General features: G+C 39.7%; 3 protein-coding genes across 5 annotated transcripts in view; 2 read left to right on the plus strand and 1 right to left on the minus strand.

The window, feature by feature from the left end:
* Positions 1–2669: 2669 nt before the first annotated feature.
* Positions 2670–31180, plus strand: gulp1a (GULP PTB domain containing engulfment adaptor 1a). 3 transcript variants are annotated; one of them, XM_077617012.1, is made up of 12 exons: positions 2670–2804; positions 20663–20740; positions 23881–23942; positions 25717–25788; positions 26586–26684; positions 27199–27336; positions 27426–27542; positions 28129–28215; positions 28336–28560; positions 28709–28844; positions 29642–29736; positions 30484–31180. In XM_077617012.1, the coding sequence occupies exons 1-12, from the start codon at positions 2699–2701 to the stop codon at positions 30553–30555; spliced, it is 1287 nt and encodes a 428-aa protein (XP_077473138.1). In that variant the 5' UTR covers positions 2670–2698; the 3' UTR covers positions 30556–31180. The 3 variants fall into 3 exon arrangements, with proteins under 3 accessions (XP_077473138.1, XP_077473140.1, XP_077473139.1); XM_077617013.1 differs by lacking the exon at positions 2670–2804 and adding an exon at positions 17497–17710; XM_077617014.1 differs by lacking the exon at positions 28336–28560.
* Positions 31181–32956: 1776 nt separating this feature from the next.
* On the minus strand, positions 32957–56946 carry col5a2a (collagen, type V, alpha 2a). Its single transcript, XM_077617492.1, has 54 exons — positions 56788–56946; positions 45476–45706; positions 45174–45193; positions 45066–45098; positions 44954–44986; positions 44785–44838; positions 44584–44676; positions 44369–44440; positions 44184–44228; positions 43758–43811; positions 43496–43549; positions 43373–43426; positions 43225–43278; positions 43092–43145; positions 42965–43009; positions 42727–42780; positions 42581–42625; positions 42282–42335; positions 42033–42131; positions 41896–41940; positions 41719–41817; positions 41594–41647; positions 41402–41509; positions 41094–41147; positions 40909–41007; positions 40752–40805; positions 40555–40653; positions 40427–40480; positions 40191–40244; positions 40059–40112; positions 39895–39948; positions 39735–39779; positions 39567–39665; positions 39323–39430; positions 39130–39183; positions 38606–38659; positions 38449–38502; positions 38291–38344; positions 38103–38210; positions 37963–38016; positions 37759–37812; positions 37439–37600; positions 37210–37317; positions 37016–37123; positions 36885–36938; positions 36709–36816; positions 36414–36467; positions 36201–36308; positions 36046–36099; positions 35849–35956; positions 35369–35675; positions 34975–35156; positions 34243–34485; positions 32957–33332 (listed from the first exon to the last, which is right to left on the minus strand). The coding sequence occupies exons 1-54, from the start codon at positions 56870–56872 to the stop codon at positions 33186–33188; spliced, it is 4488 nt and encodes a 1495-aa protein (XP_077473618.1). The 5' UTR covers positions 56873–56946; the 3' UTR covers positions 32957–33185.
* A 9972-nt stretch (positions 56947–66918) lies between these two features.
* Positions 66919–72089, plus strand: part of slc4a3 (solute carrier family 4 member 3) — a 24026-nt gene continuing 18855 nt past the window's right edge. The window contains exons 1-4 of the mRNA XM_077616981.1: positions 66919–67004; positions 68111–68367; positions 71551–71725; positions 71832–72079. Coding sequence (XP_077473107.1) covers positions 68317–68367; positions 71551–71725; positions 71832–72079 — 474 coding nt within the window. The 5' untranslated portion in view covers positions 66919–67004; positions 68111–68316. The remainder of the gene's footprint in view (positions 67005–68110; positions 68368–71550; positions 71726–71831; positions 72080–72089) is intronic.

Here is a 72089-nt window from a genome sequence, read left to right on the forward strand (position 1 = left end):
TAGAGAAAAATTCTCTATGTATGTTTTAAGGCAGATGATATCCCCCCGTGGTTACTATATCCATTTTCTTCATTTTTTTTCTTCAGTTTAACCATTTTGGACTCTTGAGAGAGGATTATATATTTGATATAGATATTTGTACTTACTTTGTGGTTGTCTTCAGAAATATCTATTTTTTTTAGACAGTCAGAACCTTTATTGCTTTCTATTTCTGTTGTCCTCATAAAGTAGATGGTTTTGAAATGTATTCTTAGGGAATGCCTGTCTTTATTCGGATTATCACTGAGTTTTCGTATTTGGAGAATCGGTTTTATTAGCAAGGGAAGCTATAGATGACGTGTCTGCATCCGTGACCGGACATTTCGTCGACGGACACTTCGTCCCCGGACATTTCGTCGCCGGACACTTCGTCGGCAAACAGTTCGCCTAATCTTAACCACTAACCTTAACCACTATTAAAGAAGACACAGGAAGTTCACATATTCTTTATTAAAGAAAATAAAACAGCAAAAACTTGATCAACAACACAAACACATTAACTTTTGGGCGTGTGCAAGTGCTAAATGTGCTCGTCTCTAAACACGCTACGCACGAAACGGTTCCTGAGTTAAACGGTTCCTACGTTGAGCGCTCCATTTTTAAAATAAAAGGCAATAAATACAATTATTTTATTAACATTTTTATCAACGAAGCCTCCGTCGACGAAGTGTCCGTCGACGAAATGTCTGGGTACCGTCTACATCCCTCTGATAACAAGAATAAAATGGTCAACGTGCTTTATAAGTCTAATAGACTAATAAAATGGCCAAGGCTCTTGCACAATTCTCTATTTTTATTGGAAGCTTGTTGTAGTAGGTCATCTGAACATATCTAATATTTAACGTTTACCATGTGGGTGCTATACCTCTGAGAAAGCTCTTTTTGCAGGGCAACGATTCAAGGCTTTTTGATAAAACCATTTAGTATAATAAGTTAGTCTACTACTTACATAGTAAAAACACTTTTCAAATAAATCCCAACCTTTGAGGTCAACATATGACTTTGACCGTCTCATTTGTGTTCATATTCTTACATAAGTATAGCAATTTATAACAATGCCTGTCTTACTTCTCCTGTCCAATGACAACACCTTTCCAAAGGTGTAGAACGACCTTCTCTCTTCACATATAAGCAATATATCACTCTTTCGTCAGTATTTTTTAAGATTATCCTATATTTAGGAGTTATATATATGCTATATCTTCATCTTTTAAAGCTGACTAGTGTTCACCTGCAGGCATCTGAGATTATGTGTCACTTGAATTTGGCAACAGATCAGAAACGACTGTTATTTTGCGTCTCGCAAACATGCCTGTAGAATCGCAACGTCTGAGACACATGCCATTCACTTCCTTTCTTCCGTTGAAAAACAGAAGTGAAAAGTCCAAAAAAAAAAGATGTTTTGCCACAGAATTCCGTGCAACAACAATAACTATGTCTTCCACAGCAAGAAGGACTTTGACAGAAAATCGAGAAGCCTGCTGGCACATTGTGTAAGAGACAAATTCTTCTTACCTTGATGCTTTAATTTTTTTATTTGTTACTACTTTGCATCCACAAGGAATATTTTTTTCATCCAGAGAGGCTATTAGTATCCTGCCACTTCACATAGCTTTTCTCCTGATGCTGTAAGTCAAAGAACACAGCTTGGATTTACATTTTTTAGCGACTGGGGGTTGCAGAAAATCCCATTTATATTCAGAAGTAGCGTAATCGTCGACAAAGGCGGAAGCCAAATATAAACGTTTCTTTAGTTTTGACCTGCTTTTAAGCTCATCATTGTGCGGCGAGAAGAAAAGCCCGTTGTGGTGGTTGAACCTGGCAATCTTCGTATAACGTACAGTCGCAAGCCGCATTCCCACGGCCGCCATCTCATAATGCCGCTGCACGCATTTTAAATCCAATTACAGCAGCGGCACATCACAAGCCTTCTGAATTCCAATAACCTGCGAATATAGTTCAAACGTAAGGCTAGTTTCATGCTGGTTAAAATTGGAATATGCATCAAAATGTCTTTCGGTTAGTCTCCTTTTCGAGGATGCCTGAAGATACTTTTCGCCAAGTTTCTAGCATGTAACGTGCCTTGGTTTATTTTTACATGGTATAAGGTTTGGCGCCATATCTGAAAAATACAACATTTTTTCTTGCTCTTATTTAAATCAAAAGAGTCTAACAATTAAACCTCTATGTGAAAAGATTCTGGAAAAAACTGTAATATTGGTGTGGAAGAACATTTGATTTGACAAAATTCAGTTAGATTCACAACTAGTGATTTTTTAGGTCAATTGTATGTTTCATTGGTAATCTGCATTGATGATACAGATTACTACTAGATGCAGATTAGAGCACAGTAATCTGCAGGTAGGGTTTTACCAAAGTGTATCCTCAGATTTCTACAGATTACTAACCCATGCCCACAGATTACTGGTTGTGGCCAAGAAATGACTAAATGGTATGTCCGGATTACCAATTAAAACATTTTTTTTCTATTTTATCTTTGTTTTCGAGTTCATTGGTAGCCCCATCAACCGTGACGTGTTACCCTATGGGGGGCTGAGTTCTCGGTGTCGTCATAATCCTCGAGCGGGGGAGGATGGAGATGGGGAGGAGGAGGAGAAAGAGGAGGAGAGTGAGTAGTGACACTGACACTGTTGGTTGGATGTGTCCGGCGAGCAGGGGCGGGTGGGAGACACCGGACCGGACCGGACCGGAGAGCCTCGCTGGGTGTTTTTTCCAACAGGGATTTACGGACTCGCGAGTGGACCGTGAGTAAAGACAACCTTAGTTTAGATCTCGTGTGTCTCTCGAATGTCGTGGCTGGTTAAATGCGGGGGGAAAAAAAGTTGCAAGTTGGCAATGTTGTCGTCGCTGCTGCCTCGGTTGCTCCCGGTTTTGTGCGTGGCTGTCTGAGAGGGTGCGACCGAATGGCTCGAACGGCGATCGCCTTCGCGTAACGGGGACAAAGTTTGTTGCGCAAGTGGGGGAGCGTCTGTTAGGGTTTTGCTTTTAAACTAGACTTTTTTTTTTTTAAATTGCGGTTTCGTGTGGCAGTGTTGATCGAGTCTTTTGATCCGATTGAGGTCTAGTCGAGGATTTGGGGTGGTAATCAAACGCATACAAGGAGAAAATGGTTAAGTATCATGAGAGGTTATTGTCGTTAGGGTCATTGTGTTTTGTTTTCTCGGCAGATTGCCAACGAGTCTGAAATGAACCCCCGGGATCTCCGTGGATAGTAATCATATCTTAGATTAGGCCATTTAGGCATTTTTTTGTATTTACCTTAACAGGATGTGATTCTTATATTTTTATATGACTTATTTTGGTTGTTTTGCCGGGAAAGCGCACTTTGTGGAGTAGCACCACCAATTTTGTCATACGCAGCTGGTTATGATGACAATTAGGCTTTTAACGAGTCAATGATGATGACAAAGACGATGTCTGATTATATATTGATTCATGTTTACCTGCATGATCCAGATTCTGGATTTAGATTTTTGGAGGACCTCCTTTTGGTGCTTGATTTCTGTCAACACTTGTTTTAGGAGGCTGGACAATTTTCTAAAATAGTGCTTGATAAGTTAAATTATTCATTATTATTATTGTTATTTATGGAAATGTTTGGTTTTCTACATGAGACCGACCAGTCTTGTGGCCTTCTGGTATCCAAAATAAATGAGTATGTAAACTGTTCATCTTGCAGAGTTGTGCATGTGTTGACGATTTATAATGCAGTGGCACGTACAGGATGGATGCTGCTATCAATCTTTGCACATTTCTTGGAGGTTTTCCTCATGCTTTTTGCATGCTATTTTGTCAAATACTTGGTGAAAAGACACTGCAAGAACGGTGACCCCATTTTTATTGAATTCCTCTAGCAAACGTTTTTCTGTGTGTTTTGTCTTGTTTTTGTGTTGTGCCACAAATGTGTCTACAATAAGTAAAAAAAACAAAAAAACAGCCTGCATAATGAAGGTAAAACACCAAGTAAAGACCATTAATCTGATTTAAAACTATACTACAGGTACTCATTTATTATTCATTATTTCCGACAGGAAGATAAACATTTTTGAGAAAATTCCATGCCATATTAAACACACCTTTTGTATTTATGGACAAAAAAGAAGTTATTTCTGTGGTCTCAATGGGATGAGAACACATCTATACTACTATGTTGAAGTTCTGAAATAATGCAGTATGATTAAAAGCTCAATGTATCATTTTTTTTGGTTTATGGTAAAACATGCATTTTCATATTTATCAGCTTCCCTCCCAACTTTACATAAAGGCTTAATTTGCCAACATCACACAGTGACTGATAACCCCGTTACAAGCAATCTGTGTTCATCCTTTGTTGCATAAATTTAAAGCTTCAGTCTTCCATCTTAAGCGTGTTGATGTCAGATACGCCGTGAAACATCACGCGCCCTGAAAAACATGAAAGAGCATTTCATTCGCCGCGATTTTGCCCGGCAGAAAATTAAAATGGCGAGATTAGAAGCTGGCTGATGACGGGATGTCGGTCTAATCGCGATTCACGTCCTAATAATTAAACGCCCACCCGTGTCTGCCCTTAGTCGAGATAACGAATACTTGTGAGCTGCCGGGTTAATGTTTTCACTTGTCATCGGGATTACGCTGGGTAGCGCAATCAATTGTCGAGGGCGGGGTTGATGGTTTTGGTGGGAAAAGCGGGCCATCAAAAAATAAAAATAAAAATTGGAGCTTCATCAGTCTTCGTCCAATGACGTTGTTTTGGAGCTTTGCATGTGTAATGGATAGTTTGAGGAGATTTGGGTGGGCTGATTGCTTTTGTGTTTGTTTAACAAAGCCCTTGATTGAATTTACCTGGTTTGTGTAGTCTGCTGAGTTCGTTTCAAGCAAAATACACCAAAATAGAAGCAGCGCAACAGTGTCCATTGTGTGGCTTTCCTGCCTAAAAGGTTTCTGAAAGCTCGACTTTGAAATGTGATGCTGAAAATCTTCCATAATTAATCATTTATCGGTTTTCAAGGTAAAGATTTTTCATACCAACGACGGTATCCTGAAGTACGTTCTGGATATTTAAATGAGGCCGACGTTGCACTCAGCCTACTTTGACTTAAGTGAACGAGACGTCACGGATTGGTTTTGAACTGACATCTTTACAAGATCTTTTCAAAGGAAATCACTTTTTCAACCTTGTCCAACATATTCCTCATTCATTCAAGGAGTCCCATTGTGACTGCTAACAGAGCACTTTTCATAGATTTTGGACTTAATTAGTCATTCAATAGAGCTGGTTTTGCCCGCCTGAGACTCAAGACTGCGTTATTATCCTTGCAAAAAAACTGTCAAAGTAATGTAACATAAGACATATTAACATGGCGGAGCATAACACAATAAACATCACGTACTTAGTCTATTTAGATTCCTTATTCTTTGCCAACAATTTAAATCTACAGATCTAGTTTCATGGTGCAGTTTTCAACATGTTAAGACTTTAACAGGACGGGTAATAGAATCATAACACACAATGGCGGGTAAGACCTTTTCTTCTCATTTTTAAATTTTCCGCTGACCTTTTCAAAATGGCTTCACGTGTTTCCGAACGCGGTGATCATCAACACGCTGCCTCCCAGGCTTCTTCCAGCCGCCATTTCCGCCCCGATTGTGGTCAATTCATCTGTCATGGTTACCCCTGCAGTCTCGGGGGGGAAAAGACACTGATGGATGCTAATCACTTTGCCTGCGAGAACATCCAACCTCACAGCTAGAACCAGTTTTATGGTTTTCTGACATCAAAATGGTTGTTTATCATCCGTGGAAATGTAGTATTATTCACTCATTGACTTCTATTGGAAAAATAAGTGTTTGGCAAAAAAAGGGCATCCTTTCATAAACTCAGTTGCTATTTAGTGGACTACAATAAAATCTGATGGTGGCTAATTTAACCCAATTTATTTTCTACTTCCTTTTTGAAACAGAATTAAGCAGTCATTTTTTATCTATAAAGCCTTGTATAGGAAAAAAAGTGGGGAGCCTTTAAAATTCGTTAAAACATTTGTGACTGTCAAATCCTGGACTGCATCGAATATTTATAATTGATCTACCAATTATTTTTAATGGATGAACATGGAGAAACATCTTATTTCTGTGAATGTCATGAAAACGGTCTCCTAGTATTTTGTAAGGAGTGCTTAAAAATAAACATGATTTGATTTCAATCAGGATTCAGTTCTTCACCATTAAAAAATCTTTTCAAATGATTACGATCCTCTAAAAATGTTATTGAGTCCAATTTCCAAAACACTTGATTATTACGACCATTCCGCCAACTCTGTCTGTACCACATTTTGATGGTAGCGCAATTTTATACCCCACAGCTGATTGTAAACTATTTTTAAATCTGCAATTTATGTTCGCAACAAAGTAAGAAGTATGCAATTAAGGACCGCCAAAACCATAATGCCTTCCTAAATTGCCTTTGAGTGCGTTTAGTGGTTGTGCTTGCTACCTGAAGCTACTTTTTCAACATAAAAGAAACACATTTGAGGCTCTTTATTAAACAACTCAATCAATTTTGAGTCTGTCTTGGCTCTAGCCACAGGTATTCAGTCGCTGCATTGTTAGCCTCAGCTCACCGTAGAAGTGAAAGTATTGTGACCCCTGTATCGAACCACTTCATCAAAATGAGCCTGAGGGAGTCTCAAAATGCGTTTCGCTTGCTTAGCTACTCACAAGGCTATTTTTTCTGTCACAAGTGTGACAGAGAAGCATAGTCCCTCACCGAGATTGTTTTGGCCCGCGTCCCGCCCGTGAATTGGACTGCAAAGCCGCTACGACACATGTGTCAAAGTGGTGGCCCGGGGGCCAAATCTGGCCCGCCGCATCATTTTCTGTGGCCCGGGAAAGTAAATCATGAGTTCCGACTTTCAGTTTTAGGATAAAATTAAAATGAAGAGTATAGATGTATATTAAATTTCCTGATTTTCTCCTTTTAAAACAATAATTTTATTTTTTAATTATTTTTTTCTGTGTTTTTAGTTCGAAAATCATTTTGTAAAGTCTAAAAATATATAAAAAAAGCTAAAATAAACATTGTTTTAGATCTATAAAAAACGGAATATTCAGGGCTTTTAATTCAGTTCTTTTAATCCATTTATAAAAAAAATCTAAATATTATATCTAAAATGGTCCGACCCACGTGAAATCAAGTTGACATTAAAGCGGCCCGCGAACCAATCCGAGTCTGATACCCCTGATTCAACCAGCCTAGCTGGGATGTGGGAGTACCTGGAGAAAACCCACGCAAGCCCAGGGGAGAATATCCAAACTCCACACAGTGAGGACCCACCTGAGATCGAACCCTCGACCCCAGAACTGTGAGCCACGTCAGCTTTTCACAACCCAGAATTATTGCATAACAAAATAACATGACAAACATTCATTCATTTTCTCAACCGCTTATCCTCACAAAGTTCGCCGGGGGTGCTGGGGCCTATCCCACCTAATTTCGGCCACCCAACCACGGTACATGGTCGATTGGTCGCCGGTCTTTTGGTCGCCGATCTTTTGGTCGCTGGTCTTTTGGTCGCCCGGAAGGTAAGTGATGATTACCATTTAAATCGTTGCTCAAATTCCCTAAATACAAACTGCGAAGGGCTTTTAATCCAGTTCTTTTAATCCATTTATTAAAAAAAATCTAAATATTATATCTAAAATGGTCCGGCCCACGTGAAATCAAATTGACGTTAAAGCGACCCTTGCATTAGAAGGTCATTATCGTGGTCATTTGTGGTGGAGGTTCAAATGTCAACTCGAATTTCAATGTCGGATAACGACGGATATTTGAGGGAGGTCGCAATAGACGTGAGAACGTACCTTAAGGGGTCGACGTGGTCCTGATTCAATGACATCTTTCACGGCTTCTTTGGGACTCATTAAGTCAAAGAGGTGGCATCTCTTTGACGGTCACACTCGCCAAGTAAGTCAATAACAATCTTGCGCTGAGTGAATGCAAACAGTGGCGATTGAAGACTGCCGGCAAATATGCTTTTCAATTACGATTCATTTTTAAAGCCACCCTGGCAACCATCCAACCGTCTTTATAAGCTTACTTTTCACTCGATCAAACAATAATCTTTTCTTTTAACGTCCAAGTAAAAGCAGAAAGTCGGGCACTACGACCGTTTTGCGGATAAGCTCCGTCGTGGCCTACTTCCAGAAGATGCCTTTTGGCCAAATAAGCTTAATAATTCTTTTTAATCAACTTTTGCACCCCTGAGGAAAATCATTGACTTACTTGCAGGCAGGAGGCGGCTACTGAAAATACTCAGTGCTGATAAATGGAATGATTGACAGGAGTGATATGATTGACATTGACTCAGCAGCCAGCATTGTTTGGACTCTTGACAAGGGCTTAGAGTCAAAATCTATTTAAAAAGCCCTGATTGCTTTAAATTGCTTATTCTTTTCCTTTTAACACATTGTATTCTTGACTACATTCAGGTTTAACCATTTTTAACAAGGCGCCAAGTTAATTTTCATGCATAAGATGGCTCAAAATGGGGGTAATTCTTTCTTGACGTGTGGTACTTGTGTACTTTTTTAAAAACTGATGGAAATCTCTGCTTCAAGTTTAATTGTTCTACCAATGGGAGCTTTAGGAATTGATCTCGGTGCGACTTTACCCTGTACACGTATATTGAGTCATAGCATGTGTCCTGATTGAAATACACCTCAATGTGCGCACGGAACTCCGCTCAAGCGGAAGTGTGAAGTGAATGAATATTTCATTTTTATATAAGTGTGAAATAGCAAGGCTTGGTGTCACAATAAAAGGGCTTCGAGCATGCATTGGCAACACCTAAAAAGCTTTCCACAAAAAAAAACGCTGAACCGATGGTCAACCGAGAGCAAGTTGAAATCTTAAAATATGCAAAATTCTAATTAGAAACCGTAAACTGCATATTAATGAGAAACATTTGATGGCAGAAACCCCAAGAAATGGCTTAAAAATTACATTCAGCGTACTTTCAACACAAATTGTCGTGCAGATCTAGTAAAGTGGCATTCAAAAATAATGAACACTTCTTTATTTCTCTTTTTTTAGTTTAGGACAACTTTAAAAATGGTGAGATGGCTCAATTCAGTCTGTATCAGTCTTTATATTCTACACACTTTTGGTCGAGAAATCTACAATGCATGTCCTAGCAATTGGAATTTCCGACGTTCAAACGTGTTTTTACTTCCTCGTACTGTATATACGGTATATACTAGGTCCACACTTAATGCTTTAAGCTGGGCAGGCATAGCACCCCCAACAGTCCAGTCGCCCTATAGAATAGTGAGCTCTTCCTTTCACTGAAAACATCCTTTTGTATCACCACATGAAGGTCAAATGTGTAATTACAACAAAGCGCTCAACTGTCATGTCAGTTTGACAACATGGCCAAACAGACAACGTTGCTGTCATGATGTGATTCATGAAGTGAAGCCATTCACTATTCAATCATTTTCCCTCCTGCTTATTCTCACAAGAGTCGCAGTGGCGCTGGAGCCGATCCCAGCTAACTTTGGCGAGTGGGCACGTTCAATGGTGGTGGTTGAATATACGGTAAACTTAGCATTTTTATTCCTCAAGCTGCGAACGTCCTGATAGAAGCTTAGCGACAGCATGTAACGTGCTGTGAATGGTCGATAAGAAACAGGACGTACAGACCAAACTGTGCCGGCAGAACAACAACCGATACAAATGAACAGACAGGAATTCAAAACAAAATCTCTACCAGCACAGACCCTGAAGGAATTTCAAATCCCTGCTATATCTATACCCAGCATAAAAAAAATGGACGCTTTAAAATGACCAAGTTTTTTTCTCGAAACGACAAGAGCTTCATGGAACATTTGCTGTTACACTAAATTAAATCGCGCCGATGCTATGACTGCATTTTTTGCAGTTTAAATAATAGCAGGGCTCTTCCCTATAATGAAGAGAGTTAAGGTCAAAATTGTGTGTGGGCAAATCAATGCAAAACAATATAATGCTTAGGACAGGAGTTCAATATTTACGACTTGTCAGTCCCGTAATATTTCAACATGGCAGGTTTGGAGTGTTCAATCATCCTAATATGAATGCTTTTGGGAGGCGAATAATATGCGTTTGTTCTCGAACATATTTTTGTATTCATTTGTTTCAGATGGACTGTCATTATTTTCTGTAGAAAATTAAATTTGGTGTTTAAAACGTCTTTTTTCAAACTTGAGTCCTCAAGTCGTCTTATATTCGGGCCAATTCGGTATGATTTGAACCAACTTAAATCATTTCTAGTGTCGGCAAGCATCAATCAGTCATGACCAGAGCAGATGTTAGAAGCTATAGTCTTTTTATTACACATCAACACTTCGATAGTATATAATTTCATTGGCTATAAAGGTCACAGTCATCAAAGTATTTGACATTCTCGAACTAGCAATGATGCTAGACGGTATGAAACAAAAGTGTCGGATCACTCGGTCGTCTCAACTCAAGCAGGACTCGAGAACCTGCTTGAATTTTTTTTTATCAGCCTCTTTGTCATGTGCCAAGATGAACAATTTAATTAAACATTCTCTGGAGTGCATGCTGATTCACTCATTAAATAAGTACACGGTGACGAGCCGTTTGGGCTAGCTGTTTCATAATCAAAGTGGGTGTTAATTAATCCGCTGGAAAGGTACTGCAAAAAAGGGTGCGCGGCATTTTTTTATATGTTGTCATAAACCTTGCCCACGCGTATAAGTATAAATGCTTCCCCGCTTTGAGACTCGGGGATTTGTTGACTGATAAAAAGCATCTTCCTCCAACTCTGAAGTGCCACCTGACCCAGTTAATGCGCTGATAATTCCATGATATTCTCTGTCATGTGGAGCGGAAGCCTCGCTTGGAAGGAACGTTTCGGGGAGACGGATTTGTGTTTCCAGAATTTTGATGTATTTTTTTTCTTTCTGTAGTTTGCTCTAGCAATTCAATAACTAGTGTACATTAAGTGTGATTTTTTTTGTGTTTCTACCCCACATTAGATCATGTTTCGACCATTATAATGACCAGTGGTGTAGATGGCTTTATTGAAAATGTCCCTGGTTGTACACTATAAAAAATGTCAAGTTACGATTTAAATGATCTAGACCACAGGTGTCAAAGTGGTGGCCCGGGGGCCAAATCTGGCCCGCCGCATCATTTTGTGTGGCCCGGGAAAGTAAATCATGAGTGCCGACTTTCTGTTTTAGGATCAAATTAAAATGAAGATTATAGATGTATATTATATTTCCTGATTTCCCCCCTTTTAAATCAATAATTGCAATTTTTAATCCATTTTTTTCTTTGTGTTTTTAGCTCAAAAATCATTTTGTAAAATCTAAAAATATATAAAAATATTTTCTGTTTTCCACTTTAATATGGAACATAATGATTAAAAGAGATTTTCCCTTACTAAGAAAAAAAAAGCTCAAATAAACACTTTTAAAAATTAAAATGAAGAGTATAGATGTATATTAAATTTCCTGATTTTCCCCCTTTTAAATCAATCATTGTAAATTTTTAATCCATTGTTTGTGTTTTTAGTTCAAAAATCATTTGTAAAATCTAAAAATATATTTAAAAAACCTAAAATAAACATTGTTTTAGATCTATAAAAAACTGAATATTCAGGGCTTTTAATCCAGTTCTTTTAATCCATTTATAAAATTATAAAAATCTAAATATTATATCTAAAATGGTCCCGCCCACGTGAAATCAAGTTGACGTTAAAGCGGCCCGCGAACCAACCCGAGTCTGACACCCTTGGTTTCAGGCAATGCTGCAATGTTTTGACTTCCGACAGACGATACGGCACTCAGCAGAGCCTTTCCATGATGAAGACAACCCCAACATAAACAATAAAAGCAGTACAGCCTCTATACAACCTACAAATCTGTCTTTGGAGGCATGCTATTACCCTCTCCATAGGCACTATAACTGAGCTTATGCTTGCGATAACCACGTCTCGGTTAACACGCCAAGGAAAAGACGGCTGAAATACCCGGTTTTATTTTCGAAACCACGGGTGCCGTTTAATAGGAATTGCAGGCAGAAACGGGAGTGACCGGTTATTTTTTTACTCTCGAAATTGAAAGACAGAGCGTCCTGTCAGTGACATTTGTACCTCAGAGGAACATCTTGAGATTGCCACAGAACATTTCCAGCACAGACTAATAAGACAGGAAACGCATCACCGAACGTGGGAGTTCAATCGTTGGTAAAGATAGCGGGATATTTTTCCCGCATTGCATCTGTGAGCGCCCAAACAAGCATGCAAATAAAGCTCGTCGTTTCTTGGTGATGAGGAAGGAGTTCATTGACAATGGCTCAAACCGTGAAACATGGTTGTCGACTGTGAAATAAAATTATGGAAGTCGATGGCGGGCCGTAAATGGATGCCATCTTCATGCTTCCAAATGAATGAGTTTGTTACGATGATTGAAGTCGCATTTATGTGCCTTGTGAATTGGAGGTGACTGCCTGTGTAAAATTTGACTTTGTTGCAGACAGCGACGCTTTCTTCCTGATAAATTAAAGAAAAAAAGGAAAGTTAGACACAAAGAGAAACTTTGGCATTGAAGTTGTCCTGTTTTTACACACAAATACACCATTTACTTACTTAGAGGCTGAATAGCCGATTTCAAGGCTGTCTGCGTGAAAGCAAAAGTGGGAGTGATTCACCTTTTTGGGCCTCGTTGGTTAGTGAAGCAAAATGTGCAAGGACATTCCAATTTTCAACATTTGAAGTTCAAGTGCAAATGTATTCTCATTACTGTAAGTAGTTTTGCTTCTATCGTGATTGCTTCGGTATTTTTTGAATCAGGAATGTTACTTTTAAAAGAGTAGAAATTATATGAAAAGACTTTGTTTTGGTTGAAAAGGTTTGTGATAGTCGGTCGGTCCTCAGGTACGGCAAAGGGTACACGTCGATTAGTCGCCGGTCGCCGATCTTTTGGTCGCCGGTCTTTTGGTCGCCCGGAAGGTAAGTGATAATTACCATTTAAATCGTTGCTGAAATTCCCTAAATACAAACTGCGAATGACTATTTAGTCATACTTAATGCCCTAGTAATTATTAGGCTAAAGAAAAGCTCCGAATTTCCCGGACTTTTATTGTTTTTTGTTGGAGAACTTGTTAAGACCCTGACTGACGTCGCTTCTTAAAGGGACAACGCATGTACATACAAACTCTTCTACACTCACACGTCGGCTCAGTGAAACTGCTCATGGCCATTGTTGGCTTTTATTGATGCGTAGACCGTCTTGTTTTACCTTGTTTTGTCACCGGTCTTTTGGTCGTCGGTCTTTTGGTCGCCGGTCTTTTGGTCGCCGGTCTTTTGGTCGTCGGTCTTTTGGTCGCCGGTCTTTTGGTCGCCGGTCTTTTGGTCGCCGGTCTTTTGGTCGCCGGTCTTTTGGTCGCCGGTCTTTTGGTCGCCGGTCTTTTGGTCGCCCGTTGTCGCGGTCGGGGCGACCAAAAGACCGGCGAACAAAAGACCGCCGACCAAAAGACGGCGACCAAAAGACCGGCGACCAATCGACCGCCCACGCGGCAAAGTGCCAAATGGAAGGAGCTTTTAAGAGTAAAATGTCTGAATGACATCAGAACAAAGTCAATCATTGCCACCCATGCTTTTCGAAATGCACGGGTTGTAAAATATCAAACCCGACTAATCCAAACAAAACACACTTTGCAGTCGGCGAATGTCGTACGCTACAAAGTCCGATTTTGGGAAACAGGCAATTGGCTACAGCGAATCCAGACTTTCAATTTACATCTTAGTAAAATGCCGGTAAGAGCCCCCCTCGGCCCATCCAACGGCTCCCCCCGACCGACAGACGTTTCCGACCGCGAAACAACTAAATCAATAAAGCCGATAAATTCCCCGGTTTCCCTCAGTTGCCGTGGGAGCCGTGGCATTTTCAAATTGAACACCGCAGCACTTTACGTTGGGCGGCGCTGACACTTAAGCCAATTAGATTTCAGCTGCAAACCGTAGATCACGCTCACTCCTCGTCAAGTCCTTCTCTTATTTTGACGGGGCATTCCATCGACAGCAAACCTCGACTGTTGCTATTATTTGAAAGGCACTTCATTTTTTTATATAGTCCCCAAAAAAAAAGAATGTTGGCATTTACCATGTCAACAAAACTGAGATGCATTCTGAATGCCTCCTAAACTGAATGAATGCCTTCATATCGTAATGTAACAATGTATAGTATAACACAGATTGTCTCCCGCGTTGGAAAGGGCGAACCCAATACAACCTTGACTTTTAAGGTGATTTATTTTGGCCGGGATTCTGCGGGGAGAGCGTTGCTGTGAAACACACACCGTGTGTGTTTGACCGCTGATGAGGAGATCTTTTTACATCCACCAGAGTCCTGCTGCTAAGAGACTGCCGTTGTGTAACTGTTGTGTTTAAAAAAAAAATACATAAATGAAAATCACATCAGCCACAAAGCACAAAACCGACCCCAAAAATGTCTTTCTAGACGGAACTTTTTGTGAAAGTCTGAAATTCTAAATAACGTCCGATTAGGCAGTTTTGGTTCATAACTGAAGATAACCAGATTTTTTTCAAATTTTTAAAGGACGAGACTACTTTTTTTTTACTGGATTCAAGCTTGTTTTCCCCATCTGACCCTATAATGTGAGGTTTTATTGTTTCATTGTACGACGAGAAATATTAGCGTCAATATAAATGAGGAAATTCATCCTACGTGTTGCATACATAAATGAAAATCACATCAGCCACGAAGCACAAAACCGACCCCAAAAATGTCTTTCTAGACTGAACTTTTTGTGAAAGTCTGAAATTCTAAATAACGTCCGATTAGGCAGTTTTGGTTCATAACTGAAGATAACCAGATTTTTGTTTTTTTTTAATGATTTTTTTCACATTTTTAAAGGACAAGACTACTTTTTTTTTTACTGGATTCAAGCTTGTTTTCCCCATCTGACCCTATAATGTGAGGTTTTATTGTTTCATTGTACGACGAGAAATATTAGCGTCAAAATAAATGAAAAAATTCATCCTACGTGTTGCTTGATTTTTAACAGTTCTGACAAAAAGTCTGCACGCAAGGATAAATCACGCATTCCAATGTTATATAAAAGTATATTGCCACTTCCACTTACATTTAATTTTATGACTCATTGTTCAAGTAAATTACAGCTTTATAAATTACAGCTTTATAAAACCTTGTGATTTCTATGGAAACTAATCTTAGAGTTAATCAGCGGACATTGTTCTTCACTTTCTTCTACTTTATATTTTCATTTAAGAGAAAAAAATGATAGCTCGTTTAACATAGCATATTTGTATTGAATAGACTACTAATGCATCCATCCATGAATACTGAATTTGTATATTTGGAAAAAAAAATTCTGAAATCAAACCCCAGTTTATCTCGAAAAGTGTGTTAACAGAGCACAATACTTGTTGTTATTTTATGTTGCGGATTCTTGATTAGTCTTCTGTCTAAATTTATTGCTTTGCAGATTGTGATGATGTGTTTTTTAATGATCTCAGTATTGTTCCTAATGACTCCTCTGAATTTAATCAAACCACTTCACTATTAAAGTTGTAATCAAAACGTAGCATGCAACAAGCAAATTGGGACGTCTAACTCGTCTTCTGATCTTATTCCTTTTGCAATTGCATTTTGGGATTTATTTCCTTTATTCAAACACACAAAAATTCTTAAAAATAGCACAAAAATGCACAAAGAAATGGACTCTAGTTCAGGTCTTGTCAGATAATGGCCCAAATCTTTGAATATTTGCGGTTTTGCCGTTGAAATTTGCAGGATCATCACATTTTAAACATAATCTCAAAATTGCTAGTCAATCATCAAAACATTTGTATTTTTGAACGCGAGGTGAGGCGCTGGCCCATATCCTTGCCGCAAAACACCTGTGCATACACGCTTGAAATATGGACGAAAACATGACACCAAAGAAAAGTCAAAGAGAAAAACATAGGTTTCCTGTGCTCAGACAAGCCGGCATGCTTGGACTCCCAGCTTTTAAATGCTCTCTCATGCAGAAAACAATGTGTGGCGTGCCAAGAAAAACAGCCACGCCCAAAGCTGGATCTCTGACGGGTGCCCCTGGACGCACAAAATATGGATTTTATTGCATGGCGTGACCTTTGTCAAGTGGTCGACAAGTGTGCTCCACTTAGTTTTCGATGAGAGGGCTGAAACACACCACAAGTGGCTTTTTTTCAAAGTAAGAAAAAAACGCACCTTCTAATATTCAACACCACTTTATTCAATTAAACATGATGAAATAAGTGTTTTTCTTCATAACGATGATAATCAACTACTTATCAACATAGATGAGCAGAGATTGCATGAAAACTTTAAAATTGAAGTTTTTGTCTTTCACCGAATAGCCACAATTAAAATATTAGGAACTTTATGATATCAGAAATGTATATGAGTATCACAATACTAATAATATGGCTGATGTTGACATGTTATTTTTATTATTGAAAGAAATCTGTTATTTTTTATTTTAAGATTACAATATTCCTTTTAATTCCAATACATCAAACTTTTAATTTATCATCTTTTAATGCAGTACACACATTAGACATGCCATTATTGTGATAAAAGTTGTTTTTATGTAGTTCACTCTCTTTTTTCCATGTTATTTAGTCTTTCTATATACACTTTTATTCCATCTAAATTCCATGAAGGTTCTTGTTTATGTTTGGGATTTGCCCGGGGGTAGGGAATATGTTGCTCATGAGCCACATATGGCTCTTTTGATGTGTGCACATGGCTTTCCACTAACATTGCTTGCAAACTCTCATTGGTTAGCATTTAGCTTAACAATGTTGTTTAAAGAATTCAGAGACTTTTTCTACTTTAAAACACTTGAAATGACAAAAAAATACAGATTTTCGTGTCTTTATACCTTTAAATTCTGAGTATGGTGCTCAAGCATTAACATATAAAAATATTTATTGTTTATAGCTCTGTTTGTCATAAAGGTTCCCGACTCCTGCTTTAATGGGATGTCGTTTTTTTATGTTTTCACGGTAAACAATGGGAAGTCGTTTTTTTATGTTTTCACGGTAAACAGACTGTTGTGGTCGTGAATATTTATTATTTTTGGGTACGCTGCTGTTTTGCAAAGATGGGGTGCTCAACACGTAGATCGTGAGCGACCAATCGATGGCTATGGTACTATTGGTAGACTACATGACAGTAAGATTTGATCCAAGGATTGGATTTTTTTGTAAAATGTTCTATGGGACTTAAGCAAAAAAAAATTGAGCACCTTTTTGACATAAAATGCGACGATGAACGACTCTCTCGGAAGGTCAGCGGTCGACCTTTGGCACGTCGGGCTTTTATAGGTCACGTCTGGCACGCCGCAAAACATTCCTGGCAAAAGCGGTTCTTTCGCACATGCGGAACTCCAAAAGAATTCTGGACAAACAGTGGGCGGAGGAAGCGGAAGGTGAAGTATCATGTGTCTGGCCAAACTTTTTCTTGTTGAGTTTGCAAAGCCCATCATCTCTCCGCACTGCAGTCGCTTTTTCAGCAGCATCTGGCCAGCAGCTGACAAGCATTTAGGAGCCCTTCCTCTATCGCCGTCCGTGCTCCTTTTCCTAGGCACGTAAGTTGCTATTTATCCTCGTCGTCGTCGTCGTCGTTTTTTGCCCGAAAAGCTTGACGTGGAAGAGCGAGTGCGCCACGCTTGCTCGGGAGAAATTACAATAGAAGGTTTTGACTTAGCCCGTAGCGTTCCGTAGCTAGAGGGAGTTCAGAGAAAAGAAAACAAAAGAATCTTTGTGGCATTTTTTTTCCGCTTTAAATGATGTCGTTGCCCAGCGCTGTTGTTTTGATGTCCGGATTTGGGCGGTAGTTCTATTTTTTTTTTAATAAGGCATGGATTTTTAGTAAGGTATTAACCAGAAAGATGACTTTACTGAGTTAAAGTGGGCGTTGATTTTTTTTTCTTTTTTTTCCCTCATAACATTCTTCCTCAAGCTAAATTCCAAATGTTTGAGTCATGGGGGTTGAATTGTTGGAATCTGTTTTTATTTTATTTTATTTTGTGTGGGTTTTTGTAGTGGCAGGAAATTGTACGTTTCATTCATAAATGCGTATTCATTAGTTTTTGGCTCGAAGATTTGGGGTACGGATTTTTTTCCTAATATTTTAGCCGTAACTTCATGAAATTTAAACTAATGTTTACTTCTAATTGACAGAAAAGTTGCCATTACCAAAAGTAAGTCATTGGTGTAATAAGAAATGTACATTTGAAAAGTTATAATCTGATTAATTGGTCAGGCCATAATGTATACCTCAATGTTCTATGGAATCAAATTATGGTAAACTATAGTTAGTAAGAAAATGTTAATGAAAGCTGCCATTTGAATAGTTAACCAAAAATTTAATTTCAACTTTATTTTGTACGTGCAATGTTCTGATGTGCAGTATTTACTGTAAATACTGTATTTTATTATTATTTTTTTGACCGTCAAGCTATCCCTCACATTTAAAAATCATCTATGTTCCATGTAACCATGTGTTCCCATCATTTTCCAACCTTGTGGGATAAAACGGAATTTTGCTGCATTTGCGACATACACTGCAACTCTCTAGAAACTTGTCGTGGGGGTGTCAAGTCGGAGTGCGCTGGCGTGTGTGTGTCGGTGAGCTCGTGTGACGTCTCCTGAGCGGGTGATGGCGACTCACCAGACAGGATGCGGCCATTAAAGCAGGCCAAACATTGCCGCTGCCAATCATACCAAATGACATCACGGTCAGGTGTTAGTAGCAGCTTCTCGCTTTTTCTATCTTGTAATTTGGACCATTGGCTCAATGTTCTTTTGTTTTCATTATATCGCAGTGTTGCAAATGCCAAAAATAATTACTGCTGTATTGGATTGGGTTTTTCTGAATGTTTTGATAGTGTTTTATTACCTCTTTATGGCCATACGTATCATTTTTGAGTTTGAGCAAATGGGATTTTTTTTCCTGATAAAAATGGATATATCATATAACTCACTTATTCATTCATTTTTTTTAAACTGGTTATGCCACCAAGGGTCGCGGGGGGTGCCGGAGCTTATCCCAGCGAACTACGGGAACCAGGCAGGGGACGCCCTTAATTGCTGGTCGGCCAATCGCAGGGCATGAGAAGACAAAGGACAGCCAATCACAGAGTTAGGCAATGTAAAGCTAATTTAGCATATTTTTTACTGTATAAAATACTACAATGTATCTTTGTTAGAGTTTTGTTTAGTTTAACTCCTTTTGTATAAATGACATTGGAAGTCAAACACACATTTATGAAATTCCAGCAATAAGTTACAGTATGTCCAAACCATGTACAACCGGTTTCTTCATAATATTCACGTTTCATATACTACAGCATTAATCTGGCAATTACCTTGGTCCTCTAAGACCATTTTTCACTTTAACTCGGATACAATAATTGCTCAGACTTTGAGAAATTGCAAATGCCAGTCAATGCTTAACACTTTTCCATTTCTTCTTTTTTTTTTTTTTAAATTGCAAGGGCAAAAGCTAATTTGTTTGCAATCGTGAGTGCTGAGATTGTCCTTACGCGGCCAGCCTTGCATATTTTCCTCCCACGCCGAAAGGATATATTGATCGCGGGGACACGCGGTAGCTGACAGCTACCTAATCTCGGGCAGTTGGTCCTTTCAGATGGCGGAACTCGTCGGGTAATTGATGCAAACATCGGAAAGTGTTTGTCGGGAAGACATGCCATGGAGATGGATCTTTTTTATTAGCGGAAGAAATCACTTCCATGTGGGGACATTGTCCACTTGCACAGAAACAAGATTAGAAAGACACATCTTTTTTTCCTTGGAACCTGTTGTTATCAATTCTTTTGTATTATGGTGAAATACGCAAGAATCATAAATGAACAACAATTCCTTGATGAAAACCAATATTTTATTTTTTAACTAAGCACTATCCGTCTGAAAAAGCGACTCGTTTTTAAAATCCATACTGACATCCTTATCTATGTTGACTACTACTTATTTATTATGTTGACTACTACTTATTTATTATGTTGACTACTTATTTATTTTTGACTTTTTTATTATTATTGTTTGATTATCTGTCCGTTTGTTTGCTTGTTATTGTTATTTTTGCACTTCCCTACTTATTTATGTTGTCGGCGACTTATTATGTTGACTACTTATTTGTTAATATTTCTTGATTTTGATTGATTATTTTTCTGTTTGTTTGTTCAAATCAAATCAAAATCAAAAGCTTTTATTGTCATCATACACAGCTGCGTATCAATTTTGTTATACGCAGCCGTGTATGATGACAATAAAGCCTTTTGATTTTGATTAAATTTGAAGAAAACAAACAGATGTTGTTATTTGTGTACATTGTGGTGAAGCTTTAAATCTCATTATACTTGGATTAAATCAATAAAATACATATCAAGTGGTAGAGTGGTACATTTGAAAGGTGGCGTTGTGCTCTTGAAAGTCTAAAAAGCAAACAAACTGTTGTTTTCCTCATTTGTGTGAGAGAGTTCGTCCTGCTTTAATGTGTTTTTCCTCTGTTCTCCTAGGTGGAATATCTCAATACATTTGGGAGGAACGGCGGCATATATTTTCCACTATGAATCGTGCCTTCAACAGGAAAAAAGGTGAGTAGTCACGGCCAATTTACTTTAAACTGCGCCAACTCATCCGAGCAGTAATAATGCAAATCATTGTAGAAGTAAGTGTTCGCTTTAGCTCCACACAAGTCAAACTCTAATGCCCAATTTTGGGAAATTCTGCATTTCATCATTGTTTCCCCTTTACTTCAATGCAATTCACCAAGATATACATATTTTGTATAATAGCCTGACCAACGTTGGAGTCAGATTATGCCTGAGCTATTAAAGCAACATAAAGTACACTTCAAATTTATTCAAACAGAAAAGCACTAGGACTAAAAAAAAAGAGGGGAAACATCCGGTTGTGATCTTTTGGAGGTGACACCGTCCAAGGACAGAGCAAGGAAAATATGGCGGTGCGTTTTGTGGAAAACAGCTTCGCGTGTTTACCACCATCTGTCCTGTGTTTTGCTCTCCTGCTCTAAATCAACAGGCTAGGAGAATTTTCGGGGAAAATTGTACAGGGGACAGGTGGGCCACTAAGCTATAATCATATTTAAGTGTCATAATGACACCCCATTTTTCCCCAAAGGACTTTTATTTGATGCATTTTCAAGCAGTAAGTGCTGGAATCTATACATGGTACCTTTATCGTTTTTTCTTCTTCGAGATATTCTGCAGTTTTATAATAATAATAATAATAATAATAATCGGACATAGGCCCTGTCGTCATCATCAACAACAAAAAGCCTACTTGTCATCACACCCAGAAACTGCGTATGACAAAATTGGTGAAAAATAAAGTGACTTATAAAGTCACCGGGGATAAAAATTGGAAATATTTTAGATTTTTTTGTAAATTTAAAGGGTCACGAGCCCTTTTTGAGCCACCAATTTTGCTAGAGGATTTGGAAAATGTTAAGAGTGCTGAAAGGTGTCCAATCTGATATCACAATGCTAAATTAAAAAGATCTTCACATTGATAAAGAAAAGTAGCCCTCACCGATTGAGCCTCGACATCAAGACTGCATTTAGTTCCCTAAAGTATTCATTAGCCATCCTGAAAGATAAAGTGACTGCACCCTATTGGACATGTGCAAAGCCTGACCTCAACTGAAGGCATCGTTAACAATGGAAAGTAATTCAGGCAGCCGATTGCGAGGGCACCCAGGGAGTCGAGTCGGCCTGAAAAAAGAAGAGCAGACATCGGAAAACAGACAAAGTAAACAAAGGATCTGCGTGGGGAAACATTGAAATAGCAAATTAACGCAAACAGGAAACAATCCTAACCAGACTCGGCCATGGAATACCTCCAAAGGTGAAAAATATACGACAGGATGTAACCATTTTTCATCTCTATGTCATTTAGTATGAAAGGAGACAGTCCCATCCATGCGTAATATTTGCTTAGTATGCCCCTGTTGTCCTCTTTTCCTGATTGGTAAAGAATGCTTGAGCTTTACCTTAGATTGAAGTACACAGAAAAAAAAAGAACTTTCTTTTGTATTTCTTTAAGTATCCTGTTTAGATGCTTAGTCATGCAGTAATGTGGTTCTATATGTTCTTTTGTGCCTAAACGGATACTCTATTTCACGTGTCAAAGTGGCGGCCCGGGGGCCAAATCTGGCCCGCCGCATCATTTTGTGTGGCCTGGGAAAGTAAATCATGAGTCCCGACTTTCTGTTTTAGGATCCAATTAAAATGAAGAGTATAGATGTATATTATATTTCCTGATTTTCCCTCTTTTAAATCTATAATTGTAATTTTTTAATCCATTTTTTCTGTGTTTTTAGTTCAAAAATCATTTTGTAAAATCTAAAAATATATATAAAAAAGCTAAAATAAACATTGTTTTAGATCTATAAAAAACGGAATATTCAGGGCTTTTAATTCAGTTCTTTTAATCCATTTATAAAAATAAAAAAATTAAATATTATATCTAAAATGGTCCAGCCCCAGTTGATGTTAAAGTGGCCCGCGAACCAACCCGACCGAGTCTGACACCCCTGCTCTATTTGGTTAGCAACAGCCCAAAAATGTTGTCAAATGACTTCATAGACAAAAAAAATGCACACATTTTCGTGTATTTTTTCTTTTAAATTCTGAGCATGGCTCTCAAGAAATAATATTTGAAAACACAAATCGCTTTTGGCTCTCTTTGCCAAAAAGGTTCCCGAGCCCTGATTTAGGCAATGCTAATCATCTCTGGACTGAGTTTGAAGGGTCATTAAGTAGCTGTTAAATGTACTACAAAAGACTATAATGAGTCCAATTGTACATGGAAGCGGCACTTATGGACTGATTGTCAGGAGAAACGTGGAAAAATGATTTCCCCGGAGCCCATCTTATTTTTTCTGAGAGCTCTGCATGTCATGTTTTAGTCAGCGAGGACGCCATTGAATGTGATTATTGTCGTTTCATGACGTAAATGCTTACAAAAGAATTGTTCATGCAGAATGTAGAACTCAACCTTGGGAATCCTGGTCTTTAAAAGGAATGTGAAAGTCCAAAAAATGGTAGTTCTGTCGTCAATAGTGACAATACCAAGTTTTCTTCCTCCCTTATTGATTTTATCTTGTGTTTTTAACATCAACCTGCCCAAGGAATTAAATATGGAAATTAGCCTTTGGCTATAATCTTACATATAAGCTGATAAGCTTCTAATGGATGGCGAGTTAAATAAATCAAGGAGCCCGTATCGTATTGTTGATAAATGACCGTGCGCTGGCTACTCATTGCATAATAATCATCAAGTAAACTCCAACTACTTGCAATAGTGTGTCATGTGACATAAAAGTAAAATGGTGCCGCGTTTATTTGTTTTTGTTCATGTTTGAGCAACAATTTAAGACGACAAGGTCCTCAAAAACTCTCGCAAAGTTTGACTCGGTGCACAAAACTCGAGAGACGAGACGTCAAGCCGTTTAATGTCGCTGCCATTATTAAAGCATGCCTCAGGGGCGCCACCTGTGCGAATTATTTCTGCTGCCGGAGACTTTTCATGAGAACCGATAAAGTATACGACTGAAGCTGGGTACGGACTTTGTCATATTTAACTTATGAGCAAATATTAGAGGAGTTATGTCTCTTAAAGCACACCCCACAACATGAGAGTTTGTGGTAGAAACTAATAAACGGGTATATTATGAATGTTGATGTTCATTGTGTGTTGTTTTTGTGTTTAGACAAATCATGGATGCACACACCCGAGGCCCTGGCCAAGCATTACATAGCCTACAACGCTAAGGTACGTGTGTGCCGATGCCTTGCTCGTTTTCAGGGGCGAGCTCAGATTTTCATTTTAAAGTTGCACCAACGGGAATTAAAGGGCAAGAATTTCATGACGAGAGAGAAAACATTCGTTTGAGACCATTATTAACCTAGAATTGTGTTTGGAAATGAGTCTTATTACCGTAATTCCCTTTTAAATAAGCCCAATTCCAATGAAGTTGGGACGTTGCGTTAAACATCAATGATAACCCAATTCACAATAATACATAAATAAAACACAACCGATTTTTAAGCATCCTATTTTGTGGTATTTTTACAGTTTATAGACTGTGTTTTGTTAGGTTAAACAACAGGTTGAGAATTTTTTTTTATGATGGTGTTTCCTCATATTTTTCCACATTACTTGCAGGCTTTAACTGGAAAAATTCACTAAAACCTTTAAAAATTTCTAGTGCCGCCACTTTGAAAAGTGTCTCCCACATGAGCAATGACTCTAAAACAGCCCAAATTATGCCATTAAAAATGTCAATTAACAAGGGCAATCCGCGTGGAGACATTTTAACGGATCATTACTCGGAAATTGACTATGACAAGGTGGGGGAATGTGGTCATATTTTGCATTAATCGCATCGCACCATCTCCGTGCTCGTCGCCTTGACGATTCGGAGACAGCCATGTTTGCTTTTTCTGCCGAACCAGTCAGTGATGAATGATCTTCACATCTCGGTTTTGCCTCCAAACGTCGAGAGGACGCGCAGTTCAAGAGACTATTGTGGACGGGGAATATATTTGTCGTACAATTGCAGAGAATTTACAGATCAAATCCTACAAAGTGACGTTTTTCTTGAAAAAAACTTCATCTCATTGCCTGTTTAAGCATGGCGGGTTGAATGAGACGCATATTTTAGGACGCGTCCCTCGTTTTTATCGCCGAGAAAGCGACAATCTGGCGTACTGGGCCCTGGATAGAAACGCAGAATTGCCGTCGGGATAAAAATAAGTCATTCAGCGCGTGGCTTTGAGAACAGGCGCATCTTTTCCAGGGTTAAATGGGGCGTGCGAGACAAAAATCCACATATAGACTTGGGCATCACGCCGCATCAGTGGAGGATCGTTAGCCGGAAAGCCAACCTGAAGACAAAATGAAGACTGTGAATGATTTTGAGTTGCCGTGTCGTGCTCAGAGACGTTTTATTCGCCCGACCTTTTAGGTGCTAATACCTGTGTTTATGATGTCTGTTATTGCGAGAAGGTAGCTATTGAGTTCAATGATGCAGTTCTTTCTTCTTATAGTGTTTCATCTGTTAGAGAATGGCAGAGCTGCTACTGAGGGTTTTTTTTTGGTCTGGGTCATGCATTAGGAAGCATGGAGAAGCCATCTGCGATGGGTAAATTAGATTTTGAGATGTCGTGGAAGTGCATGGATAAGAATTAAAAGTAGAAAGGTAAGAGGAGAAAGAGAGAAAATAAGGTTGACTGCTCAAATTTCAGAAAAGTCATTCGTTTTTTTACAGCACTTGACCTCATTTGGGTTGATTTTGGTTAAAATGGCTAATTCAATTATGACTAGGAAAAATCTAAGTCTACAGTTTGTAAGTTTTGCAGGAAGTAAAAGATGTAGACCAAATCGACGGTAGCATTTTTTAAAGTGTGGAAGCAGTTCCAGGTCAACATGTTCATTCATCATTTTTCTACATTTTGCGCATAACTTGAATCTTAGGTCATCTTTCATACTGCTTCATTTGAATGCAAAACGCAAGTGGGATGATTCATTGTGCCTTCTTTTCCAGTTCCTCGGTCACACCGAGGTGGAGGCCCCAAAAGGAACCGAGGTTGTCAAGGATGCCGTGAGGAAGCTCAAGGTAAAAGGTTGCCTGTCCAAAACTGTAAAACATGGGAAGATCAAGATTAAGAACTCAGAGCAGGTGCTTGCTGTGAAAAATATTAGCCTGTCAGACATTGGCAAGGTGCCTTTGAGCCTCCTTCCAAGCACGGACAACATTTGATAAGCCACATTATTTATCCACGGCAAACATGGTAACATTCTTAACTTCCATCCCTGAAGGATTAAAAAAAACTAAAAACACATTATATATAGGTTAGCCAATAAATCAGAAATGTGTTCCTACTGTTCTGTGTTTTTCATAGTGAAGCATACTTTAGTACTCTAATCAGCATACCTGTCAACCTCTGCCAATAACTGCCCTTATAAATGATTATGATTCCCCTTACAAACCCACAAAAAACCTTACAAACACCGTACGACTCGTACGGTGTTTGTAAGGTTTTTGGGGGGTTTGTAAGGGGAATCATAATCATTTATAAGGGCAGTTATCGGCAGAGGTTGACAGGTATGAATCAGTCAAAGTTTTGTATCATTATATCTGGATTGTCGATAGGAATGCATGTACTATCTTTTTTTCTCACATTTCCTATTATTAGCTTTGGACTGAAAATTTGGTCTCATTCCGGCACCAGACATTTAGCACAAAATAATTAGTGCTGACACGACTTGTAGAAAGTCGTTAATAGATAATAGAAACCATCAAGCAATCGACACGAGCACCATGACAACAGCCCGTTTGCCTCACTTATTAGCTATCTGCTATCTTGCTGCGTATTGCTGATGAAGTCATGACTCTATCTCTTTGGTTTGAAGTTCCAGAGGCACATCAGGAAGTCGGAGGGACAGAAAACCCCCAAAATGGAGCTGCAGATTTCCATTTATGGCGTGAAAATATTAGAGCCCAAGTCAAAAGTGAGTTTAACATAGACTTGATCAAATGTGGTCCCCTTCATAGGAGCCATTGAAATATTTGGGGGTTACACACCTAAATAAAAGGCATAATTTTGACACGTCTCAAACTTAAATCGTGATACTACAATCTTACGTTATACCGATGAGTATCGGGATGTCATTATAACATTTCCATTCATGACAAAAAATATTTTGCAATCGACCACAGCACATAGTTTACCAAATGTCAACATTTTCATAATCTGAAAACACTGTTGGACTATAATCATTAAATTCTTTCAAGGTTTTGGGAAACAGAAAATCTAATTATAAATCCTGGTACATTGCTGCCCTCTGTTGGCGTGTTAGGCTCATTCATTTTTTATGCAAATTTCAAATGAGAAATGCAAAAGATGCCAATCTCAACAGTGAACAATTGCCTCTTAATCAATGCAACAATACATTAACGGTTTTAAATAATTTTATGTAGATGAGTACTGTGCTTGTGCCATCTTGTTTTTTTCCTTTCTCTTAGGAAGTGCAGCACAACTGTCAGTTACACCGAATTTCCTTCTGCGCGGACGACAAAACTGACAAACGTATTTTTACGTTCATCTGCAAGGACTCCGAGACCAACAAACACCTCTGCTACGTCTTTGATAGTGAAAAGTGTGTAAGTGGTCAAAGTTTTGCAAAGTGCGTGCCATCGTTTTTGTCGTAATGACTTGAAATTCGAATGAACGTCGCCGTACGACGTTGCAGGCCGAAGAGATCACGTTAACGATCGGACAGGCCTTCGATTTGGCCTACAAGAAGTTCCTGGAGTCAGGAGGTAAAGATGTGGAAACCAGGAAGCAGATTGGCAATTTGCAGAAAAGGGTAAGCCTTTTCCTCTTTGCCTTTTTTACTATTTGCAATTAGCATATTTGCCTTTTACGCTTGACCGTCACTAATTGGCCTTTAATGAGTCCAAGGTGCACGTGAATGAGCTCTTGAATTAACTTGTATGGCAACTCAGCAATCATAACTGGATAAATCATGATAGCACATTAAAGAGTATCATTTTTAGATACATTTTACTTCATTTTTTTGCCTCACTTCATTTTTATTGTATATAAATCTTTTAATGACTACTGATTTATGTACAGTATGACATAAAATCATAAATGTCCTCAAGGAATTGAATGAAGAGTTGAAATGCTCTCTCATTGTACTCAAATACTTCCTAAAAAGTGTCCTAAATATTTTTAAATCAATTGCATTACTCCATGTAAGTGAGAAATAATAATAAATATTCATTGAGTGCTACATGATTTATCCTCTTCAATATAAATGCAGAAAGTAGATATAGTTTTAGTTTTTTTTTTTTACAATGTTTGAAATTGTACTTTATTCTATTCATTGAATGTCTTAAAGTTAGACTGTATAATAGGAGCATATATTTTGTGGTCATATTTGCCAATAGATTCAAGAACTGGAAACGGAGAACTCGGAGCTGAAGAATCAGCTTCAAGATCTGGAAGAGCAATTGACCATGTCACACGTGCCCCCGGTATGAACGAGCGCTTGATTGGTTGTACGCGAACGGCGCCAAAATTGGGCAATTTTTCTTCTATTCGTCTCCGCCGCCGCCGCGGTGGACTCACATTGTGTCCCGTCTTGTTTTTCTCAGCCGTTATATCTAAATGAAGTTAACCAAGCGTACTCGGCGCAGAGGCCTTCTTCTCTCTTCTGGTGTCACGACATCAATTCGTGTCTGGAGAGCTCCTCCGTCACCCTCACACCCATGAGCTCGCCCGACTCCAACCTGTCGACGGGGCTACTAACCCCCCCGCCTGCCAAACCCGCTTTCCTTCCTGCTAAACCTCCCGAGGGATGCGGCGTCCCGCGACCTCGCGTAAACTTCTTCTCCTTTATTTTTCGCCTGCGTTCCGTTGCTCTCTCCTCTCGGCGAATGACGGTTCTCCTCCGCTGCCCGTTGACTCGTGGTCTCTTGATGAATGACTTTGTTGATGACTTACACGGTTACCCCGCTGTTTAAACAGGCAGGAAGCCTGTCCACCAAGGTGCAGTCCACGGACATTTTCGACATGGTTCCCTTCTCCCCCGGGACCGTGCTGGTGCCTGCGCTGGTTGCCAATGGTTGTCCCACGCCGCCAGCAATGTTGTCGTCAAACATAGGTTTGGACTTGACTTTTTTTTTTTTAAATGTGTATTTAAAGGAGGGTTGTCCAAATCAAATCAAAGGGCCAAGTAGTAGTAGTAGTTGTTGTTGTTGTTGTTGTAGTAGTAGTAGTAGTAGTAGTAGTTGTTGTTGTTGTTGTTGTTGTAGTATTAGTGGTAGTAGTGGTAGTAGTGGTAGTAGTGGTGGTAGTTGAAGTGGTGGTAGTTGAAGTGGTAGTAGTAGAAGTGGTAGTAGTGGTAGTGGTAGTGGTAGTAGTAGTAGTAGTGGTAGTAGTGGTAGAAGTGGTGGTAGTAGTGGTAGTAGTAGTAGTGGTAGAAGTGGTGGTAGTAGTGGTAGAAGTTGTGGTAGTAGTGGTAGAAGTGGTGGTAGTAGTGGTAGTAGTAGTGGTAGAAGTGGTGGTAGTAGTGGTAGAAGTGGTGGTAGTAGTGGTAGAAGTGGTGGTAGTAGTGGTAGTAATAGTAATTGTAAGAGTAATGGTAATCACAATAGTAATAGTTATACTCATATTGTACTATTTTATTAAATTTATGAGTTAATTCATGAAAACAAAATACTCAAATTCTACTGTTTCCTCCATTGATTTCACATCAGCTTTCAATCACCGAGCTAATGTAGAGGCACTCTTTAGCCCCATTTAGTATCCAAGCTGTGAAGCATAATAGAATGTAGGATGGATTCAAGCTTCTTGTGCGCGCCTTATTCAACGATAAGTTTGGACAGCCCTGTTTTAAAAGCTAAAACAAAAGTTGATGTTCCGAGCAACCATTGATGAATTGAACGTTCTTTTGTGAAGGTAAAGACCTTTTTGGCGCCGAACCCTTCGATCCATTCACCTGTGCTTCAGCTGACTTCCCGCCAGATATTCAGTCCAAACTGGATGAAATGCAGGTGAGTGCAGCTTTTTTACAGGTACATTATTATTATCATTATTCATTTGCTTTGGTCCTATCTCGAAGCAGCTGGTAGTCTTTTCTTAATATATTCACACATTTTATTCAAAGTAGCCATTTTCTTTGTTTTGTTTTTTTCTCCAATGGAGTGGAATGCTTTGACGTATTCTTTCCCGTTGTCTGACTTTTAAACCTAAATTTTTGTCCCTCCACATGCAGCGTCAAAGATGGTGTGTACTTTTTTCCTCTGTGCCGTGTGTTGCACTTTTTCTTTCTGTTTTCTTTATTTATTGCATGCGAGAAAATCGGAGTGTTTCCGAGGTTCAAAAATTTGGGGGATCCTGCTAGCCCTTAGTGATGTGAAAAAAATGCATCACTACTTATTTGGTTGAAAAATTATTGCTGAACTTTTATGCTTAAGTTCCACATCAATCATTTGAAATATTCCAAAAATATTGGTGTATTATTATTTTTCTAAGACTTTGGGCTCCCCTGAATTCCAATTTAAGAGCCACCCATTAATTGTTTAATCATTAATGTGATTATGAATCCTAAATTGAGCCAAATTAACCTTTTGACTTCATTGCTATTAGCGATAAACAATCGTTATTCCCATAAACGAGTATTTTGTCCAGTTAAGGCATGCTTCAATTTGTTTTATTTAAAAGCACGATGAAGCCACCATTTTTTGACCACATTTATTGTTTCACTTAAACTGTAATTCTAAATTTGTTTTAATGTACAGGAGGGGTTCAAAATGGGACTGACCCTAGAGGGCGCCGTCTTCTCGGTGGACCCGCTCGACGGCCGATCCTGACTCATTATCGTCTTCTTTAAAATCATTTTTACGATTTTTGTACAAGTGCCAAATTCCGCTCTGAGTGCGAGTTGGGATGTCACTTTTTTCCCCATTTTTTCTTTTTTTTATCTTTTTTTTTTAACCTTTACATCTGGACACTTCCATTTAATTTTGCCATTGTTTTATCCGTGTTTCCGCTCATAACCATTAGAGAAGACATATTTTTATAAAAAAAAAACTGGAAAGGATATTTTTGACTTGCTTGCACAGAGAGCTGTAAATACGTATGAGATGCCCAATGGTACACTAGATTTTTACGTACGAATCATTTCAATGATTTCCTGCCAAATCCAAACTGGCGATGAAATACTTGGAATGTGTTATTTTATGGAACCTACATTAAGGTCACCTATTTTACTCCTCATTAACATACTTTGTGCTTATATTTAGTATATGTTAGTCCTAATTTCACATTAATGTTCTTGTTTTTATTGCTGTCGAACACGTCTTGCACCACGAGGCACTTTTTGGATGGCGAGGGAATACTTTATGTAATTCCAATAAGCAGTATAATTTCATTTTATTGGTGGTTTCTTTAAGACTGTCCATCTTATTCAAATAAAATGTGACTTAAAGATGCAAATTATTGTGTAAATTGCACTACTTTTTGTACTTATTGGTTTGAATTATGGGATCTTCCTGGTTATTTGGCAATTAAATGTAAAAAAGGGATTAAAAGGACGTATAGAAATTGGTCGTCAAATGCACAGAGATTATTGGTTATGATTCTGTTCTGTTTGGTGACTTTATGTCTTCTAGTTAAATATTTATTTGACTGATCCGCAAAAATGTCGATTCATTCAAGTGGTGGCAAATTAACCTTGAAAAGAAACCCCCAAAAAGTGCCTTTTATTTTTATTTTCAAGTGATCTCCATCCATTTAGTCATCAAAATATGCAACTTGAGTTCTGAATGAAATCATTTTAATGGGGATTTTTCTTGCTATTATCAGTTTTACAGGAAAAGAAAAAAATCCAGCGCAAAATATAGACAAAGAAAAAACAGAAGAATGAGTTGCAATGTTTATTTCAAAGGATGGAAATCAAATGCATCCAGTGTGGGGAAAAAATGGTGTTGTCCTCCTTTCTCCTTTTTCCTCTGGGATTTTTTATCAGGCAAATCCGGCCTAACAAATGTTTCCCCCCCCAAAAAAACCAAAAAAAAGGTAATAAATATACTCAGATAAAGCACCAGATGATCACAATAGAGTGACTTAAAGTCACATTTAACATCTCAAGTTACAAAAAAATATTGCCCTAGATACAGTTTGTCAATTTGTGTGCAAAAAGACAAGATAACAACAACGTGGCTATTCCTCAATTAACATGACAAGAGTTGGGGGATTAACAAGCTTTTTGTTTAATTTGTTGCATAGCAGGATATACAAAGCCAAAGAAAGAAGTTAAATGATTTCAAGATATGATATGAACCTGGGACACTGGAGAGGGAGAAGTGACATGCATAAAAAGAATCAAAAACACCGTCCAAACTGTCCGAAATTGCCAAAACCCGATTGAAAAAAAGTAAATACAAAAGGGTACAAAGCACCACATGAATTTATCTCTCCGTGGTGAGACGGACAGACCTTTATTGGCATCCACAAGCCCCGCCCCTGCACCGCCATAGCCCCAAGTACTTTGCCTCAGGTAATTTCACAAAAAAGAACAAAAAAAACAACAAAAAGCACCCGTGAAAGAACACGTGACGTGTCGCATCATGGACGTCAATCCCGGCGAGGTAGCGCGGTCCACGTTGAGTTCTGATGTTCTTCCAAAATGATTGGCCCATAGATATCCAATCCGGTATCATGGCGAGCCCTCCCAAGTTGAATTGATTGGATGACGCTTTTGTAATCAACAGATTTAATTATTCCGATGAATTCGGCGCTCATCGGGGAAACAAAATAAAAATCTTCGTGGCGACCATTTGAAGCTACGGAGCTAAAAAATCCATAATTTACCAAATTTGGTCGAATTGATTGGATGACACTTTTGTCAATAACAGATTTAATAATTCCGATGAATTCGGCGCTAATCGGGGAAACAGAATAAAATTATTCGTGACGACCATTCCAAGCTACGCTCTGCAAAAAAATCCATAATTACCAAATTTGGTCGAATTGATTGGATGACACTTTTGTCCATAACAGATTTAATTATTCCGATGAATTCGGCGCTCATCGGGGAAACAGAATAAAATTCTTCGTGACGACCATTCCAAGCTACGCTCTGCAAAAAATCCAAAATTTGACAAATTTGTTCAATTCTGCGAGGCTTCAAATATTTAATTCTGGAGTGTTTTGACAAACAAGGTCACCACTGCTAATTCATAAATCTTTATTTGGACATTTTTAGTCGAGGGAGAGGCAGGAAAGTGGGAAATGATTCCCAAAATGTGACCAATTTGTCAAATTTGCAACATTCTACGGCTAAAGTGGGAAATGTTTGGATGCGTTGTGAGTTGAAAGGCACAATAAATATCTGGCCGCGGGGCCAGAAAAGTCCTCAAGTACTGGTATGTACAATGCGGCTGATCGGGGTCAGCTGTCAGTTCAATAGTCACAGGATTTTGCGTCTGGCGTCTTTCTTTTATAAGAAGCAGACGGGCCCGATATCAACGCCGAATTCTTGATTGGGGCCGCCAATGTCCACGGGGGCGATATCCACAACGGGAAGTCGGGCAGTTTTCTGTGTCCTGTACTCAAACACTGTCTTGCCCCAGTTGCCGTTTGCTTGCTGCAAAAAAAAGGAAAGTTAAGATATATTTTAGTCACAGGAATGTTTCAATGATTCGTGAAAGGCATGAAACAATCATGGCGAATGTTTGTCTCCCATTAAAAGCACAATTTCTGGGTGCATTTTGTACTTAGCAATTGGATAGTTTTGCTGCTGTGTTGTTTATACGGTATAATATATGTATTTTTTTTAATTTACCATATTTTCTGGACTATAAGTAGCACTTATTTTTATAGTTTGGCTAGGCTTTTTTTGGCCCACCTGTTATTTTGCCTTTTTCTAAGGCTATAGTTAATTTTAAAACTAAAGTTATTTGATAAACTAAAGTTATTTGAAAAACTATAGTTATTTGAAAAACTATAGTTATTTGAAAAACTATAGTTATTTGAAAAACTATAGTTAATTGAAAAACTATAGTTATTTGAAAAATTTTAGTTAATTTTAAAACTATAGTTATTTGAAGAACTAGTTATTTGAAAAACTATAGTTAATTGAAAAACTATAGTTATTTGAAAAACTATAGTTGTTTGAAAAACTATAGTTATTTGAAAAACTATAGTTATTTGAAAAACTATAACTAACTATATTGATCGATGCCTATTTTGCCAGTTCTCCATTTTATTGTTGTTACACTTTTTATGTTTCTTCTTGGTTTTGGATCAAATAAATTACCCTCTACCAAAATACAATTTATACAATGCGACTTATAGATAATATCCGTTTTCTCTACATTGTGTATTTTTTGGCTGTTGCGTCTTATAATCTGAGAAATAGGGTAGTTATTGTTTTTTCCGCTCTCCACTATTTTTGGGTAGCATTGGCTTTTTGCTGACAATTTCAGATCACCCCGATTTAGTGCCTGATCAAAAACCTCTTGAATTTTTATCCTCCACTTCAATGGAAAACTTACAGTGCAGGAGTCTTCGACTACGGTGTATCTGAAGCGGTTGTTTCCCTCCGCCTTGAGCTCCAGGTCGTTGGAGGCTTTGAGGAGCACGGCCTTCTTCAGGTTGCCCGTCTTCTGGTCCTTGTAGCCCACCGAGTTCTTGCAGTGGTAGGTGATGGACTGCGACGCCTCTTTGGAAAGCAGGCGAATGAAGGTCATCTGGACTCGGAGGGCGTTTGCCGATTGGTCTTTGCTTCCATACGTGAACTGCAAACACGCGGAACAACACCATCAATCCGTGCAAGCATGTGGATTTCAATTTGATTCAGTCTTTTATGCCAATTAAATTAATGACATACCTATAAAATATCTCATTACGATCCAACCGTGAATAATGGATAAGTAGTCATTTTAAGTCTGCAATTAAAGAATCTAATCAATCAATCCTGACTTTAAAAAAAAAGCAGGATCGATGCATTTGCATTGCTAAAATATACAAAATTACCAATTAATTATAAGAATTTATCAGGTCTGAGAAAAAAAGAATGTTTCATTGCGCACAAGTTACTAGCTCTTCCTGTTTTTAATATGAGCTAATTAAACTCCTTCATAAAAACTGAAACTGAACATAAAGTTATGTAAGACTCGTTATTTTTATGGTAATTCGACACAGGCAACGTTTTTAAGACACATTGGAACGGATTCAACTGTGGCTAAAGATGCCTAACGCACGAGCTTTAAAAATGAAACACTCACCTGCGTTCCTCTGTTGATGTCAGCCCCAAACCACACAGGTTTGTTCCTGGAAGAGCTCCACCAGTTTTTGCGAGGTAGGCTTGCCGGGTTGGCAGAGATGCAAGTCTCTCCGGTCTCCAGGTTGCAGTAAACTTTGATGGCGTCCTCTGAACTACCTTGGTTGGGGTCCACCCAGTATTCTCCTGCATCACACATTACAAACCGGAGTTGAAACCAAGACTAGACCGAACCCTTATCAAGACTGAGACAAGGTTGTTGAGTATTTTAGAACTGGACCTACTTTCAAAATGTGCTTCACCCAAGACCGCAATCAAGTGTAAACTGACAGTTCTTATCATTTTGAGCCTATAACTTATATTTGCAGTCATTGTAAATAGAATCGTTCTCCACTCACCGCTCTTCTTTGAAGGGTAGCATCTCTTGAGGTCATCACAGGTTCTCGCCGGGTGCTTCCTGCTGCCGTCCGGGCTCTTCATGCTGTCGATTTGGCTGCTGAGGGCTTTCAGGGTGGCTTGCACACCAGGGTCCACGGGTATGACGGTGGAGGAGTTGCTGTTGGGGAGAGCTTCGTCCTCACTGAACTCTGGGAGTTGAGGAGGAAGATCGTCGTATTCGTGAGCCCCAAACAGATCGTCCATAGCTGCCACGGGAGGTCCTGGGGGTCCAGGAGGGCCTGTAGGTCCGGGTTCTCCTGGAGGACCCTGCGTATCAAGTCATTTTTACTTAGTCTCGATGAATAAACAGAACATGCACAAGAAAACTAAGCCATGGACTATGCCGACCAAACATCTGGTGAAAAGATGTTTACTCATTTAATGATTGGGAGATGTTGCCAAGGCAACCTCTCTTACTTTATGGTCTAATAAGACAATACCTCTGGTCCAGATTCTCCGCTGATTCCACGTGATCCTGGAGGTCCCATTGGCCCAGGCTGTCCGATGTACCCTTCTTTTCCAGGGGGCCCATGAGGACCAGGTGGCCCCTAAAATAAGATGGAAGCGCAGGTTTAAAAAAAAATATTGCTAAAATAACTAGCAATCAACAAAATCAATAATATTATGGCACACTTACTCTTGCACCGTTAGGTCCGATAATTCCAGAGGCTCCCTGTTCACCGGTTGTACCCTGAAAGGAAATACATATTCTTTCTGATTCCATTTTTCAAGATACAAATGAACTGGGTCTTATAAATAAATAGTAGGGGGACTGTGGTGCTTTTGACTCACAGGAGGTCCAGGAAGACCCTGCAAACCCGTAAATCCACGATGACCCTTCTGTCCTCTCTCTCCGTGATCACCCAAGTCGCCCTTATCTCCTCGTGGCCCTTGGGGTCCCTGCAATACAAACGTAAACCAAGTCCTGATTGTCCCCTAACTGCAGCGTCATTGCGAAATTATGATAGAATTCTAACATTTATCTTAAATCCTGTAAGAACTCACCACATGTCCTCTCTTTCCAGCGGCTCCAGGAGGGCCAACAGGTCCTCTTGAGCCCTGCAAAATAAAAGCAAATGGCTTCAGGAAGTGAATTTATCTGCCACCTCCTTTACAGCCAAACCCTTCGAGCATAAAGTCTTAGCTTCATTCATGTTCCAACAAGTCCACATTTCCAGTGTAAATCTTTTTTTGTAAACGTGTCAGGCATAGTGCAACACGAGAAAATGCAAAATCGACATGCGGACAGACTAACGATAGGCAAACAAGAAACGTGTGGCATGAAAAGAGGTCATCTTACAGCATTTCCTCGTTTTCCTGCGTCTCCAGCGACACCCACAGGACCTGCGGGACCAGGAAGTCCTTGAGGACCTGCCAAACCTTCTGGACCTAAATCCCCTCTGTCTCCCTAAAACAGGTTTGACAATCAGTTTCATGCAACTATTTAAAGCCACTTTCATCAGCTTTTGCTTTTACCCGTTGTCCAAGAACTCCCTCTTTGCCCGGTGGACCATCAGAGCCAGAAGGACCCTGAGGAACAAAGTTAACCGGTTCATCAATGGGTTGAAGTGACCGAAAACAACTGCGGACATTTGAAAAATACTAACATCAGGACCAGCATCGCCGCGTGGCCCTTTGGTGCCTGGAACGCCCACCGGTCCTGGGGGGCCTTTGTCTCCAGTTGATCCTGTGGACCCTTGCTTGCCAGGTGGTCCCTAAAAGTAAAAGCGCTGCATGTTCTAACCAGTTCACGTGGACGAATTCAATGTGTGAAAGCAATAGAAGTTAAAATGGCACTGACTCCTGGCCCTGGGAGACCCGGCATTCCCCGTTCTCCACGCAAACCTGGAAGACCCACAATGCCTCTCTGGCCTGTAGTTCCTGCTGGGCCTGGAGGGCCATCAGGACCCTTTAATGAAGTTCAAAAAAGAAATATTTAGTCAAGCGAACCTTTGTATATTAAGATCATTTTTTAACCGGGTTAAATAGTGAATTTAATATTTTCTTTTTAAAAAATGAGTGACTACAACCGTAGGGCCATCTTCTCCTGAATCTCCCTTGTCTCCTGAGGTTCCTGGAGGTCCTGGTGGTCCTCGCTCTCCTTGTCTTCCGTTGGCTCCATGGTCCCCACGGAGACCGGCAGGACCCTCTTTTCCAGGAGCTCCCAGGGGTCCGGCTTCACCAATCGGACCCTGACGGTATCATTCACAGTCACGAAGCGGGACAAACACTCAAGAAATGTTTTTTTAGATATTCTAGACATTGCATATGAGGTTTTGCACACAGCTGTGTACCCTTCATTTTCTGAGGGTCCTTCTGTAAAATATTTTACACTGATGACAACACTTACTGTTGGGCCTGGTGGACCAACTCTTCCTGCAGATCCCGGGAAACCAGTAGGCCCCTTTGAAAGAAAATTTGAGCTCATTTATTAGATAAATAAATCGTTACAGCATTAACTTTGAATTAAGGTATATTGCTTACTGAAAAACTGATTGGTTTCTCAAAAGCCACCTGATCAAAACATTTTGGTGTGATAATCAAATTCCCTTACTGGTGCACCTTGCGTTCCTCTTCCACCCTTTAATCCAGCAACACCAATAGGCCCCTGGGTAGGTGGACAAAAAAATCGTACTTTACTCCAATGCGACATATAGAATGATTTTTGATCGATTTTTTTTCATTCCAACATACTTGAGGACCGTGAGCACCAGCTAAGCCTTGAGGTCCAGGCGACCCAGCATCTCCTTTCTGGCCAGGCTCTCCAGTCTCTCCCTTAACTCCGGGTTGTCCATCAGGACCCTGTGATAAGCAGTAGACGAGGCACCGGAATTATTATAATTTGCGGCAAATGATTTATTTCGGAGCCAACGAGGACTTACGGGCGGTCCAGCGAAACCAACAGCACCGATTGGACCAGGGTCGCCTCTTGCTCCCTGGAAATGATGATCAATTTTTAAATTAGGGTCATCTGAATCCAACTACTAAGGATTTTATTTGAATCTACTCAAATGTCCAAACTCTGTTCTATAATACTCACATGCAGTCCTCGAGAACCTGCAGGTCCAGCAGGTCCTTTAGGTCCAGGTTCTCCCTAAAATAGGTGACATATTTACGTTAATTGTTCTCAATGCTTTATTTGAAAAGCACTCCTAGCCTCGAAAGAAAGAGAAAAAAAATTGAAGAACAAAATCCACCTTTTCACCACTTGGGCCTGCAGGTCCCAATGGGCCAACAGGACCAGGTGCCCCCTGAAAACACAGAGACACTAAGGTTTAACATGGTCACGTAATATTCAGTATCTTGTGAAATAAACTATAAAGTGCACAGAATATCCCGCGACACTTGTGAGGATCTGCGGTACGGAAAATGAATGAATATACAGAACATATTTTCAATCTGATTGGGAGATACTTTATAATGGTGAATAATTATGAACCAAAAAACAATCATGGGAAAGAACGCTAAGGTTTTATATGGGCCAAATCAATATCCAGACTTAGAAACAAAAGAGCGTGCATTTTACAGATTGCAATCGTGAAGAAAAGACAGATGGGAACGATAAAGTCTATTCTGGGTGGGCCTCGGAAAAAGAAGGAAATAAAAGCCGGAATTAAATGTTTTCACCTCATAAAACAAAGAAAATAAGTTCTCCGGGTATTATCAAGAGGTGTGGAGTTTTCACGTTCAGACTTCGATCGGATAAAATGCAACGGCTCACCCTTGCACCGTCATTTCCAGGTGTGCCTTCCGATCCTTTCTCGCCAAGGGATCCCTTTAAAAAAATAATAATAATATAAATTAATAAATAAAAACACATGATTGACTAGTCACCAAAGTCCTCAAATTTGATCATTTGATGTTCATTTGGGGCTTGGCATGCAATAATAAGAATAAATCCATAAATAACTTACTCTGTCACCTTTGGGCCCTGAGGGTCCATTAATACCCCTTTCCCCTGGCATTCCCTGAAGACCTGGAGGGCCCACATCACCAAGGGCACCAGGAGGACCAGGACTACCCTTCAAGAGAAATCAAAGATTGACATTTCATTGTGAAATGATGTGTAAATGCAGTTCTTTGGTTAATATTATTTTCAATAATAACAAATGTGGACTAAATCAGTTTTTTTGTTTCTCTTTTAGTACAGTTCGCTACCTTTGGCCCATCAGGACCAGGTGCTCCAGGGATTCCCTTTGGTCCTTGCAGACCAGTTGAACCCATTTCGCCTCTCTCCCCTGGAATTCCTCGCTCACCCTGTGGAAGAAGCCGCGGTTAATTTCATGATGTAACAGTGATCGAAATTCTTGAGTACGCTCCACTTACCCTGGGGCCAATTTGACCAACAGCGCCAAGTTCTCCAGGAATACCCTGAGGGGAAAAAATATCACACAGCATTCATCTCTAAAACTATTTCTATATTATTCTCTGAAATCACCAACAATGGATTGGAGCTGCATCCATTTCCAACTGTTATCATACTCACTAGGTCACCTGGTTTCCCAGATTCTCCTGGAGGACCTTGATTTCCCGGTAAACCCTGATTTAAAACAAGGAGAGAGGCCGAAAGATTACAATTACAGTCCGTTATGTTTTCAATGAGATCACAACTTGTAATATGAAAATAATACTACAACATATATTGTATACCTGGAATCCATTTACACCTGGAGGACCCTGTTCTCCTCTCTCCCCTGCAACACCCTAATAATGGAGTTAGTCCTTAAGTCAGTCATGATAATGATTTGGGCTTTATTATATAGATAATAAAAGTTCTCTTACGGATGGCCCAGGTGGACCAGCGGGGCCAACTTCCCCATCTTTGCCAGGAGGACCCTTAAGGACAAAAAAGATGGACGTCCGTCCTGTTTAAGTTGACTTCAATTGACCAAGATTATCATACAAGCAACACTCTAGTCCAGGGCTGCCCAACTCCGATTCTCGAGGACAAACTGAATAACAGGGGCCCTCGAGGACCAGCGCTGGGCCCCCCGAGTCTATCATTTCAGGTTATTTACCCTTTGACCTGCTACTCCTGCAGATCCTTGTTCGCCTGTCTTACCCGGGTCACCCTTTCAAAGGAAAGATAAATAAGTCAGACCAAAATATGCAATGAAACATTTTTTTTTTGCAAAATGGTACTTACAGCAAAACCTTTGGGGCCTGGTATTCCCATTGTTCCTGCAGGTCCTCTATTTCCAAGGGAGCCTCCGGGGCCTGGGCGGCCATCTTCTCCAGGCGCACCCTGAATGTTCAAAGCAAAGTAATAAATACCCAAACTCAACCTATTTTTACGTATGTTAGTGTCGTGTCAGAAGGCATAGATAGTTCACACTGACATACCAGTGGCCCTGGCTTTCCCTCAGCACCCTGGACTCCAGGAGTTCCAGTGAGACCCTTGGAAGAGCATTTAAAAAAATAAAAAGTAAGCAATTGAAACAATCGAGACAAATAATGGAAACTGTTGAAAAATGTTAAATGGGAAAGTTGTCAGCGTTACCCTTGCACCTGGTAGACCAGGTTCTCCTGTCCGGCCAGGGTCTCCTAAGGAGCCTTTTGGTCCTGATATACCTGATATTCCACGATCTCCTTGAGAACCCTATATCGGCAAGAACATGATACAAATGTCAATCAAATATCTTATATTAAACTCATCGAACACAAATAAAATAAAATGAAGTGTACCTTTGGTCCAGGCAGACCATCAGCACCAGGAAATCCTCGATTGCCTGGTGAACCCTATTAAGAGAAGATACAAGATATGACTTTTACCATAATATTTTTTTTAGAATGGTCATAACAGATACAGAACTAGCATATCTTCGGTTCTAGTTTTTATTACGTTACCAATACTCTTCACATTTTCACAACTTAATATTTGAGTTTTAAATCAGAGCGACCGTTTTCTGTAGTGGGTAAGGCGAGCCCTTTATTTTACGGCAACAAGTCCCAAAAATGTCAAAATTATGGCTCTAAGCATCATGATGACTCACCCGCTCGCCAAAAGGACCTGGGGGGCCCACAGTTCCAGGGTCCCCACGAGTTCCTCTTTTCCCTTCTTCACCCTGAGGTCCAAGAATTCCCTGCGATCCTGGAGGACCCTAGAAATAGGATACATGAGTGAAATAAACAACCGCCGGTAGGAACATTACATGTTCTCACTCGTGCAAGAAATTTTATCTTACAAGTTCTCCTTTGGGTCCAGCCTCTCCCTTAAATCCTGGTACACCAACATCTCCCTTTACCAAAACAAAAGCTGTCACCGGCAACATTTGCTAAAATCCAAAGCAAACCTAGAGAGCCGGCATACCAATTGTCCTTTGATACCGGGTTGCCCAGTGCTTCCCTGAGGTCCTGGGGGGCCGGCAGGTCCAAGATGGCCACCTGGACCTTGTGGACCAAGGTTTCCCTGTCACAATTTAGCTTTGTAATCAAAGTGTAACCATTGGTCAACAAGATTTCTTTAGAAAAGAGTTGTTTTGCATACCACTGGTCCTTTGGCTCCTACGCCACCATCTGTCCCCAAGGGTCCCTTTTTGGGAGAGCAATGTATCATTTTACAACGGAATAGCGGCAAAATATGTTGTATGATGTGATTAATGTTTAAAATACAGTAATAATTACCCTTAGGCCAACTGGTCCGGATCTACCCAAATGTCCCGTCTCTCCTCGTTGTCCCTGAGGACCCTCGGGACCACGGACACCAGTGGGGCCAGGTTGTCCCTGTGATGCAGAAGTAAAGATGTAATTCAAGTGGGGAAAGCCAATCAGGTGCGTAGAAATGGAAAGGAGTTTGCAAATGTAACTTCTTTGTAAAGCATTATTAGAATCTCCTTGACTATTGAATTTCGAAGAATCTTTGATTATACTTGCCTTCATGCCAGGTGACCCCGGATATCCGGGAGGGCCACTGAGACCAAGGGGACCCTGGAGACCAATACAATTAATGATTTAATGTGATATTTTGGGCACTGTGAACATGCTAATGATAAAAATCACAATATTACAGTTCTATTGTGATCAACTACATATGCAGAAATATCAATGTACAATAATTTATATATATATATATATATATATATATATATATATATATATATATATATATATATATATATATATATATATATATACAGTTTGACTGCTTTTGTAAAATTGAAATAGTGACTCACCAATGGCCCTGGTTTTCCAAGATTGCCAGGCGTACCACGCTTACCCTAAAAAAAAACATGTCTTCGAATCATATTATTTCACGGCCTCCAACTTTTTAAAGTTATCATGACATTAAAACATTTCATCGCAAGATTTTGAGCCATACCGCTGCACCACTGGGTCCAGAGCGTCCCCTTTCCCCCGGCATCCCAGCAGGACCCTACGAACAAAGAATGTGATGAGTTACAGCAGTCCTCCAAACCAGGATGTGAAGGTCAGCCAGAAAGTTACTCGCATAAAATGTAAAACTAAGAATATCACTGCAACTTTTGCTTAGAAAAACACAAATTGCCCAATCTATTGTCAGAAAAAGTGTGACTAGCGCCAGAAGAGATGATGATTACCATAGGTCCAATTCCTCCCATTTGACCAGGTGGGCCTGTAGCACCCTGATGAAAAATGACAAAAACATTTATTTAAGGCTCCCTGCTACTTTTTGATAAAGTCTATAAAATAAACCCAATATTTTACCTTGGATCCAACAGCTCCGTGTTCACCCTTTTGCCCGAGTAGTCCCCCATGCCCCTACAAAAATGAAACATAGCGTTACCATATGAACTTGTGGTTAGATATGTTAACAGGTTTTGCAAGCCCATCCACTTACTCGATGACCTTTCATTCCAGGAGGTCCGGGTGTTCCCGGAAATCCTCTTGCTCCCTGTAATACCAGTCGTGGTTCTCCGTTATAGATCGACGTTACGCTCGAAGAATCCGTGAAATGCAGATGAACGAAACAGGAAAAGTGATCTTACTTGCGATCCCGGGAATCCAGCCTCTCCAGCATTTCCCGACTTTCCCGGTTCACCCTACGGGAGGACGGATAATTAAGCATTGCCTGACAACACAATCATTTTCAGAGGACCCGGTTTACGCACATCTTCTCCTGCTTTCCCTGCAGGGCCCTCGGGTCCTCTTTGCCCAGGCGGACCCTGAGGAAGAAAAAAACACAGTTCCCTTCTTAACATCTCTATCATCCTCTCTCATACAAGTCACTTTCATTTTGACTGTATGTCATTTATATATCCTTTTTTGTGCCTATTTATTATGTGTGCACTTTAAATCTCATTGTATTTGTTTCATGTCAATACAAGCGTTCAATTCAAGTCAATTCAAAATATAAAAGGATGCTTGCCATACCATATGCCCTGGCTCGCCAACTTCTCCAGGAGGTCCTTGTGTTCCAGATTGACCCTTTCACATGGAGAAAAAAAAAATTAAAGCTGCAAGCACTTTTTCCGAGAAAAAGCTGGAAAGGATCACTAAATGCGGACACCATTTATATCATTTTATATCGGACACACTACTAGCATTTGGTCGTGATTGTGAAGTAGGTGCTTGGAAAAGGAAAAGATCAGCAACTTTACCCGAATGGCAAATGGCTCATCCGGCGTTGAATGCTAAGCATTTGAGACTATGGACTTGTGTCATGTGTTCTGTCTTGATAAATATATCCAGCAAACGTTGGTCCAAAATTGGTCTCGTGAAAATATTTTCGCGCTAAAGACTGCGGTCTTAAATACAGATAAATAGACTACAGAAAGTTGGTCGTTATTAGGGACTTACAGGGGAACCAGTTGGCCCAGGTGGTCCTCTTGCTCCAGATTCACCCTAAAGCAAACAATCCAAAAACCATGGAATGAAAACATAAAAGGGTTGTCGTGTATAAACAACAGACCCATTGTTGGGGAGAAAACACAAAAAAAGCTTTTAATTTTTCAACAAGCCTCAATGTTGTGTTGACCTCTTACCCTTGTGCCACTTAACATGCTCTGGGGGGCATTTTTCCCTGCCAGCACTCCAGCCATCTGCGAGCCGAGACCCTGCATTGGAATGGCATGGTTAACAGAGGAACTTGACTTTGTTTTCAACATTGAATTGTTAAAGGATACAAGAAAATGACTCTAAAATGATTCTCCGTTTTGGTTAACGTTGGATAAAACCTTGGGTAGTGCTTACGACTTACTCCTGGGTGAGTTGGGTGTCCTGGAGGTCCAGGTTCACCAGGCTGACCTGGAATTCCTGGCTCTCCATCAAAACCTGGAGAACCTCGCAGCCCCTAAAAAAGACAAATAAACCTTTTGTTCTCAAACTTTTAAGATCTCTTAAATTGTAGTATTAGTGTCTGTGATGGCAACCAGAATGTTCCCTAACTTCTGCCACTTACGGGCCTTCCTTTGTTTCCTCTGTGTCCTCTGTCTCCTGGGAAACCGGGTGGTCCCTATAAACGATGTAAAGCGGATCATACAGTGTGATCAAACAACCCAAATTGTAGGCAAAATAAAATGTTAATCTGGAACTTTTGGCCAAGAATATGGATGAAGAAAGGTGCTCACCATAGGTCCAGGACGACCGGGAATTCCAGTCACCTGCAAATACATTTAGTTCCATCAAATGTATTGGTTTTTGGCCTACTGATTCGGAACGTTGATCAAATAATATACTCACAAGTGGGACATCACCAGGCTCTCCTTTCTCGCCCTGGATTTACAAATAAAAGACGTTAAATCTATCCGACCATGAAGTACTAAAACTAGTATAAATAATATTGCCTACCTGGTAAATCCTGCCCCCACCTACAAAAAAATCAATAGTTTTCCATAAATGCATTGATCAAATACACATGACAAAAATGACATTTAAGAGTTCACTTCTATGTGACTTTTTTTGTACCATTAAGTAACAACCCAAGCAAAAATGAATTTTCGTCCAGATGTAATACTTGGACATATTTCCTAGCCATCAGTTGTAAAAATTTAAATAGGTCTTGTGCGCCATTTCATGCAAGAAATGTGCTTAACGTGCTTGACTTGAATTTGTTTTTGATGATGATTTCCCAGAGGAATGGGATTGCTTACCATAAGTGTCCCCGCCGCCGCCGCCACCGCCACCGGAGGTTCCGCTCTGACAAATAGGGCAGCACTCTCCTTCGGGGATGAACATCTTCTCGCAGTGGGTCAGCTCTTCGCACTGGATGCTGTCGCAGAGGACCTGGCCGTTGTCGCAGACGCAAAGTCGGCACGGCTCCGGCTTCCAGATGTCCTTGTTCGGGTAGATTTGACCATCTGCTTTGCAGCTGCCATCGTCTCCTGCGAAAACACAGGTTTTATCAAAAACTGTCTCAAACATCTGAAAAAAGTCTGAAACACTTATCCTCACTAAAGGTGATTCTCATGTTGAGTTGTTCTTTTTGAATTAGTACCATCGTGCATCTTTATTGATTCATTTTTTGGCATCTTCTTACCTTAATAGAGAATAAAATGCACAATTTCCGCAAGGTAGTTTAATGCTACGAAATCAGGAACAAGAGCAAAAAAAAAGTTCTGGAAAATATGATGCTTTGTCAGACATGACACAATTTCCTTGTGGGCCTTCATCTTTGAACTGAATTAATCGGAGAAGACTAAAACCTGCTGAAGCGTTTAGGAATTCACAAATAAAACAGGAAAAGAAAACATTTATTTTTCCAATTGAAATCAATATGAATGCAATTGCACGCACCATTTCTCAAAGTAAAACAAGTTTGTGCTGACAGTGTAAAATTACACACACTATTTGGGTAAGTCAGCAGCAACAGTGAAAAATATGAGTAAATCATTTTTTTTTGACTGAGTACAAAATATGTTAGAAAACCTTGTCACTATTGATTTTTTTTCCACCTAAACAGCAGAGGGCAGCAGGTAAAACAATGCAAAATATAAGCCGTAGCTTGTTCGAATTCGCAAAGAAACAAACCATTACCAAAGTCATATCCGTTGAAATAAGTCTTAGAGGAATAAATCAACGCTAAAATGAATATAAAATAGAATACGACGTTTCAAATCCAAGAAATTGCAGGAGCAAACAAACCCTCTGCGGTCCAAAACTTCCAATACTCTGACTAGATACTATAAGGCAGGTCAAATTGACCCAACAACAAAAAATAACGCTGTGGAAAAATAAGTATAATTAAAAAGAAATGTACTAGAATAGACTTAATGGGATTTTGAGTTAAATTTTCCAAGTACATTATTGCATGATTACTATAGAACAGGATTGTCCAAACTATTCTACAAAGTCCGTTTACATGACGTAGTATTTGAGACCTTCACCCACGACCGGTTTGGACACCTAAGTTGTCGGATGTTTGCCTCTAATTACGTTCCGAGGTTCAAAGTGCAGGAAAGGTCACCGAGGAATGCGGAAATCCCTCTTAAAACAAGTCACATTTTCTCTCTCAATTCCCTTAAATTTGTTGTTAATATACAGTACATTCCCACCGATGTTTACCTTATTTAAAGAATGTAAAAAAAAAACAACCACAACCAAAACATAACCAAACAAACAAAAATATTTCTCCTGAAGTCGGTATGAAACCCTCATAAACGCTTCCCTTGCAATCTCATTAAAACTCATGGACGAGATGTCTAACCACAACGCGTTTTTCCCGTCGACTTTGTCAGATATTCTGAGTATTCCAGAACATTTGCGACTTCATGGAATATCCGCGTGGTTTTCGGTGGGGTCTCAGAATGAAAAGTCTGGACTATTGAGACGTTGGCTCTCCCCCCTCGGAGCGTCCCGCACTTTTCCGTAAACGTATAAAGCCGGCTTACTAATGACAAAGAAGAAAAGCCATCCTCCTTCCTATGTGTCAGCATGATGTGTATTTTCCAGCAGGCACTCAGTCAGTTCACAGAGAAGCCATTTTTTCTTCTCCGGGACGGTTGAACAAAACAGGCGTTTGCAGCATTTCGACGTGACGGAGCTATTATTTACGCCCAGAAAATGAAGAGGTCAAAACCTTTGTGAAGAAGAAAACGATTTTTTTTGAAAAAACTAGGATATAGTACAGTACGCACATGAGTAAAGGCCTTTTTCATTTTTAGTGCCTGACTATGAAATTCTGCAAAACACAGAATCTTTGTTAAATGATGGAAAAGAGGATGTCATAGACAGCAAACCATTTTTTTTAAATAATCCGCCTGCCATGCGTCAGGTTGATTCTTTTGATCATTTTAAGGAAAAGTGGATTGAAATTAATTCTATTAGTGAATTAAACATGGTGTCCAAATTTTAATCTCAGAGGGCCGCTAACTAATTTTAAAAAAATTTAAAGTTGAAATCCTGCTTTTATTTGTTAAATAGACTATCGGAATCAGGTTAAAATGACATTGACGACAATTGACGTCCAATCCATTTTGCCTGGAAGTGACCGTTCCATTGCGAATGTGATTGGACGTCCATCGCCGTCAATGCTTGACCAATTCTGTGTCAACTGATGAAAATAGTCGGAGCGGTTGTTTTTTTTTCCTTCTAACTTTCCTAAGAGTAAGTGAGTTTTTGATTGGTCACGGACCCCGATGCTCAAATGGAAAGACAAACAAAACCGTGCAACAAAAGGCACCTAAAAAAAAAATCAGTCCACGGATTGTCTCCGTTGCAACTTGGTTGCGGCCAGACAAACTTTCCCTGACAAATCCCGGTGGAAAATGTGGAGAACACAGCGTGATTCCGATGACTTACAGCCGCTTCCTGCTTTTAAAAACCTTGGGTGTCACCACCACGCGTAAATCTTTCCTTTCACGGGGACCAGAACGCTTCGCGAAGGCCTTCATTCCAGACTAAGCCTCAGATCCACCAACGGTCAAAACTAGATCGGAGCCAATTGTTGGTGCATTGTCTTAAAGTCAATTTTTTTAAAATCTCCTATTTGTTTAGGTACGTAATGCCGCTTGGATTTGCTGAATTACCGTTTGTGGATGAGGCTTAAAAGCTACGGGATGACTTGAGTTAGAACACGCGCTTCTCCTCAGCTTTTCCAAACAAAAGCTCAGGAAAGTTGGAATGATGGACTGCTTGCACGTCCAACCTTCTCCAAAATATCAAATTCTTATGAAATCTCTAAATATAGTTGGCCTCTATCTGCTTGCTTGCGCAGAAACTTGACAAGATTTGCAAAATGCACCAAAAATATCGAAAACTTTGTTACTTAAAGAAAGCCTGGTCCAAAAAAAAACTTCAATATTCTCCATCATATCTTTTTCATCCTTGTTTCAGTTAAAAATATCTATTTGTATGGCATCACTTGCACACAAAAATGGATTAAAATGTAACAAATGACTCACGAGGAGAGCAATATGGACAGAAGAGTAATGTTTATCAACTGTTGGTGTTAATTTCATAATTTTGGGGGATATTACAACCAATATGGCAGCTATTTGTCACCATGTTACACTTAGCTTCAGTTAACCTAGTGTTTGATTTTGTTTTAATTAGATAGTAGTTATGTTGGTTATTAAACATACACATTGTAGATGAAAAATGGGTGTGTTTATGACGCAAGAAAAATAAATTTTGGTCAGTATCACATACAAAAAATATAACAATGCCACACTTGAAATGTCTAACAAAGTAAAAATATGAATGTACTATGTTTCACTTTGACTCCCAACAACCAGAAGAAACCATTTTCTTTGCAAAAATCTGCATTTTACTTCTTTATTCAAATCCTCACCCCCCCAAAAATCTCCTTTTCCCTGTCAAAACACATAACAGGCCTTTTTTGGGTAACCTTTTCATCCCCTTTTCATTCCTTCTTTTATTTTCCATAAGGATGTATTTCACCGCTCATTTTCACTGGCTGTTTCTGTCTCCATTTTGTTATTCTTACAGTATAGCGCTGAGAAAGAAATGCAGCTGCTGGGATTTGCTGCTACGCAGTGCGTCCAATGTACCCCGGCCTCACCCCCAGGCCAGGAATGTTCTCTACGAGGACTAATCGTCTGGAAGTATGGGATTTAGAGCACATTTGCATGCTGCATTTTCAATTTCAAAAGTATTTCTTCAACAAAACTCCATATTGACTGAAAAACACACCGTATTATCCGGACTATAAGTCGCACAGGGCTTAGAATACTCAATGAAGAGGAAATAAAACAAGATATGAGCCCCATTGTAGTATAAATTGTATTTTTGGGAGGGCAATTTCTTACTTGATCAGAAACCAAGAACAAAGGTATTTAAAGTAACAATAGTAAAATGGAGAACAGCCTAGATTTATTACGTTCTCCACTTGATGCTTAGCATAGCTTGCATTTTTTTAGTCAATGTAAATGATTATAGATGATGGCACTTAGACTAGGAAACACTTTTGTGCTTTCAGATGTGTGATTAATTTGTTCACCTACAACTCATAACGCGCATACATGAATATGTCCTTTATTAAATAAATCAAATTGGTAGAATCTACTATTTTAAATCATTTCCAGCCAAAGAAATGGCAATGTCATTAATCTATTCCACACTATTGTGAAAAAAAATCAATTTATAATTAGTTGACATTTTTACTTCAATTCACTGTACATCGAGCTCCTCCTTTTTTCACTGAACATCGAGTTCCTCCTTTTAGCCACATGGCGGCAGTATAATTCCCGCATAGGGGCTTCTAAAACAAGGAGTTTCACAACCGAATCAGCAAAATGTGTCATTATTTTGAAAATAAAATATATTCAATCGTGATAACTGTCATTTTGTCTGTCCTCGTGTTGCGGCACCGTTTGTGTTTAAATATTTTTTATTAGTTTTTCATTATTAGTACCATTAGTAAGCTGTAATCTATCTAACTGGGGCTTGGGTACTTTTGAGACACACTTCTTGTGAGGAAAAAAAATAAAAATACAGAGTATACGTCCTGAAAATGAATAAATATGCATTTTTAAAGGTTTCCTTGCAAGTCCGTTTTAGTTCTAATAGATTCTGCCGCCTACAATTTGGTATGCAGCAGTGTTTGAATTCATCCAATGAAGTCATGGCGTGTACGACGCTTAGGAATCATCATCCACACACATTCCCAAAGGTCATTGGTCCGACACAATGTGAGAGCCCATTGTTCGGGAACATTAACTCGGACAGCGTAGACATGCATCGTGGTCAAATAATGCGCCCCTTCTTTTTAATAAAGAGCATCTTCACACCAAAATGTATTCTGACATTCCGGGGTACAATCCAAAAGATATTTATGTATGCGGAACATTCTTTTTGGATTCACGCAAAGGTTAGCTTCATCATTTTGGTCGGTGACATTTCAAGAAATGATATATTGCTTCATATGCTTACAATGAATCTTATAATCAAAACTCAATGAAAATCTGCACTTTGCACGGATGTCAGCCTGGGTATACATTATGTTGTAGGTTGTGTTGTTTTTGTGTTTGGTTTTATTCTGCAGGTGCCTGGAGCTGTGGCAACACAGCTGTGACGACTTCCCACTCATCTCTCCTCCAATCAAGGTCCACATCCTGCCCTTATTTAAACCTTCCTATTTTGCAGTTCTGGGCTCGACTGTATGGCATGCAGGTGCTAAGGCAGTGGGGTCCTTACTTGCTTTAAAAGGCACTAATTGTCTAAAGTTAAGTAAGTTTTGTGTGCCCCAGCTTCACCTGATTTGTGAGTACGATATTCATTGTTATTTTGAGTACTGATGTTGATAAAGTTAATTATTTGAACAACCGAACAAATAAAATTGCTAACCTACAAACGAATCCAAGAAGTAAACCCTCAACTATTAATAAATGCACTTCCGAATGAACAAACTTACTGATTTATGATTGTCCTACCAAACATGCTTTCGCCAAATGAATATGAATAATATTCCTTAAAAAATATAGTGTTGAAAATTTTGACATCACGGTAAAGCAAAAAGGGGCATTGTTTATTGTATTATATTAAAACTAGAATTAAAGTATGTTGATGCTTTCAGGCAGTGGGAATGGTATGCCATCTCCCACTTGTGGTAGACGATAGAATTACAGCCTGTGGGCAGTTCAGTTGTATTTAACTTTTAGTGTTTAATTCGGTGTCATTAGGACTTTTTGGGATGAACCACAAAACACGGTAATATTGGCTCAGTCTGCATTCAAATATTTCCATTTCAAAAATGATCTCTCCTGCCATTACACAGCAGACATCTATCTATGTTTTAGAATTGGACAGTCGTCATGCCAATAACCTTGCAAAGATGTCAGTCCGAAACGGGGGAATCCTCCTTCTGAAAGTCATCCCAACGACTTTTACACATGTTGCCGCGGCGTACGCGAACATCTGTAATATTACGTTACGAGTAAGACAAAAAGGCAACTTCTGTAAACTGTAACTTTTTATCGATTCCGTCGTGAAATATGAAACTGCAACGTGTGGCCCAATTCAATTTACCCATCTGATTCAGCTTGGGATCTTTGTTGCAAAAAATACGCAGATTGCGAGAAGAGTAGAAGTTTATTTCCGTCCCTTGCCAGCCTGCACGTTGAAATGGTCTTATTTACAATAACTAGTTTTATTTAACCTTTATTTCACCAGATAAAACCCATTGAGACCAGAATCTGCCCTAGCCAGTCCAGCATGCAGTTTTTGGATTAGACTCAGAAGCCAGACAAAACCCACGCAACCTTAGGAAGAACATGCAAACTCCATATAGGACGACCCACCTGGATTCGAACCCAAAACCCCAGAACTGCGAGGCCGACGCGTTCACCACTCATCCACCGTGCCACCAAACTGGCGGTTTAATGGAGCAAATCGCAATTGTTGACGTTTTCATTTTGGATTGTACACCAATAAATATATGATTTTACGGTTTAACCTCTTTCGCCATATCCAAACGGAAGCAAAACCCACGGACCGCACGCACGGCAAACCCTCAGCGGCCACCAACAGGCGTGACGGGGGATCGTTCTCGTCGGCGGCGGCAAACGCAACCTCGCTACAACGTAAAATTTTGGTCGAGCCCAACCTGCAATTATGGCCTTCACTCACTATTTTGCGGCGTTTAGCAAAGTGAGCATGACGTTTTCGGGGACTAACAGTGGATATTATCGCACTTGTAACAAGTACCTTCGGCGTTTCAACGTTTACGTAGAGATTATTTGGAATAACATTTCCAAAAAGACATCTTCCAAGGCTTTATTTCCCACAAAAAAAGAATTATAGCGGTGAAAAAGAAGTGTCGTCTTTTTGCTAAATCATTAAAGGCTTCCTCGGGTGGAGCTTTACGTCTTGTGAAATTGAAAGGTTAAACGCAATTAGAGTGGCGTTTGAAATCATCACCCGGGGTGATGGAGAACACGCGCCGGGGGAGTGCAGGATTACAGATGAAGCCGTGGAGGATCAACTCCAGAGGGGTAAAGTCCTCCAGGTGACCTGGGCAACCAGAGCCAGCTGGAAAAACAACCGTTATGAGGGCAAACGTCTGGCTTTTAAATACACTGATGCACCTTTTCGATCAAATCAAAATGAAAAAAAAATGACGAGAGTTTTAGATCACATTTGTGATCGGCAAATTCACGGTTGTTACCTTTTAAGTAAAAAAAATACTAATTTTGTCTACATCATAGATTTGATGCCATAATTTGTGTGTTATTGCATCGTTTTATTGCTAATTTGTCCCACAATTTTGCATTTTCACAGCCATGTTCTCTGCAATTTGCTTTTTTTTTTTTAAATTAAGCCATGGGTAAATTAAAATATTTGGATGAACCTCCATGGACAATCTTTATAATATTGCAAATTGTCGGGGAAGCAAAAATGGAAACCAATTTGGCTCCAGCACCCCCCGCCACCCTTGTGAAGATGAGCAGTAATTAAAATGAATGAATGAATGTACCAATTTAGGGACAAAATAAATGAATGCAGCCTATTCATTTCATAAATCTTATGAAGCCCTTATCCATTTATTCATTCATTCATATTCCGTTCCGCTTATCCTCATCAGGTCCGCAGGGGTGCCAGAGCCAACTTTGGACAGTAGGCAGGCTACACTCTAAATTGGTTTCCAGCCACTTCTTCCATTTGATGAGGCGCAGCCATTATAGGCTTTACGGTTTTCACAAGATTACATGTGAAAATCTATGCAAGTCACATTACAGCTCATAACTTTGATGGGAAAAGTTAGAGCTTAACTTTAAAATGTCAATCGGTGAAAGTGTTCAAGTGACAACGGTGCGGTTCTGTGTTAGCATAAAAAACAAATGCTAAACGTGACTGAATTACAGACTATTGCTTGAGACCTTTTCTAAAACTGAAGCATCCATTGTATGTCACATCCTCTAAAACAGGGTTTAGTTAAAAACAAAGAGCCAAAAATAGTAGCGTCAAAGACCCACACTTTACGTCAAAAGCAGCATTAAAAAAATCCAACCTGCCAAATCATTTTTTAAACCTAATTCATGATTTGTTTGACAAATTGGAGTGTGTTTTAAGAGAGAATAAAATTTTGCGAAACATCAACTGAGGCAAAGAGCCTCGGTCTATACAAAATATGATAGGTATTCATGTAGGCCGGGAGCCGCATGCGGCTCGAGAGCCACGCATCTGCCACCCCCGCTCTAAAATGTACAGGATGCGCAACATGGCACCAGCACGCCCGTCACCCCCGAGCTGAAATCCTCCCGTCCAAGCGCTCTTTCCGCCTATCTCGACATTCTGTAATATTTTCCAAATAGGGCCAACGAACGCCATGACTTTTCACATCTGGAAAGCATCCCCCCTTTCCTCCCCCTCCATTTGCTGACGCCAATCATTTCATTTCTAAGGTCGTTCCCACCAAAGCGTCGTCCTGACGTCCTAACGCTGGTCGCTCACGTGTAGCCGAGCGACCGTTCGCGCATTAGGTAACGAGTGGAACATCATCCCTTTGAAAGGGAGACTTTAACGTGAACCTTTGCAACGAGACCCCCTTAACGGGGGAAGGAAAAGAAGTGTGTCATGGAGTCATAGCTGAAAAATGCAGCATGTGGTTTTAATCGAGGACGTCTGCGGACTTGCTTGAGTTCTCCCGTTTGGACGGAATTGCGGCTGAAAAACAGCCCGTTGGTTACGGCGTCGCCGATGTGGCGAAAACGAATGGAAACTATTTGGAGATCTCAGTCAGCTCGTGTAGATTTGGAAAAAGCAAATTTGGGTTTTCAGACCCTTTCATTTGGTTGAAAAGGATTTTTATTGAGATGGCTTTCAAAAGCAATTGATTTTAGGCCTTGCCAAAGAAGGCTTTTCCCTAAGATTTCTTCTTTATTACACTTGATTAGTATAAAACCACTACCGATTGTGTAAAGATAATATACAAATGTTTTGACTTGGTTTCAACCTATGAAGAATCCCAGTTGTCCTTAACGTTGATCCCTACTTAGTTGACATTTTATCAATAAAACGTCCACATCTTTCAAGCGCCATCTTCACATGCGCTTGTATTAGTGGTATCTGTTGTCATTTTTTACCCAAATCCAGTCTCATGAGATATTTACTCAACTTTAAAGATCAGCCAGTTCTCACAAGTGTTGTCCTTGATTCCTAAATATGCGAACTTCATACAGCCATCCCTTTCAACCATTTAAGCAATTGATTATTTTGCCCTTTTTATTGTATGGAAATTGAGAAAGAACGTTCCACATACTGTCAGTTTCCAAATCAAACTTGCATTTGTGAAAAATGGCTGCTAAATATAATGAACAAATACTCTGGCCCCTTCAAAACAGATCAGAACTCAAGTGAATTTGATTTCCTTTTTGATTCCAAGGCACGAAGAACCCAACATTTTGGAGAACGCTTGATCTATGCCATTTCCTCCAATGAGTCTCAATTGGGACTAAATCCCCCCCCCCCCCCCCCATCCCCTCAATTCGGTCACGTGTGCACAAATCATCCACACATGTGCCAACATATGACTTCCATCCAGCGCTAAGCATGGTGTGAGCCTTCAAAGCATCTTTCTCAAATCCCAACAGGTTCCTTCCTCACAAATCTTTCCAGTAGACTCGTTGCCCTCCAAGCCACTTTTTTGCTGACATTTCTGTCAAAAAAAAGTACATTTGGAAAGACCACATGTCAGCTTGCAGCTATGCGGCAACCAACCGCATCACACTTTTCCATCGCAAAAGTCCCACCGCGTTTAGTCATGATTTCTTCACTGCATATTTAATGTATTGGGCCCGTTTCCATCTAAAATGAAGTAGCCACACTACAAAGAAGCAGCAAAAGAGTATTCTCTGAATTCAGAAAGGTGAAACAAAGAAGACAAGTGACATTTTAACAGTTTTGGCAGCAAACCGAGGACTTCAAAGTCCTGGTGAACAAGTCAGGACAGAAACGGGTTAAAAAATAAATAAATAAAAGAAAGCAACCACACAGGCTGGCTATAATTCACTCTAATGTTCTTTCTGAACATTTTAACTCTGAAAACTGTCAAGATATTCAAATATTCCATGTATATGTCCATTAAATTAGTAAAAACTGTCATTTCTGGACCTCATCTTTGACAATGAAATATCTCTTCTTTGGCAAATATATAACGAAATGTCTTTAATTGTTTCACCATTATCTTGGCACGGGTCAAATTGACCTAGAAGCATTACCACCACAAAAATTCAAATTCCCGACATTTCGATTTATAGCCTTATAACACAAGGGGGCGCTTTCCTTTACATCCCTAACCAAATTCAAACAAACTTCATATACTTATTTAACCCGTGTAAACATAACATCAAGTCTCATTAACCCTGCGCAGAAGCCCTGTGTGCAAAAAAAATCAAGCCATGACATCATCAACGTGCGACAGCACATTTTCAGAGGAAGCGCAGGTCAACTAAAACAAGACCGCTCAGGTGTTCCACCTCCTCCAATTGGCAGCTGTAGACTTTAGCCGCCTCCCTCGGTCTTCACGGGCCTTCCCGTGAGTCTGAACTCCCCCCCCTTGCGTCCCTCCCTCCCCCGTCCACTCCCCTCCATCTTCAAGTCCCTTCACATCTGCCCCAAATTAACATAGCAGCGAGTCCATGTTCCCCCTCTCCGACGCCTGAGCAATGAAATTATCTTTGCAGATGTACAATGCGTCCCAACAGTGGGTGAGTTGCGGTAACGCATAATAAATCTTTCCAGTCACGGGAAACCGCCAAGGTACTTGTTTTACCTCCTTTGCACTTTTTTTTTAGTCAATGACATCACTGACAATCAATGAAATTGAACATCTCGAAAATTCACCCCTATTTTTTTCTCAAAATCATCACATGACCTCCATGCCTTTAAAACTACCATAAAAATCCCTTTTTTAAATGAAAACAAGCAGTCTACAGATCAACCAAACACGGCAATCGGGAGTTCAAATAATCCGCAAACAACGACGGGGGTGCCGGAGCTCACTTACCATCATCCTGGCATGTCACAATCAAAACCTGAGCGATGGAGAGCGCCAAAAAAAGGAAAGTCCTTAAATGCACAAAGTCCATCATGTCTAGAAGAAGGACATGAACGTCCCTGGTGAGGCAAAAAAGGGGGAAAGGGATTTTTTAAAAAAGGGAGGGGAAAAAGATTGGGTTATCAGTGCATGAATACCAAAGAGCGTCTTCTTACTTTTCTTGTAAGCAGCGAGCAGACCCAGCCCAGACTGCGTGCGTGCTTTTTTTTTCTGGGTGTACTTACAGCTTTAAATGAGAAGAATGCTGGCCAGCCTAATTTTCCTCCCCCTTTTGTCAGCCCTCTCCCATCCATCCCTCTCGCAGTGGTTGTGAAAACTACACCCATGTTCGCAACTTCAGGAACTAAGGCTACATTTGTACCCTTTTATTTCCTGGTCTTCAAATGCCCCATTGTAATTTTTTTTAAAATACCCATTTAAAGGCAACAAAACAATAGCTTACTAGTCTACCTACTCCATAAAAGTTTTAATTGACAAATAAATACCCTGAGAACAGTTTAAACGTTAATCAATAAAATACACAATTGACATACATGAATGTAATATGTAATATTTTGACGTTTTTTTGTCTGTGTTGAAGACCATTAAATATCAAACATATATTTTTGTCCTTTTATGAAACATATCAAAGCATTTCCTGCCCGAGAGAGTTCAACATTAATAAGGAAAAGTGGGTAAACTAAAATGAACATCCATTGTTTACCCACTTTCTAAAATGTATTGTATTTGCCCCTAAGGATGAAAGCAAAATCTAGTTTATGATTTTGTATCTAAAGGTACCAAGTTAAATAAATGGGTGCCATACATTAACATTTATGGCTTGCCCCGTCAATACGCAAAAGTATAAAGTTTACAACGCACGGTCTTGTCACAAACAATGTCAACTTTGGGTGCCGTCGGAAGGGAGCCGTAAACTTTAAACTGTTAAGGTTGCTGTGGGTGGTCACCATGGTAGGTGGTCAAGATGCAGGAATTCACAATGTAAATTTAGAATGGAGAGGTCTTGACATCATCTTCCAGAGACACAGACACCTAAGTGCAGGCCTCACATGACATGGTTGACTTTTAATGAATCATCTAAAATTCCCAGCGATATGCATTCAATAATCCATGGAACATTTGAGTGGCGAATGAGTTCAAATGTAAAAGTGTGTTTCCAGTGAGAGTCGCCATTCATTTTCAGACGAGTTGAGTCACGTCAATTGCGATCCGTCACCATGAGCACATTAGCAACTTTCCATTCATCTGTTCTTGAGCTGGAACTGTCCTGGAACTTTACCTTAGTTTTTCTTAATACGATCTTAATTAAAGATGTGAATGTGGAAGCTGAAATAAACGGCTTGAATTGGCATTGTAAAATTCCAAAGAAGGCAGCTGAAATTCAAAAAACAAATTCCCCAAAATTGGTATTTGATCAAAAACACAATCATATATAATTTAAGGTTTCATACCTATTTACAATACGAAGGACCCCTGAATATTCATATTCAATAACCCTAACCGTAACCCTATTCATACTAATAACTCAATTTTCACTTCTATATGTTTTTATGTTAATTGAGCCGTGTACACAATTGATTGTAATTTTGACAGCTGTTTGCAGCTCTACCAAAAGATTGTGTTAGTCAACGAGTGTTTGTCCCAAAAAACAGGGGTGGGCGTTCAAGACAGCTAATGAACATCACAGCTGTTTGTCTTGACAGCCCCTCCCACCAGGCTAAAGTAAGCCAATGGAGCGATCCTCTTACGACAATTCCTTTGCGAAACATTAGTTGTTTCCTCTGGAAAGAAATATTGAACAACTGCAAAGCCTGCCAGCAAGATCGTGTTCGCTGGGAGTTCTGCTCCAGTTTGTGGACATCATGTTACCGCTTATAAGGATTGTTTTACTCACTTTATCGTATCATACGACATCTGTCCTGTCCTGGCATGTCCTGACACTACTTTTCACTTCCTTATAGATGTAAACAATGGCACCACAATTGACATATTTAGATAATACAGCATCTGGTCATGCAATATTGAGTTCCAGGTGTCGTAGATGACATCTTTTATCGAAGCTAAAATCTATTTAACACCATTGTCCCTCACCGCTAGTTTATCTGAATTAAATTCCTGGCACACCTTAAACATTCTGATCCTAAAAATACTTTTTGCAATTGGTTTAGGTCAAAAATGGAGGGAATCTGCATCCATCGGCTTAAATTTTAGGGTGTCATCCTGGTTGATTGCCGTTATTGCATTCTGAGTTCAATGATCTATGCTATCGTCATTCCATCCATGCAACTTCTATTCTAGATTATTTCAATGCTCCCCTCCTTTTTCGGCCTTCCACTCAAGTTCCCAAAGATGTTTTGAAGCTAACCCGTTTTTGAACTTTATAAAATGCCCTGACCTTCCTTGAATGGAATGTAAAGTCAACGTTTGTGTCTGTCAGACAAGAACGAATGTATGGGAAATCAAGCCGAGAAATGACATACAGTATGCACACTGTTTTTCTTGGGTTGAAGCCTGTCATGCCTATGGATGGCAATTAAAAACGACTTGTTCCTGCAAAGAACAACGCAAATTGCACATTTTTGGTCTCTGAAAGGCGATGCCTATGACCAGGAAAATCCGGAGAGTCAGAAACAAGCATGATGGAACTGGATATATTTTAATTAGCAAATTGTCTGGTCCAAATATAGATCCAATCCAGAGGAAATCCTCACAAAAAAAGGGTAATACGCTATTTGCTAAATGCGCTCGGGGCTAGTCTGCTTTATTTAGACAAGTTGTAAACAATTGCCTTTTCCCGTCAAGGTTGCTGGAGTTAGAAGGATATTCGATCAAACCATCTATTACCGTTTTTCCCTTTTGCTTTTAAACCGGTCAATGCCAAAATTCGGGTCAAGTAAAAGTCATACTTTGATGTTCTGGAAAACTTTGAGAGAATGTAAGCTGTAACTTCCTCGTGGAAAACTTCTCAGATGTCGTGATATCATTCTCCGTCTTGAACAATCTTGACTTTTTGTGTTTGTTGCAACTCTTGGCTTTTGACTGCCATTTTTAAACACGCCGTTTCTCTTTCTCATCTGCTCAAGTCATCTTTCTCCCGCCCCCATCTTCCTCCCAAACAAGAACACATCGGAGACCCATAAATATAATGACAATCACAAAATGGAACTGTGTAAATAGAGAAATGACTTAATGGAAAGTAATGTTTGCTTGCTTTCTTTTTGCTTGCTTGGCATCAAAGATGAATGAAAAATAAAATATTAACATTTGACTTCAAGCTAAATCATTGCAGTAAAATGCATGCTTTGAAGGGTTTAAGTCTGGGTACACTTGACCCTCCCATTTATCATCCTGATAAACTTTTATTGGTTTTGGTCTGATGACGTATCTCCCAATCAATTTGAATTCCTAACAAAATGTTTCCCATAAGAGGAGTCTTGCGGGACAAATGAAAAAGCGTAAACGCTAGCGTCATCCTTCATAAGCTCCGCCCAGGAGCAGCGAACCACTTCGTACGGAACGGATCAACGCCAAGAAGTGTTCCATTTTTATTTTCAACGCAGACTTTGTCGAATAGGATGCTCTTAGGGAGCGAGCAGACGCTAATGGTTTTACGAAACACGTCGACATTTATGTCTGGCTTTACACGGTAGAAAGGAAATGATTTGCACCTAGTGGAAACTCTGAGGAGGACCCGGCCCACATAGCATGAGTCATTGGCCTGCAATCTTCGGAAGGGGGGGGATGGGAGTCTTGCCTTGGTGTGCTGGACTTGTTTACTTTTCAGACAGAGGAGTTGTGAGGCACAAGAAGGGGGTGAAGGATGGCTGAAAAGTAAAATAACAAAAAAAAAAGGCTACACGTGACGATGTCACAGTTAAGAGGATTTTGTAGAACCAGTAAAGTTTGAAGGTTTAAGTACGACTGGGCTACGTAACTGAGCAACCAATCCATCAATCGTGTGCAATTACCATTGGAAAGATATTTGTGATGTATTCGTTTGTGAAACCGAAATCTTTTGAGCTCTTAAGCTGCGACAGTGTTTCTTGATCGTCACTAAAACCAAATCCAAAATCGGAATGATAGCAGCTTTCTTCTCCGTTTCCCTGAAATAGATTTTCCTCACGGGTCTGGAACTTGTCCACAGTTCACTTTTTAAAAGGAAGGAACTATTCCAAGATGTCGTTTCTGATGATCTTCCTCCACTTACTGTCTTCGGGATTCTAGTTAATGAAGACAGTCTCAGCCTTGAGGTGTAGTTGGAGAATCTTTTCCACGCTTAAGGCCTTGCCGCTGATGAGTTTTCTGGCAACTTTAGGGACCTCAGCCTTGGAAATGTCTCGCTGAGGATTCATTGCCGTATCGTATCATATTTTAGATCATCGCACTTTCGGTCACATGCCCTGACAAGTCGGTTTTTCATTGGTTAATACCGCAACATTCTTCAACGATTCATAAAATTGACTTGCTTTGGAATGATAGAAAAGACCACTTAAAGCTTGTGTCAAAGTGGCGGCCCGGGGGCCAAATCTGGCCCGCCGCATCATTTTGTATGGCCCGGGAAAGTAAATCATGAGTGCCGACTTTCTGTTTTAGGATCAAATTCAAATGAAGAGTATAGATGTATATTAAATTTCCTGATTTTCCCCTTTTAAATCAATAATTGTCATTTTTCAATCCATTTTTTCTGTGTTTTTAGTTCAAACAATCATTTTGTAAAATCTAAAAATATATATAAAAAAAAGTTAAAATAAACATTGTTTTAGATCTATAAAAAACTGAATATTCAGGGCTTTTAATCCAGTTCTTTTAATCCATTGATTACAAAAATTCTAAATATATCTAAAATGGTCCGACCCACGTGAAATCAAGTTGACGTTAAAGCGGCCCGCGAACCAACCCGAGTCTGACACCCCTGACTTAAAAGATAAACAAAAATAAATACATTTTCATTCTTGCTTTGCTCAGTTGGTCGTCGTGTCAGACCAGGTTTTTAAGAAGTTTGTGTTTTGCACCAATGAGCGGCTTTCTTTACATGCCCTTTAATAGAGACTGTTTCGCAAATGTTGTTTTTTGTTCCATTCTTTATGAGTGGGAGCGGTTTGTCAAATTCTGTTTGGATAACGGCACATTTTGATCATCTCGTAAAGGGCGAATTCCTCAAGTATGCCTTAAAGAAAATCCTCAATTCTGAATAGCCTGCTTTCAAGGAACCGATTAGAAAAATGACAAGACGTAAACATCTCAACCAGCTTCACCAAACATCAGCTTTCGCAAATTTAAGCGAAATCCGTCCAATATCTTTGCTGCAACAAGACACTTTGAGTTGAATATGGCAAACTAGCAAATGCAGAACTCATCCAAGAACTCCTAACCACACGCTTGGAAGCATTTGTGCATACGGAGGCAGAAAAAGTCCAGGCCTCGTGGAGCTTTGCTAATGACGCCGTCTCCTCTTACAATGTATCGCGGATGAGGTACGCTCAAGTCTGTCTTTTCTCCTGATGCAAATACTGCATGTGGATTTTAGTCTTTAACAGCCCAAGACCATGCATCTATTCAAACAACCCAACATTGGAGTCCTCCGGGGTTGTCACGTTTTTATAGGTCGGACGCTCACGTTCCGACTTTCCACAGCCAAAGATGGGTGGGGGCGGGATTATGACCATTATATTCCAGTCGCCTGTGCAGATGGGCAGACTACCCCATCGTGTCTGGTTGAGGGTAGGGGAGCCAATAGGAAGGCTTCTTCCAGCCCGAACAGGAATGTGTAATTCATCACTCTACGAGGTCTATCTGCCAAAATAAGGAAAGATGTATATTTCTCCAAGGAAAGACTTTTTGAAACCTGTGAAGGGGCGTGGCTCAATGCAATTAAAAAAAAAAAAAAGTAGCCCCTATACAAAAAAAATTGTTTTCTCATTAGCCGAGTCCAAATAAGATGAAACTTGAATGCTTTTAAATTGAATGCTAAATCATCTGGACAGTAATCCCTTGAGATACGAGTGTAATGACTCAAGTTCGTATCTCAAATCAATGTTTTCCCATATAAAATAACTAAATACAAATTCATCCGTATGAAAAATAACACCTATAATAGGATATTAGAATGGAAAAAGGTGTTTTTAATTGTTCTAATTCACCACAATTGCTCACAAAGTAACAAATACCTATCTAGTGGTCATAATCTACAATAAAATGTGACAATCTAATATATAGCTCCACTTTTGTGACACTACATAACATAACATGAACTTTAAATCTAACTTAAATGACAAATTTACTCAGAATTTCCTCGTATCTCAAATTTCCCGTATTTTGCGACACTCATAAGTCAAGGTATTACTGTATTTACATTTCTTCAGCCTGTTGAGACAACCATCGCGTCCCCGGAGAACAGAAACTTGGCCCGGTAATAGTCGAGCGAAGAAGAAAACCTGACCTTAGGCAGGTAATGTTGAAAATAACTGATAGATGAGTAATGAGCGCGTCTTCTGGAGGTATTCGCTTAACCCTTCCCCGTTCTACTAGCATGGGTAAGAAGTGTGAACAACTCCTGCAGGGACCTGTGTCTGCCTTTTATCACCTCCCCACCACCAGGGCCACTTTGACAATAATTCCTGTAGTTTATCTTCTTATCGTGCATGGACTTGTGAGGCACTAAAGGGAATTCTAAGTGAGTTAACCCATAGAATTAAAAAAAAAAGCTCTTATCAGGGTTAAAAAGGGAGCAATTCCATGATAGTTTTCACCCCAAATGTTGGTTCTACAGGTAAGAAGGTGGAAGACCTTCGCCAATGGACGACGAATGTTGTCACTAACACTATTTTTTCTTTGCATCTGCAGGTTATTAAAACAAATTGCCAAGAAATTCTGCAATAATAGCGATTAAGCGTTCATTAAGTTCTCCTCCGTGTGGACTGAGCGCACTCTTAAACTCAACTCAAACAATGACCTCATCGCTTAGATCTGTTCACCACATTAGACTGGGAAGGCAGAGTCATTATCGTTGTTTCCTGTAGCCGCGACTGGCCCGGAATCCTCCAGTCTGCCGAGGATTCAAATACTTTAACCCTTGAAAGCTCTGAGTCATTGGGTCATAGCCTTAAGCTGATTGTTGGGAGAGTTCAGAGGGCAAAACCTCACATGTGAGATTAGTGTAAAGCGGCGCCCGATGTAAGCGACACGCCGTTAATTACACTTGTTTAAACAGAGCAGATAAATGAACATACTCATCACATAGTCCGTTTTGACACTGTTTACACGGGTCCACCATTGCTGTCGCCCAGGTTTCTCTGAGGAGAAACGCATGTGCTTAAGTAATGAGGGTTTTTCCCAAGCCAATCGCCAAGTTCTTCATATTTAAACGTGGTTAAAAAGTTATTTCATTCTTTCTTTTCTTGAATACTGTTGCCCTAATTTTATAACATTAATTAAGACAAGACCACCTCATTCAGGAGCTATCTATTGGGTCATTTTTTTAGGTGTATTTAGATCTCAAAACGAACCGATTCTTAAGTTTGTTTCGGAATAAACGCTCGATCAGGACAGGGGTGAAAGTCCTCAGAGAGTGATTTATTATCTAAGCGAAAACATTCCAGTATAGAGGACTAGTATAGCTTTTCCCTACGTTCCAATTTCAAAAGCTGCAAGTTACAGCTGGCCCCGACAAATTGATGGACACTTCAATCTGCAAACTGTTAAACTTTTGTGTCGCTGCATTTGTGTGTTTTGCAGTTCATTAGTCACAGACGGCAGGATTTTATTTTTTAATGAATCATTCCTTGCTATTCATTTCAAATGTTTACTCATCAATTAGCATTGATTACAAACTTTAGCTTAAGATTTTCATTGAATGTCTGATTTAAGGCGCCTCGTTGGGTCAGTGGTTCGTTGGGTCAGTGGTTAGCGGGTAGGCCTCACGGCTCTGGGTTCCTGGGGTCGAATCCAGGTCGGCCCACCTGTGTGGAGATCTCCCTGGGCCTGTGTGGGTTTTCTCCGGGTACCCTGATTTTCCTCCCACATTCCAAAAATCATGCATGCTAGGCTGATTGGACAGTCTAAATTGGCCCCTAGGCTCCAGCACCCCCCGCAAACCCTTCTGAGGATAAAGCGGTTCAGAAAATGAATGAATGAATGTCTTATTTAACTCACCACCATGATAAGATAAATGGCAGATTTAAGATAAACGGATCAGAAGATGAATGAACACATAAACAATTTAGTGTATGTATACACATTTATCTACACACACAGCGTACATGTTTAAATACAAAAACACAGTGCGGTACTTTCTATATGATAATTTGAACAATTTCAACAATTGCTTTCCTAGGAAAGCAGACATAGGAAAAGCCAATGGCCAACGTTCACCGTCTACTTGTCAGTTTTCGGTCATTCTTGCATCTTTGGCCCAGATTGGAACATTTTCACGAGAAACAGCTGCCCGGGAACAAAGCGCAGCCTCTTCGGGGTGCCGTGTAATCAAAGCAACTAGCTTGGAACACACTTAGCTAAAGCACTCTGGTTAGTGACGCCTGACTTGTCTTTAGGAATAAATGAGAAGTGGGTTTAAAGGGCCATTTTAATCAGGGAAACCTGTAATCACATGACAACCTCACTGACGGCTATTTGCTCCCGATGGTCGATGACAAATGTACTCACAATTATAGGAATAACAGCACATTATTCAAGATTTTGTGAAATGTTAGGACATTTTTTTCCTGGATAAAAATGGATTTTCTTGTAGACGTGAATTGGAAGTGTGACCGCACCCCCATTTTTTGCCTCCTTTTTTCCCCAAACAGTGACAGGAAAATGTTCTTCACGTGTGTGCGTGGTGGTCCAGATGTGTTTGCTCTGCTTTTACATACCATCAGATTTGAAAGTATAACAATTATAATCCAGACCAACCAAACCAGTTGTGTGTTTCAAATTCTTAAGCTGTTTTTAAAGGGGTTTGGTCATCAAAATGGGGCCCATCTCGAGAGTCATTGCAAGATTTTTGCTGAGATTCTTCTTCTGAAAGACTATATTTGGAGTCAGGGTAGCCTCTAGTGGGGGCGACAAGATCATTTTTCTCACTTTCTCATTTGTATTTATAAAAAAAGTTAACACCGTGGTCCAGTGATTTGTGTGTCGGCCTCACAGCTCTGGGGTCCTGGGTTCAAATCTGGATTGGTTCACCTGTGTGGAGTTTTCATGTTTTCATTTTCTGTCCAACTGAGGACATGAAACTCCCATGTCAAAACTATCTGGGCCTTTGAAGACAATCAGATTTAAGTCATTTAACATTCTCCACCTCTGAGCAAATGGAAATGCTAGTCAACAACTTTAAAATGAATGGTAACATTTATTTATACAATTTCTGCTATATGGGATTTTAAACAAAAAAATATCAATATTATATAGATTCTCAAATGCTTGGAAATGTGCAAAAAAAACAAAGAATGCAGTGTTTTGTGTCTTGAGCATCATATAACATCAGTTCCACTCTCCCCTAAATAAACCATAAATAAATTATTCATAGTTTGTCAGCCTCCTGTTGTTTTTTATTCTAACAATGTGTCTGAAGTACTAATAAAAATATAGCTTACTGATGCTGATGACCTCTAATAAATGTTATATGCATTAACTCTCCTTGACTTCTAGAAATGAGGAATTTCATTACCACCATCAAGTGGTAGACAATGAAAGTACACAAAAATGTAAGAATACAAATGATTAAAACGTACCAAAAATGCCCTCAATATACCCGTATAAGGTATAAGCCCACTCTGATGTTGTTAAAATATTCCAATTTGAATTCATGACCTAAAATAATATGTACACTTATTCTTTTCCAGTTGTTGACAGTTTATATATGACAAGGATTTGACTTCTTCCGGGTTAAATGTCTAAAAATACAACATGCTGGAATCAAACTAGAGATTACAAATCAGAAGATAACAAAAATACAAGTAATGTTCTGTTCTTCCAATGATGAGCATCTTTTAATCTGCTGGTCCTCCACAGTCACGTGATCACGCGGATTCTTTTTTTTTTTTTTTTTTTTTTGCAAACCCATCCAAAAAAAAGCGTATTCACACAAGACTGGCATTCGGACCAGCAGGACCTTTTCATCCTTTAAATTGCTTCTTTCCTTTCAGATTGCCCTGCAAACATCCCAGGTATGAAGCCAATGCGTTCTTGCTTTTTTAAAATGTTTGTAATTGGCGTGTGCATGCTGAGTAGGAACACAATAGCGAGTCGCACTTTATTTTCTTGCATGCAATGGGGATGAAAAAAATGAACATGATTGCATTAGGGATTGTCACAACGAGAGATAGAATGTCGTCCTTGCAGGATTGTGTTTCTGCATCCTGCAGACAAATAAAGACGCGTCGATTTTTGTCAGGCAGAAAGAAAAAAATGGGTAGGTTGCTGCAACCTTGCAAGGATTCGCCGTTTTCATGCGTTGTTTACACATTAAATCATCGCATTTTTGGCCATCGGGGATGAGATTCCATGCAAGTTGGGGATGCTTTTAAGGTCAAATTGTCATGACTCGGCAGAAATGTTGTGTTATGGTAGATATGGTGACAATAATTGTCATTGCAGGGTGTTTTTTTTGCTGAAATGGGGGTGAGGATGAGTTAATTGAATGATTTAGCACAGCTGTGTGTGTTTTTTTTCCTTCTTAAACATAATTGCTTGTGTGTTGTAGTAACAGGAATGACCTGAGATGGACAACATTGACATCCAGACAAAAAAAATGCAAGTAAAAGAGGTCACTAAATGATCAAATTAGTCAGAAAGGGGAAGGAATGTGGGTTTTTTTTTGGGTTTATTATTATTTTTAGATTTAATTGATTAGAGGCTGGCCACCAATTCAGGATGTCTCCGCCTCGTGCACATAGTTGGCTAGGGTAGGTAGGCTCCGGCACCCCCCATGACCCTTGTGAGAATAAGCGGTACGGACCATGAAAGAATGAATCATTAGAGGGTTTCTAAATGAATAATCATGAATAATCTGTCCCAAAGACCACAAATGAAACCAAAAAATCCAAACTTGAAAAATGCAGTTTTTATGTATTTCAACTCAAAACTATGAATAGAATTACTGTATGGACAAAAAACAATCCCTTTTTGAGGGGGAACAAGTCCAACATTGAAAAATCTTTTTTTCTAATCAATGTATACTAAACCTCTAACAGGATGAGAAAGGGTAACAAAAACATGTTTTAACAACCCAAAATATATATATATTAATCTTGTAATAATTGTCCCCTTGTAGGTGATGCCACCCCAAAGGCTTCCTGGGTGCCCGACTGTAAAAGAGAAGGGCTGAAAGTGGGTCTGTGTTGCTCCACTGGAGTCGACCCACCCCCAACACCCTTCTATATTCCCCGTGACCCGCCCCTGCAACAGTAGCCATCTTTATCCCGACCCCCGGACCCTTGTCACAAGCAATTACACCCCCTTGCCGGAGGGCCAAATCCAATGGCTATGGGTGGTCATGCTCCTGAGACAGTTTTAATCAACCTGCACCAGGTAAGCATTTTCCTAAAAATTGGGTTGCCAAGTCTGGTCCTCGAGAGCCCCTATGCCACGTGTCAAAGGGGCGGCCCGGGGGCCAAATTTGGCCCGCCGCATCATTTTGTGTGGCCCGAGAGAGTAAATCATGAGTGCTGACTTCCTGTTTTAGGATCAAATTAAAATGAAGAGTATATATGTATATTAAATTTCCTGATTTTCCCTCTTTTAAATCAATAATTGTCATTTTTAATCCATTTTTTCTGGGTTTTTAGTTCAAAAATCATTTTGTAAAATCTAAAAATATATTTAAAAAAGCTAAAATAAACATTGTTTTAGATCTATAAAAAACTGAATATTCAGGTTTTCTAATCCAGTTCTTTTAATCCATTTATAAAAATAAAAAAAACTAAATATTATATCTAAAATGATCCGGCCCACATGAAACCGAGTTGACGTTAAAGCGGCCGGCGAACCAACCCGAGTCTGACACCCTTGTCTTAGGATGTCGAACGTGAATGATAAGTGGAACTTGCCCCGGAAATGCGTAAAATAACAAACAGAATGATAGGAATATTTGTTTTCCGTTGAGAAGATGACTAAAAAGCACCTTCAGCCACATGTGATGTTAGCCCAAGCCTATGGGAAGATTTGTTGCCAAAATAGCTCTTGCAAAACGATGTAATTTACATTCTGGAATATTCTCGAATGAGTTCAACCACTGCTTCATTGGCGCTTTTTTCATTTGGCTGGTGGAAGCGATCATTTTCTCTTTCGGTATTGATTCCTTTATCCAATCAAAAGTTCATATTGAAGAGATTTTGACATTTGCACAGCCAAATTGGTCTCTTGTCAGTATTTCTAATGTACTCAGCTGTAGGTTAAATAAGGCAGTGAGACAATTTTCACATTTCTCCACTGTATATTAACCAAAATGTATATATTGTTGAGTTTTGCAAGGCACGCACAGACATAGCTGACAGAGTTGAATCAACGGGGGTTGGTTGGGTCGCTATGGGTGGGGAGGGGGGAGCTTTTCGCTCAAGCTATCCGGCACCGACCGAGCTGACTGACAGAGTTTGAACCAGCGGGGGTTGGGCTGCGAGACGCACCTGACCGCAATCCACTGATTGCACTTGCAGGACACTAGTATTGTGGAAAGCTTTTCCTCTTTGGAGGTTGAAACCAAAGCACCCCCGCACTCACTTTTGCCCTTATTATAGTTTAATTATTATAGAAAGCAGACTGGACAAGGCCTTTCGAGGAAAATTTCTTGAGGAAAAAAAAATGGGCCTGGATTGCAATTTGGGGCATTCATTCACAGTTACGAGCGTCCCTGGGTTCGATCCTGGGTTGTTCAGTTATAAAATTGGAATGTGCATGTGTAAAATGACAGCAGATGAACGCCAAAACAAGTTTTTTAGTTGTTGCGCTTTTGCAATCTCGCCATTATGTGCGGCGAAGCGACAATTCACACTCGTGATTCAGGGACGATCAATATTGATAAGGAAAGAGAATAGTTAAGAAATGGAGAACTAATTTGGTATCAAAATCAACTCACAAGCTGCGTCACACACACACGCACACACAAACACACACGTGACTGCGACGTGTGTGCTGATTTCCACTTTGCGAATGGCTTTCCTTCGTCACCTTCGCCAGCTGAGACTCGTGCTTGTTTTGCAAGCGAGAGTTGAACCATCTGCCACCGACTTGATAACAAAATGATTAAAAAAGAAAAATGGTGGCCATAATAAGAGAAGAATTGTTTGCTTAGCAACATGAAATCCAATATTGAGAATGGATTAGGTGCAATTTGACCAATACAGCTTTTTATTCAAAAGATGAACTATTGATGTTGCAAAAACAATAAGATTAAAAGGTTAGAATACAATGTTGTTTTGCAATCGGCTATATAATAATATGCAGGTGAACTTTCACATATTTTCTTTTAAAAAGACCACTCCTAATTTATTTTTTCTATACATTCTCTGTTCAAAATTGAGTTTAACATTCTCTCCCATCTTGTATTTTTTGGACACCAGAAACGTTCACGGGTCAGTGACATCATCCATGATAAACCATAAAAAAAATCAATAAGTTAAAAAAACAAAAATAAACTCCCCGTTACATAACTCTTCCATCAATACTAGAAACCAATCTCAGTCTTTTTTTTCCGATGAGACTTGAGTGTAATGTAGTGCAATGAAAAAAAAAAATGATCTCACTTACTACTTATCACCAGCATTCTCTATTGGGTCTGGCTCTTATTGCTTTTGGCTGCTAGATCGCTGACGTATTTAAACGCATCCTTTCCCTGGTCATTAGTGGCTAATGGAGCCCAAAGCGGAGAAATTTGAGAGCACGCATCATTAAGCCATGGACTCACTAAGGCTTACCAATCAGGAGGCAAGGATGCATTGCTCCCAAGCCGCTTGACCTATCAGAATCAGCATACGTTTCTACCGGGATACGGCACCCCCCGCCGGCCGTCGCTGTCTCCAGGGGCGCTCTCTGAGTGCGTTAGACATTTTCTGGCTGGCTATTTTGTTGTGATGACGTCATGTTATTCAAGTGTATCATGTTTGAAATATGGATTGATGCTTCTATTGTTAGGACAGTGCTAGTGTACAGCTTGGATCGAGTTGGCGTGATTATATATTATATATAAATGCAAGTTATGTTATGAAATGAGTGAATTAAGGTCATTTGTGGTCATTTTTAAAGTTGAAAATGTTGATTGGACCGTTTTTAGTGGGATATGGTAAATACTCATTGTTTACCAGATTAAAGGTTTACAGACTAACAAAAGGGGTTATGTCATTAAAAAGTAATCAACTAAAAGACAAATGTTTTGCTTGCAGATTTATACATTTTAAAATTTGATGTAGACTTTAATATGATAACACACGTTTGTTTATTCACACACTAAAACGTGTGTCTGTATAAGTTATCTGATTTGTGTTTAAAAGGTCAAGTTAACATTTTATTCTGACAAAATTGTTACTTAAGTCATATTTCTGTTGAAAAAAACACAAGAAATAAAGTAAAGATAAAAAGAAAAATGAACAAAAGCTACTAATACAGCTTGTCTATTTCTTCTTTTTTTCCCCCATGAAACTGATAACTGCCCTTTTACAACTAGAGGGTGCAATTGCACTAACATTTGATACTGTACTTTTTTTGTTTTTATTTTTCCAGGTGAGGGAGGATGAAGACAACGAGGAACAATCATTGGCCGGCCAAACAGAAGATGATGATGATGAAGAGTGGGAGAAAGCATTTTCCGTCCAGCACTTTTCTGACATTATCAGCGAATCCGCTTCGACGGGCGGAGATAGGATGGGACCAAACTACTCCGAAAAAGATTTTGAGTGTACGTGCGGGGTATGGAATCAAGCCGTGTTCCAACAACGGCGACACGTCGTACACTTTCTCCGTACATTGCATTTATGTCACTCGAGCGTTGTCTCCCCGTCCAGATCACAGACACTCACTTCATCACATCCATCACCCCCTTTCCACCCACTTGCCCGTACCCCAGCGATTACGCAAGAAGGCTCGCGGCCCGGAACGCCGGCGCAAAAGGAAACGGAGGAAAAGAAAGACGTCCCTGCCGCCATCGGAGGTCACGCCCACCATCCACGAGGAAGACGAGGAGGAGGCCGAGTCGCAAATAAGTACGCGGGCGACGTCCGCGACCCTCGAGATCGCCGACGTTGAAGCGCAGGTAATATAGG

Source organism: Stigmatopora argus, chromosome 13, assembly GCF_051989625.1.
Source record: "Stigmatopora argus isolate UIUO_Sarg chromosome 13, RoL_Sarg_1.0, whole genome shotgun sequence".
NCBI lineage: Eukaryota > Metazoa > Chordata > Actinopteri > Syngnathiformes > Syngnathidae > Stigmatopora > Stigmatopora argus.

Excerpts from the sequence above, each read along its gene's own strand:
- gulp1a (XM_077617012.1), top strand. The coding sequence starts at position 2,699 with ATGTGTCCGGCGAGCAGGGGCGGGTGGGAGACACCGGACCGGACCGGA. Across the intron at positions 2,805-20,662 it reads TACGGACTCGCGAGTGGACC|GTGGAATATCTCAATACATT; the intron begins GTGAGTAAAGAC and ends CTGTTCTCCTAG. Across the intron at positions 25,789-26,585 it reads ATGCCGTGAGGAAGCTCAAG|TTCCAGAGGCACATCAGGAA; the intron begins GTAAAAGGTTGC and ends TTTGGTTTGAAG.
- col5a2a (XM_077617492.1), bottom strand. The coding sequence starts at position 56,872 with ATGATGGACTTTGTGCATTTAAGGACTTTCCTTTTTTTGGCGCTCTCC. Across the intron at positions 42,626-42,726 it reads CTGGACCCAGTGGTGCAGCG|GGTAAGCGTGGTACGCCTGG; the intron begins GTATGGCTCAAA and ends GTTTTTTTTTAG. Across the intron at positions 41,510-41,593 it reads CTGGACCCAAAGGAGAACTT|GGTCCTCCAGGATCGCAGGG; the intron begins GTAAGATAAAAT and ends TCCTATTTCTAG.